We start from the raw sequence: 72,089 nt of genomic DNA on the forward strand, positions 1-72,089 counted from the left end.
TAAGAATTAGGGAACAGACACCCTAATTGACGCGAATCCTAAAGATAGATCTATTGGGCCTAACAAACCCCATCCAAAGTACCGGATGCTTTAGTACTTCGAAATTTATATCATATCCGAAGGGTGTCCCAGAATGATGGGGATATTCTTATATATGCATCTTGTTAATGTCGGTTACCAGGTGTTCACCATATGAATGATTTTTATCTCTATGTATGGGATGTGTATTGAAATATGAAATCTTGTGGTCTATTATTATGATTTGATATATATAGGTTAAACCTATAACTCACCAACATTTTTGTTGACGTTTTAAGCATGTTTATTCTCAGGTGATTATTAAGAGCTTCCGTTGTCGCATACTTAAATAAGGACGAGATTTGGAGTCCATGCTTGTATGATATTGTGTAAAAACTGCATTCAAGAAACTTATTTTGTTGTAACATATTTGTATTGTAAACCATTATGTAATGGTCGTGTGTAAACAGGATATTTTAGATTATCATTATTTGATAATCTACGTAAAGCTTTTTAAACCTTTATTGATGAAATAAAGGTTATGGTTTATTTTAAAATGAATGCAGTCTTTGAAAAACGTCTCATATAGAGGTCAAAACCTCGCAACGAAATCAATTAATATGGAACGTTTTTAATCAATAAGAACGGGACATTTCAGTTGGTATCCGAGCGTTGGTCTTAGAGAACCAGAATTTTGCATTAGTGTGTCTTATCGAGTTTGTTAGGATGCATTAGTGAGTCTGGACTTCGACCGTGTTTACTTGAAAAATGATTGCTTAACAAATTTTGTTGGAAACTCTATATTTTTAACATGTGAATATTATGTGATATATTAATCTGTTAACGCGATTGATATTATGTGATAGATGTCTACCTCTAGAACAAGTCCCATTGACTCACCTAATAATAATGAAGAGTCAAATGTAAATTGGAATGATTCGTGGACTGATTCACAAGTTCCCGAAGAGGAACCGGAAGAAGAGTCGGAACCGGAAGAAGAATCGGAACCGGATGAAGAAATAGAACCGGTGGGGGAAATAATAAAACGGTTAAGTAAAAGAAAATCCTCAACCAACCGACCAAGGTTAATTATGGTCAATGGTGTTTCCGCCAAGGAAGCAAAATATTGGGAGGATTACCAATTCTCCGATGAATCGGATTCCGACGAGAATTCCGATGATGTTATAGAAATTACCCCAACTGAATTTAAAAAGGCAAAAGAAAATAATAAGGGAAAGGGCATAAAAATAGAGAAATCTAATTCCAACCCCGATGAACTTTATATGTATCGTCAACCCCCGAAGTCCTTAAGTTGTAACAATGACCCGGGAACCTCTAAACCACCAGGTTTTTCTAAACCAATGTGGAAAACGACGGCTCGTATGTAGTGACCCGAACTTTTCCATGTTTATATATATTAATTGAGATTGATATTTACATGATTAAATGTTTCCAACATGTTAAGCAATCAAACTTGTTAAAACTTGATTAATTGAAATATGTTTCATATAGACAATTGACCACCCAAGTTGACCGTTGATTCACGAACGTTAAAACTTGTAAAAACTATATGATGACATATATATGGTTATATATATAGTTAACATGATTTTATTATAAGTATGTATCTCATTAGGTATTTTAACAATGAGTTATATACATAAAAATGAGACTATTAAATTAAGAAACTCGAAAACGATATATATAACGATTATCGTTATAACGTCTTACTAGGTACATATGAATCATATTAAGATATTGATACACTTGGTTAATTATGTTAAATGATAAGTAAATATATCATTAAGTGTATTAACAATGAACTACATATGTAAAAATAAGACTACTAACTTAATGATTTTGAAACGAGACATATATGTAACGATTATCGTTGTAATGACATTTAATGTATATAGATCATATTAAGAGATATTCGTACATCATAATATCATGATAATATAATAATTTAAAATCTCATTTGATATTATAAACTTTGGGTTAACAACATTTAACAAGATCGTTAACCTAAAGGTCTCAAAACAACACTTACATGTAACGACTAACGATGACTTAACGACTCAGTTAAAATGTATATACATGTAGTGTTTTAATATGTATTTATCACTTTTGAAAGACTTCCATACACTTATCAAAATACTTCTACTTAACAAAAATGCTTACAATTACATACTCGTTCAGTTTCATCAACAATTCTACTCGTATGCACCCGTATTCGTACTCGTACAATACACAGATTTTAGATGTATGTACTATTGGTATATACACTCCAATGATCAGCTCTTAGCAGCCCATGTGAGTCATCTAACACATGTGGGAACCATCATTTGGCAACTAGCATGAAATATCTCATAAAATTACAAAAATATGAGTAATCATTCATGACTTATTTACATGAAAACAAAATTACATATCCTTTATATCTAATCCATACACCAACGACCAAAAACACCTACAAACACTTTCATTCTTCAATTTTCTTCATCTAATTGATATCTCTCAAGTTCTATCTTCAAGTTCTAAGTGTTCTTCATAAATTCTACAAGTTCTAGTTACATAAAATCAAGAATACTTTCAAGTTTGCTAGCTCACTTCCAATCTTGTAAGGTGATCATCCAACCTTAAGAAATCTTTGTTTCTTACAGTAGGTTATCATTCTAATACAAGGTAATAATCATATTTAAACTTTAGTTCAATTTCTATAACAATAACAATCTTATTTCAAGTGATGATCTTACTTGAACTTGTTTTCGTGTCATGATTCTGCTTCAAGAACTTCGAGCCATCCAAGGATCCGTTGAAACTACATTCTATGGTTGAATTATCGAAATCGAATATGCCCCTTTTTATTAAGTCTGGTAATCTAAGAATTAGGGAACAGACACCCTAATTGACGTGAATCCTAAAGATAGATCTATTGGGCCTAACAAACCCCATCCAAAGTACCGGATGCTTTAGTACTTCGAAATTTATATCATATCCGAAGGGTGTCCCGGAATGATGGGGATATTCTTATATATGCATCTTGTTAATGTCGGTTACCAGGTGTTCACCATATGAATGATTTTTATCTCTATGTATGGGATGTGTATTGAAAGATGAAATCTTGTGGTCTATTATTATGATTTGATATATATAGGTTAAACCTATAACTCACCAACATTTTTGTTGACGTTTTAAGCATGTTTATTCTCAGGTGATTATTAAGAGCTTCCACTGTCGCATAGTTAAATAAGGACGAGATTTGGAGTCCATGCTTGTATGATATTGTGTAAAAACTGCATTGAAGAAACTTATTTTGTTGTAACATATTTGTATTGTAAACCATTATGTAATGGTCGTGTGTAAACAGGATATTTTAGATTATCATTATTTGATAATCTGCGTAAAGCTTTTTAAAACCTTTATATATGAAATAAAGGTTATGGTTTGTTTTAAAAATGAATGCAGTCTTTAAAAAACGTCTCATATAGAGGTCAAAACCTCGCAAGGAAATCAATTAATATGGAACGTTTTTAATCAATAAGAACGGGACATTTCAGTTGGTATCAGAGCGTTGGTCTTTTAGAACCAGAATTTTGCATTAGTGTGTCTTATCGAGTTTGTTAGGATGCATTAGTGAGTCTGGACTTCGACCGTGTTTACTTGAAAAATGATTGCTTAACAAATTTTGTTGGAAACTATATATTTTTAACATGTGAATATTATGTGATATATTAATCTCTTAACGTGTTTGATATTATGTGATAGATGTCTACCTCTAGAACAAGTCCCATTGACTCACCTAATAATAATGAAGAGTCAAATGTAAATTGGAATGATTCGTGGACTGATTCACAAGTTCCCGAAGAGGAACCGGAAGAAGAGTCGGAACCGGAAGAAGAATCGGAACCGGAAGAAGAATCGGAACCGAATGAAGAAATAGAACCGGTGGGGGAAATAATAAAACCGTTAAGTAAAAGAAAATTCTCAACCAACCGACCAAGGTTAATTATAGTCAATGGTATTTCCGCCAAGGAAGCAAAATATTGGGAGGATTACCAATTCTCCGATGAATCGGATTCCGACGAGAATTTCGATGATGTTATAGAAATTACCCCAACTGAATTTAAAAAGGCAAAAGAAAATAATAAGGGAAAGGGCATAAAAATAGAGAAATCTAATTCCAACCCCGATGAACTTTATATGTATCGTCAACCCCCGAAGTCCTTAAGTTGTAACAATGACCCGGGAACCTCTAAACCACCAGGTTTTTCTAAACCAATGTGGATAACGACAGCTCGTATTAGGGGAACATCATATATCCCTAGAAACTTGGCAAAACGAACCAAAACCGAAGAAGAAGAAACAAGCGAGTCGGAATAAGATAGTTGTATTCGTGTGGTGTAATATAAGTAATATAGTGTGCTTATGCTTTATGATATATGTAAAAATTGCTTGTATTAATAAGTATTTTTTTTTATGAATCTAACTCTTGTCTATTTTTCAGTATAAAAACACAAAATGGATAGACAACCCAATATTTTAAGAGACCTACCCGGAGACATGATTGATGAAATCTTGTCTAGAGTCGGTCAGAATTCTTCGGCACAACTATTTAAGGCGAGATCAGTTTGTAAGACATTCGAAGAACGTTCCAAGAATGCCTTGGTTTATAAAAAGCTTTCGTTCGAAAGATGGGGGATATCACATTGGGAAATCCATAAGTTACGATGTGTTTACTTTGACGCATATATTGCGGGGAACCCAAATGCTATTTTATGCAATGGGTTAAGAAATTATTTTGACTCAATATATCCGAATATTGGACTTCGTGATTTAGAAAAAGCGGCTAACATGCAACATAAAGAAGCATGTTATGCTTACGGATTAGTAATGTTCGCTTCTCACCAAAGTGAGAACAAGAACATCGGGCTACAACTATTAAACAAAACGTTTCCACAAGTGACAGAGTCGGTAATTGGGGTAAGAAATGAGGTTTTTAGATTGTTACGGGACTGTTGGACATTACGTAACCCTCGTCCCTTTGACGACGTTACAACACGCTGTCTTATCAAAGGCCATAACGGTTACGTTCCACAAGACCAAGGATGGGAAGTAATCCTAGTAAAACCAGAATGCATGACTTGTTTCTGGATGTATGAATTACGTGTCTTTATTGCCTTTGCTGAACGACTTGTGTACTAGCTAGAATTATCTTCACAACCATCTTGTATCAAATTTATTGTGTGCTATATTTCATGCTATATGTAAAATAAGCGGTATTGTAAGTTTGTAAAATATTGTATAATAGTTTGAACGCGAAATATTATTATAATCAGTTTTTCATATAGAATTGTAGTAGTTGAATTGTATATTAGCTACTAAGTATGAACTTAACGGGTAGGTACTACCCGAATTTAAACTTATAAAACGCTAATATGAAGAAAAAGCTTTTATAAATGAGTTCATATTATGCTACGAAATACTATTAACTACTCTTAATATTCTGTATGATTAACTTGTTCCATTTGACTATTTTGAAGGAAATGGCACCGACTACTCGACACACCGTGAATATGAATGAAGAGGAATTCCGTACTTTTCTAGCTTCAAACATAGCCGCAGTACAGGCTGCGTTACATACCATCAATAACCTTGGATCTAGCAGTACAGGAAATCGTGTAGGATGCACCTACAAAGAATTCACTGCCTGCAAACCTTTAGAATTTGATGGAACCAAAGGACCGATCGGATTGAAACGGTGGAACGAGAAGGTCGAATCGGTGTTTGCCATAAGTAAGTATACTGAAGAGGACAAAGTGAAGTACGCTACGCATACCTTCACAGGTTTTGCGTTAATATGGTGGAATACCTATCTAGAGCAAGTGGGACAAGATGATGCGTACGCACTACCGTGGTCAGCATTCAAGCACTTGATGAACGAGAAGTACCGTCCCAGAACCGAGGTCAATAAGCTCAAGACAGAACTTAGAGGGTTACGAACCCAAGGATTTGATATTACCACGTACGAAAGACTATTCACAGAATTGTGCCTATTGTGTCCGGGAGCGTTCGAAGATGAGGAAGAGAAGATCGACGCGTTTGTGAAAGGATTACCGGAAAGAATCCAAGAAGATATAAGTTCACACGAGCCCGCCTCCATACAACAGGCATGTAGAATGGCTCACAAACTAGTGAACCAGATTGAAGAAAGAATTAAAGAATAGACTGCTGAAGAGGCCAATGTAAAGCAAGTCAAAAGAAAGTGGGAGGAAAACGGTGATAAGAATCACCAATACAACAACAACAGCAATTACAACAATAATCGCAACAATTATCCCAACAATCGCAACATCAATCGCAACTACAAAAAATGGCCCAACAACAACAACAACAACAACAGCAACTACAACAATCATCCCAACAACAATAATAACCGCAACAACAACAACAATCAGAAGCAGCTATGCCAAAGGTGTGAAAAGTATCACTCGGGGTTCTGCACCAAATTTTGCAACAAGTGTAAAAGAAATGGTCATAGCACGGTGAAGTGTGAGGTCTACGGACCAGGGGTTAATAGAACGAAAGGAACAAATGGTGTCGGCACGAGTAATGGCGGAGCAAGTAGTGTCGGAGCAAGTTATGCCAATGTAGTTTGTTATAAATGTGGAAAACCGGGCCACATTATTAGAAATTGCCCGAACCAGGAGAACACGAATGGACAAGGCCGCGGAAGAGTTTTCAATATTAATGCGGCAGAGGCACAGGAAGACCCGGAGCTTGTTACGGGTACGTTTCTTATTGATAATAAATCTGCTTACGTTTTATTTGATTCGGGTACGGATAGAAGCTATATGAGTAGAGACTTTTGTGCTAAATTAAGTGTCCATTGACGCCTTTGGATAGTAAATTTTTACTCGAATTAGCAAATGGTAAATTAATTTCAGCAGATAATATATGTCGGAATCGAGAAATTAAACTGGTTAGCGAAACATTTAAGATTGATTTGATACCAGTAGAGTTAGGGAGTTTTGATGTGATAATCGGTATGGACTGGTTGAAAGAAGTGAAAGTAGAGATCGTTTGTTACAAAAATGCAATTCGCATTATACGAGAAAAAGGAAAACCCTTAATGGTGTACGGAGAAAAGGGCAACACGAAGCTACATCTTATTAGTAATTTGAAGGCACAAAAACTAATAAGAAAAGGTTGCTATGATGTTCTAGCACACGTCGAGAAAGTACAAACTGAAGAAAAGAGCATCAATGATATTCCCATTGCAAAAGAATTTCCCGATGTATTTCCGAAAGAATTACCGGGATTACCCCCACATCGATCCGTTGAATTTCAAATAGATCGTGTACCAGGAGCTGCACCAATAGCTCGTGCTCCTTACAGACTCGCACCCAGCGAGATAAAAGAACTGCAAAGCCAATTACAAGAACTTTTAGAGCGTGGTTTCATTCGACCAAGCACATCACCGTGGGGAGCTCCTGTTTTGTTTGTCAAGAAGAAAGATGGTACATTCAGGTTGTGTATCGACTACCAAGAGTTGAACAAACTTACCATCAAGAACCGCTACCCACTACAGAGAATCGACGACTTATTTGATCAACTACAAGGCTCGTCTGTTTATTCAAAGATTGACTTACGTTCCGGGTATCATCAAATGCGGGTGAAAGAAGATGATATTCCAAAGACTGCTTTCAGAACACGTTACGGTCATTACGAGTTTATGGTCATGCCGTTTGGTTTAACTAATGCACCAGCTGTGTTCATGGACCTTATGAACCGAGTGTGTGGACCATACCTTGACAAGTTTGTCATTGTTTTCATTGATGACATACTTATTTACTCAAAGAATGACCAAGAACACGGTGAACATTTGAGAAAGGTGTTAGAAGTATTGAGGAAGGAAGAATTGTACGCTAAGTTTTCAAAGTGTGCATTTTAGTTGGAAGAAGTTCAATTCCTCGGTCACATAGTGAACAAAGAAGGTATTAAGGTGGATCCGGCAAAGATAGAAACTGTTGAAAAGTGGGAAACCCCGAAAACTCCGAAACACATACGCCAGTTTTTAGGACTAGCTGGTTACTACAGAAGGTTCATCCAAGACTTTTCCAGAATAGCAAAACCCTTGACTGCATTAACGCATAAAGGGAAGAAATTTGAATGGAATGATGAACAAGAGAAAGCGTTTCAGTTATTGCAGAAAAAGCTAACTACGGCACCTATATTGTAATTGCCTGAAGGGAATGATGATTTTGTGATTTATTGTGACGCATCAAAGCAAGGTCTCGGTTGTGTATTAATGCAACGAACGAAGGTGATTGCTTATGCGTCTAGACAATTGAAGATTCACGAACAAAATTATACGACGCATGATTTGGAATTAGGCGCGGTTGTTTTTGCATTAAAGACTTGGAGGCACTACTTATATGGGGTCAAAAGTGTTATATATACCGACCACAAAAGTCTTCAACACATATTTAATCAGAAACAACTGAATATGAGGCAGCGTAGGTGGATTGAATTATTGAATGATTACGACTTTGAGATTCGTTACCACCCGGGGAAGGCAAATGTGGTAGCCGATGCCTTGAGCAGGAAGGACAGAGAACCCATTCGAGTAAAATCTATGAATATAATGATTCATAATAACCTTACTACTCAAATAAAGGAGGCGCAACAAGGAGTTTTAAAAGAGGGAAATTTAAAGGATGAAATACCCAAAGGATCGGAGAAGCATCTTAATATTCGGGAAGATGGAACCCGGTATAGGGCTGAAAGGATTTGGGTACCAAAATTTGGAGATATGAGAGAAATGGTACTTAGAGAAGCTCATAAAACCAGATACTCAATACATCCTGGAACGGGGAAGATGTACAAGGATCTCAAGAAACATTTTTGGTGGCCGGGTATGAAAGCCGATGTTGCTAAATACGTAGGAGAATGTTTGACGTGTTCTAAGGTCAAAGCTGAGCATCAGAAACCATCAGATCTACTTCAACAACCCGAAATCCCAGAATGGAAATGGGAAAACATTACCATGGATTTCATCACTAAATTGCCAAGGACTGCAAGTGGTTTTGATACTATTTGGGTAATAGTTGATCGTCTCACCAAATCAGCACACTTCCTGCCAATAAGAGAAGATGACAAGATGGAGAAGTTAGCACGACTGTATTTGAAGGAAGTCGTCTCCAGACATGGAATACCAATCTCTATTATCTCTGATAGGGATGGCAGATTTATTTCAAGATTCTGGCAGACATTACACCAAGCATTAGGAACTCGTCTAGACATGAGTACTGCCTATCATCCACAAACTGATGGGCAGAGCGAAAGGACGATACAAACGCTTGAAGACATGCTACGAGCATGTGTTATTGATTTCGGAAACAGTTGGGATCGACATCTACCGTTAGCAGAATTTTCCTACAACAACAGCTACCATTCAAGCATTGAGATGGAGCCGTTTGAAGCACTTTATGGTAGAAAGTGCAGGTCTCCGATTTGTTGGAGTGAAGTGGGGGATAGACAGATTACGGGTCTGGAGATTATACAAGAAACTACCGAGAAGATCATCCAAATTCAACAACGGTTGAAAACTGCCCAAAGTCGACAAAAGAGCTACGCTGACATTAAAAGAAAAGATATAGAATTTGAAATTGGAGAGATGGTCATGCTTAAAGTTGCACCTTGGAAAGGCGTTGTTCGATTTGGTAAACGAGGGAAATTAATCCAAGGTATATTGGACCATTCAAGATTATTGATCGTGTCGGACCAGTAGCTTACCGACTTGAGTTACCTCAACAACTCGCGGCTGTACATAACACTTTCCACGTCTCGAATTTGAAGAAATGTTTTGCTAAAGAAGATCTCACTATTCCGTTAGATGAAATCCAAATCAACGAAAAACTTCAATTCATCGAAGAACCCGTCGAAATAATGGATCGTGAGGTTAAAAGACTTAAGCAAAACAAGATACCAATTGTTAAGGTTCGATGGAATACTCGTAGAGGACCCGAGTTCACCTGGGAGCGTGAAGGTCAGATGAAGAAGAAATACCCGCATCTATTTCCAGAAGATTCATCAACACCTTCAACAGCTTAAAATTTCGGGACGAAATTTATTTAACGGGTAGGTACTGTAGTGACCCGAACTTTTCCATGTTTATATATATTAATTGAGATTGATATTTACATGATTAAATGTTTCCAACATGTTAAGCAATCAAACTTGTTAAGACTTGATTAATTGAAATATGTTTCATATAGACAATTGACCACCCAAGTTGACCGGTGATTCACGAACGTTAAAACTTGTAAAAACTATATGATGACATATATATGGTTATATATATAGTTAACATGATTTTATTATAAGTATGTATCTCATTAGGTATTTTTACAATGAGTTATATACATAAAAATGAGACTATTAAATTAAGAAACTCGAAAACGATATATATAACGATTATCGTTATAACGTCTTACTAGGTACATATGAATCATATTAAGATATTGATACACTTGGTTAATTATGTTAAATGATAAGTAAATATATCATTAAGTGTATTAACAATGAACTACATATGTAAAAATAAGACTACTAACTTAATGATTTTGAAACGAGACATATATGTAACGATTATCGTTGTAACGACATTTAATGTATATAGATCATATTAAGAGATATTCGTACATCATAATATCATGATAATATAATAATTTAAAATCTCATTTGATATTATAAACTTTGGGTTAACAACATTTAACAAGATCGTTAACCTAAAGGTCTCAAAACAACACTTACATGTAACGACTAACGATGACTTAACGACTCAGTTAAAATGTATATACATGTAGTGTTTTAATATGTATTTATACACTTTTGAAAGACTTCCATACACTTATAAAAATACTTCTACTTAACAAAAATGCTTACAATTACATCCTCGTTCAGTTTCATCAACAATTCTACTCGTATGCACCCGTATTCGTACTCGTACAATACACAGCTTTTAGATGTATGTACTATTGGTATATACACTCCAATGATCAGCTCTTAGCAGCCCATGTGAGTCACCTAACACATGTGGGAACCATCATTTGGCAACTAGCATGAAATATCTCATAAAATTACAAAAATATGAGTAATCATTCATGACTTATTTACATGAAAACAAAATTACATATTCTTTATATCTAATCCATACACCAACGACCAAAAACACCTACAAACACTTTCATTCTTCAATTTTCTTCATCTAATTGATCTCTCTCAAGTTCTATCTTCAAGTTCTAAGTGTTCTTCATAAATTCTACAAGTTCTAGTTACATAAAATCAAGAATACTTTCAAGTTTGCTAGCTCACTTCCAATCTTGTAAGGTGATCATCCAACCTCAAGAAATATTTGTTTCTTACAGTAGGTTATCATTTTAATACAAGGTGATATTCATATTCAAACTTTGATTCAATTTCTATAACTATAAACTATCTTAATTCGAGTAAAAATCTTACTTGAACTTGTTTTTGTGTCATGATTCTACTTCAAGAACTTTCAAGCCATCCAAGATCCTTTGAAGCTAGATCATTTCTTGTCACTTCCAGTAGGTTTACCTACTAAACTTGAGGTAGTAATTATGTTCATAACATCATTCGATTCATATATATAAAACTATCTTATTCGAAGGTTTAAACTCGTAATCACTAGAACATAGTTTAGTTAATTCTAAACTTGTTCGCAAACAAAAGTTAATCCTTCTAACTTGACTTTTAAAATTAACTAAACACATGTTCTATATCTATATGATATGCTAACTTAATGATTTAAAACCTGGAAACACGAAAAACACCGTAAAACCGGATTTACGCCGTCGTAGTAACACCGCGGGCTGTTTTGGGTTAGTTAATTAAAAACTATGATAAACTTTGATTTAAAAGTTGTTATTCTGAGAAAAATGATTTTTATTATGAACATGAAACTATATCCAAAAATTATGGTTAAACTCAAAGTGGAAGTATGTTTTCTAAAATGGTCATCTAGACGTCGTTCTTTCGACTGAAATGACTACCTTTACAAAAATGACTTTTAACTTATTTTTCCGACTATAAACCTATACTTTTTCTGTTTAGATTCATAAAATAGAGTTCAATATGAAACCATAGCAATTTTATTCACTCAAAACGGATTTAAAATGAAGAAGTTATGGGTAAAACAAGATTGGATAATTTTTCTCATTTTAGCTACGTGAAAATTGGTAACAAATCTATTCCAACCATAACTTAATCAACTTATATTGTATATTATGTAATCTTGAGATACCATAGACACGTATACAATGTTTCGACCTATCATGTCGACACATCTATATATATTTCGGAACAACCATAGACACTCTATATGTGAATGTTGGAGTTAGCTATACAGGGTTGAGGTTGATTCAAAAATATATATAGTTTGAGTTGTGATCAATACTGAGATACGTATACACTGGGTCGTGGATTGATTCAAGATAATATTTATCGATTTATTTCTGTACATCTAACTGTGGACAACTAGTTGTAGGTTACTAACGAGGACAGCTGACTTAATAAACTTAAAACATCAAAATATATTAAAAGTGTTGTAAATCTATTTTGAACATACTTTGATATATATGTATATATTGTTATAGGTTCGTGAATCAACCAGTGGCCAAGTCTTACTTCCCAACGAAGTAAAAATCTGTGAAAGTGAGTTATAGTCCCACTTTTAAAATCTAATATTTTTGGGATGAGAATACATGCAGGTTTTATAAATGATTTACAAAATAGACACAAGTACGTGAAACTACATTCTATGGTTGAATTATCGAAATCGAATATGCCCCTTTTTATTAAGTCTGGTAATCTAAGAATTAGGGAACAGACACCCTAATTGACGTGAATCCTAAAGATAGATCTATTGGGCCTAACAAACCCCATCCAAAGTACCGGATGCTTTAGTACTTCGAAATTTATATCATATCCGAAGGGTATCCCGGAATGATGGGGATATTCTTATATATGCATCTTGTTAATGTCGGTTACCAGGTGTTCACCATATGAATGATTTTTATCTCTATGTATGGGATGTGTATTGAAAGATGAAATCTTGTGGTCTATTATTATGATTTGATATATATAGGTTAAACCTATAACTCACCAACATTTTTGTTGACGTTTTAAGCATGTTTATTCTCAGGTGATTATTAAGAGCTTCCGCTGTCGCATAGTTAAATAAGAACGAGATTTGGAGTCCATGCTTGTATGATATTGTGTAAAAACTGCATTCAAGAAACTTATTTTGTTGTAACATATTTGTATTGTAAACCATTATGTAATGGTCGTGTGTAAACAGGATATTTTAGATTATCATTATTTGATAATCTACGTAAAGCTTTTTAAAACCTTTATCTATGAAATAAAGGTTATGGTTTGTTTTAAAAATGAATGCAGTCTTTGAAAAACGTCTCATATAGAGGTCAAAACCTCGCTACGAAATCAATTAATATGGAACGCTTTTAATCAATAAGAACGGGACATTTCATCGTATTAGGGGAACATCATATATCCCTAGAAACTTGGCAAAACGAACCAAAACCGAAGAAGAAGAAACAAGCGAGTCGGAATAAGATAGTTGTATTCGTGTGGTGTAATATATGTAATATAGTGTGCTTATGCTTTATGATATATGTAAAAATTGCTTGTATTAATAAGTATTTTTTTTTTATGAATCTAACTCTTGTCTATTTTACAGTATAAAAGCACAAAATGGATAGACAACCCAATATTTTAAGAGACCTACCCGGAGACATGATTGATGAAATCTTGTCTAGAGTCGGTCAGAATTCTTCGGCACAACTATTTAAGGCGAGATCAGTTTGTAAGACATTCGAAGAATGTTCCAAGAATGCCTTGGTTTATAAAAGGCTTTCGTTCGAAAGATGGGGGATATCACATTGGGAAATCCATAAGTTATGATGTGTTTACTTTGACGCATATATTGCGGGAAACCCAAATGCTATTTTACGCAATGGGTTAAGAAATTATTTTGACTCAATATATCCGAATATTAGACTTCGTGATTTAGAAAAATCGGCTAACATGCAACATAAAGAAGCATGTTATGCTTACGGATTAGTAATGTTCGCTTCTCACCAAAGTGAGAACAAGAACATCGGGCTACAACTATTAAACAAAACGTTCCCACAAGTGACGGAGTCGGTAATTGGGGTAAGAAATGAGGTTTTTAGATTGTTACGGGACTGTTGGACATTACGTAACCCTCGTCCCTTTGACGACGTTACAACACGCTGTCTTATCAACGGCCATAACGGTTATGTTCCACAAGACCAAGGATGGGAAGTAATTCTAGTAAAACCAGAATGCATGACTTGTTTCTGGACGTATGAATTACGTGTCTTTATTGCCTTTGCTGAACGACTTGTGTACTAGCTAGAATTATCTTCACAACCATCTTGTATCAAATTTATTGTGTGCTATATTTCATGCTATATGTAAAATAAGCGGTATTGTAAGTTTGTAAAATATTGTGTAAAAGTTTGAACGCGAAATATTATTATAATCAGTTTTTCATATAGAATTGTAGTAGTTGAATTATATATTAGCTACTAAGTATGAACTTAACGGGTAGGTACTACCCGAATTTAAACTTATAAAATGCTAATATGAAGAAAAAGCTTTTATAAATGAGTTCATATTATGCTACGAAATACTATTAACTACTCTTAATATTCTGTATGATTAACTTGTTCCATTTGACTATTTTGAAGGAAGTGGCACCGACTACTCGACACACCGTGAATATGAATGAAGAGGAATTCCGTACTTTTCTAGCTTCAAACATAGCCGCAGTACAGGCTGCGCTACATACAAACAATAACCTTGGATCTAGCAGTACAGGAAATCGTGTAGGATGCACCTACAAAGAAGTCACTACCTGCAAACCTTTGGAATTTGATGGAACCGAAGGACCGATCGGATTGAAACGGTGGACCGAGAAGGTCGAATTGGTGTTTGCCATAAGTAAGTGTACTGAAGAGGACAAAGTGAAGTACGCTACGCATACCTTCACAGGTTCTGCGTTAACATGGTGGAATACCTATCTAGAGCAAGTGGGACAAGACGATGTGTACGCACTACCGTGGTCAGCATTCAAGCACTTGATGAACGAGAAGTACCGTCCCAGAACCGAGGTCAATAAGCTCAAGACAGAACTTAGAGGGTTACGAACCCAAGGATTTGATATTACCACGTACGAAAGACGATTCACAGAATTGTGCCTATTGTGTCCGGGAGCATTCGAAGATGAGGAAGAGAAGATCGACGCGTTTGTGAAAGGATTACCGGAAAGAATCCAAGAAGATATAAGTTCACACGAGCCCGCCTCCATACAACAGGCATGTAGAATGGCTCACAAACTAGTGAACCAGATTGAAGAAAGAATTAAAGAACAGACTGCTGAAGAGGCCAATGTGAAGCAAGTCAAAAGAAAGTGGGAGGAAAACGGTGATAAGAATCACCAATACAACAACAACAGCAATTACAACAATAATCGCAACAATTATCCCAACAATCGCAACATCAATCGCAACTACAACAAATGGCCCAACAACAACAACAACAACAACAACAACAACAGCAACTACAACAATCATCCCAACAACAATAATAACCGCAACAACAACAACAATCAGAAGCAGCTATGCCAAAGGTGTGAAAAGTATCACTCGGGGTTCTGCACCAAATTTTGCAACAAGTGTAAAAGAAATGGTCATAGCGCGGCGAAGTGTGAGGTCTACGGACCAGGGGTTAATAGAACGAAAGGAACAAATGGTGTCGGAACGAGTAATGGCAGAGCGAGTAGTGTCGGAGCAAGTTATGCCAATGTAGTTTGTTATAAATGTGGAAAATCGGGCCACATTATTAGAAATTGCCCGAACCAGGAGAACACGAATGGACAAGGCCGCGGAAGAGTTTTCAATATTAATGCGACAGACGCACAGGAAGACCCGGAGCTTGTTACGGGTACGTTTCTTATTGACAATAAATCTGCTTACGTTTTATTTGATTTGGGTGCGGATAGAAGCTATATGAGTAGAGATTTTTGTGCTAAATTAAGTTGTCCATTGACGCCTTTGGATAGTAAATTTTTACTCGAATTAGCAAATGGTAAATTAATTTCAGCAGATAATATATGTCGGAATCGAGATATTAAACTGGTTAGCGAAACATTTAAGATTGATTTGATACCAGTAGAGTTAGGGAATTTTGATGTGATAATCGGTATGGACTGGTTGAAAGAAGTGAAAGCAGAGATCGTTTGTTACAAAAATGCAATTCGCATTATACGAGAGAAAGGAAAACCCTTAATGGTGTACGGAGAAAAGGGCAACACGAAGCTACATCTTATTAGTAATTTGAAGGCACAAAAACTAATAAGAAAAGGTTGCTATGCTGTTCTAGCACACGTCGAGAAAGTACAAACTGAAGAAAAGAGCATCAATGATGTTCCCATTGTAAAAGAATTTCCCGATGTATTTCCGAAAGAATTACCGGGATTACCCCCACATCGATCCGTTGAATTTCAAATAGATCTTGTACCAGGAGCTGCACCAATAGCTCGTGCTCCTTACAGACTCGCACCCAGCGAGATGAAAGAACTGCAAAGCCAATTACAAGAACTTTTAGAGCGTGGTTTCATTCGACCAAGCACATCACCGTGGGGAGCTCCTGTTTTGTTTGTCAAGAAGAAAGATGGTACATTCAGGTTGTGTATCGACTACCGAGAGTTGAACAAACTTACCATCAAGAACCGCTACCCACTACCGAGAATCGACGACTTATTTGATCAACTACAAGGCTCGTCTGTTTATTCAAAGATTGACTTACGTTCTGGGTATCATCAAATGCGGGTGAAAGAAGATGATATTCCAAAGACTGCTTTTAGAACACGTTACGGTCATTACGAGTTTATGGTCATGCCGTTTGGTTTAACTAATGCACCAGCTGTGCTCATGGACCTTATGAACCGAGTGTGTGGACCATACCTTGACAAGTTTGTCATTGTTTTCATTGATGACATACTTATTTACTCAAAGAATGACCAAGAACACGGTGAACATTTGAGAAAGGTGTTAGAAGTATTGAGGAAGGAAGAATTGTACGCTAAGTTTTCAAAGTGTGCATTTTGGTTGGAAGAAGTTCAATTCCTCGGTCACATAGTGAACAAAGAAGGTATTAAGGTGGATCCGGTAAAGATAGAAACTGTTGAAAAGTGGGAAACCCCAAAAACTCCGAAACACATACGCCAGTTTTTAGGACTAGCTGGTTACTACAGAAGGTTCATCCAAGACTTTTCCAGAATAGCAAAACCCTTGACTGCATTAACGCATAAAGGGAAGAAATTTGAATGGAATGATGAACAAGAGAAAGCGTTTCAGTTATTGAAGAAAAAGCTAACTACGGCACCTATATTGTCATTGCCTGAAGGGAATGATGATTTTGTGATTTATTGTGACGCATCAAACCAAGGTCTCGGTTGTGTATTAATGCAACGAATGAAGGTGATTGCTTATGCGTCTAGACAATTGAAGATTCACGAACAAAATTATACGACGCATGATTTGGAATTAGGCGCGGTTGTTTTTGCATTAAAGACTTGGAGGCACTACTTATATGGGGTCAAAAGTATTATATATACCGACCACAAAAGTCTTCAACACATATTTAATCAGAAACAACTGAATATGAGGCAGCGTAGGTGGATTGAATTATTGAATGATTACGACTTTGAGATTCGTTACCACCCGGGGAAGGCAAATGTGGTAGCCGATGCCTTGAGCAGGAAGGACAGAGAACCCATTCGAGTAAAATCTATGAATATAATGATTCATAATAACCTTACTACTCAAATAAAGGAGGCGCAACAAGGAGTTTTAAAAGAGAGAAATTTAAAGGATGAAATACCCAAAGGATCGGAGAAGCATCTTAATATTCGGGAAGACGGAACCCGGTATAGGGCTGAAAGGATTTGGGTACCAAAATTTGGAGATATGAGAGAAATGGTACTTAGTGAAGCTCATAAAACCAGATACTCAATACATCCTGGAACGGGGAAGATGTACAAGGATCTCAAGAAACATTTTTGGTGGCCGGGTATGAAAGCCGATGTTGCTAAATACGTAGGAGAATGTTTGATGTGTTCTAAGGTCAAAGCTGAGCATCAGAAACCATCAGGTCTACTTCAACAACCCGAAATCCCAGAATGGAAATGGGAAAACATTACCATGGATTTCATCACTAAATTGCCAAGGACTGCAAGTGGTTTTGATACTATTTGGGTAATAGTTGATCGTCTCACCAAATCAGCACACTTCCTGCCAATAAGAGAAGATGACAAGATGGAGAAGTTAGCACGACTGTATTTGAAGGAAGTCGTCTCCAGACATGGAATACCAATCTCTATTATTGTCATAACCCGTCCTTAACCATAAGAACGCGTTAGATAACGTATGATTTCATTGCGAGGTATTGACCTCTATATGAGACATTTTTAAAAGAAAAACTGCATATATTATACATTACAAACCACAACCATTATTTTTGTTACAAGCTTAAGACAATAAAAAGAAGATTAACGTTTAGCGATAATCTTCGACTTACAAACTTTACAAATGATGACAACAACACGGTTTCTAGCATATTTTACAATACAACATCTCGGATATGCAGTTTTATTTTTGACACAAACATGCGTACGCAAGATCCTGGTTAGATCCAACATGATGCAGCGGAAGCTTTAGAAATCACCTGAGAATAGACATGTTTTAAAAGGTCAACATAAAGTTGGTGAGATATAGGTTTAATGCCGGCAACAATATATATATATAGACCACAAGATTTCGTATATAAACAGTTTAATAAAAGTATTCTAAGTGGTTGAGCACTTGGTAACCATACTTAACATTTTCACGTCGCATATTCCATTTAATATGAAATCTTACTACACCGTACCAAGTGTAGTCACAAAACGAAGTACTGTGCAACCGTTGAATACTGGTCGTCCAGTCCGGTTGGGGTTGTCAGGCCCGATAGATCTATCAACAGGATTCGCGTTTACAATACCGCTGTAAATAATAGTTACCAAGCTACAGGGAAGTATGCCAGTGGTACAACTCAACGTAGAATATATTTTTCAGTTACTTGTGTCCATAACGTAAAACATAAAATACATGTATTCTCATCCCGAAATACTTAGAGTTTAAAAGTGGGACTATATACTCACGGTTGTCTTTGAAGATATATAAATTGACTCGGTCTTCCGGTTGATATCACGAACCTATCCATATATAATATATCAATATGTTTTCATTTTTAAACAAACGTTACATATATATATACTTGTTATACTTTTAATACTTTGAATATTTCCTTAGTCCGTAGTTAGCATTTCGATGTTAGTAATTCAATTTTAATGGTTCATTTTTAGATGTTTAATATACCCGCAATGAAATAAATAAAACCCCCAACGAAATAAATAAAACCCCATCGTATATGTATTGGTCGAGATTAATCTTGACCCATGGTACCGGTGTTGTCAAATGACGTGTTGCGTACATAAAGTACCGGTGTTGTCAAATGACGTGTTGCGTACAATCATGGGATCTTATGATTAATCTTCTCGTGTTGCTTACGGGTGATCCTGAACCATATGAAATTGAATTATGAGTACATATATATAAAATATCATGTTATCTTATAAAGATGTGATTTTATGTAAATTTTTCCAATGAATCCCGAAGTCAATTAAGTCTTGGATAACCAATTTTGTTTCGGTCATAGTTTCTTCGTTACAAGTCCGTTTTCGTTGATTCAAATTGCCATCTTCTTGGATCGAGTTCTTCTTTAAGACTATGAACTGTAAATACCTTGGTTTGTATTCAAAATCATACGGCATAGGTGAAAGTTTAGTGAAACATATGAAGTTAAACATTTTTGTTACAACAAAATCATTTAATGACCATTTTTCCAAAAATACTTATACTTTGAAAAACCAAGTTTTACCTTGTTAAATTAACATATAAATAAGATATGTTACATGTCTTGAAGTATTTTAAAAGTTAAATTAGAAGGATCTATTTAGTTTGCAAACAAGTTTGAAAACATTCAAACTATGTTCTTGTTGTTAAACTTTTGTACCACAAAATAAGATAGCTATATATATATGAATTGAATAAGGTTATGAACATAGATTCTACCTCAAGTTCCTTGGATAAGTTTGCTGTAAAAGAGGAGTAAGAAGCTAGAATCAAAAGGGTACTAGAGGTGGATGAAAGATTGGAAGTAAGTTGGTGTTCTTGGAGGGTTTTCTTGAAGTGTTTTTGTATGGTTTTCTTATGGTGTTTAACTAGTGTTTTTGGAGCTAGATTTCTATAGATGTGAGCTGAGATGATTAAGGGGTTTAAGAGTTATGGAGTGGTGTTCTTAACTTAGCAAAATGAAGTAGTAGAAGTTGAAGAATGAGGGTGTATTTATGGTGGTGGATGGCGTGACCAAGGGGGGGACAAGAACAAAATTTTACCTTGTATTCTTGTATAATTATTGTAGGTAAATGTCAAAAGGTATTCCCTCTTGATGAGGGCAACAATAGCAGCTGATTAGGTGATGATTTGATGTGTATTTGCTATTAGTAAATACGTATAGAAGCTAGGTATGATACGAGTACAAATACTCTAGGTATACGTATAGAAATTTTGTGAAAAATGGAATGAGGTTTCAAATATAGCTATCTTTTGTGAATACACTTATATGATTTTATGTATTTAAGTCTTTAAAAGTGATTAAATACATTACTTATACAATATATGTATAAACATTATAAGTCTTAAGTATTTATGTCAATTAACGTTACGTATTGTTATCATTTTGAAAACTTAAGTTAGTAGTTTCAAAATATACTTATAACTTGTTGTTATTAATACAAAATGAGATATTAAAACATTTATTAATCATGTTAAATATGTATATATATACATATATATACACAAACGTATAATTATCATATATTGTATAGTTCGTGATATCATCGGTCAAACTAGACGGTCAAACGTTGTGTAAAACTCTTTTCGGAAATATAAATCTCGACAATTTGGATTGCTTATCATGTTGGCAAGGTTTAATTTATGTAAATATTAATCTTATAAGTATAGAATGATCGAAAAAGTGCGGGTCGTTACATTACCTTCCCGTTAAATAAATTTCGTCCCGAAATTTTAAAATTGTACCTATTTTGCGTCATCGAGAAACAAGTGTGGATACTTTTGCTTCATCTGATCCTCTCGTTCCCAAGTAAACTCGGGACCTCTTCTAGCATTCCAACGAACCTTAACAATCGGTATATTGCTCTGTTTGAGCTGTTTAACTTCACGATCCATGATTTCGATTGGTTCTTCGATGAATTGTAGTTTCTCGTCGACATGGATTTCTTCAAGAGGAATGGTGAGGTCTTCCTTTGCAAGACACTTCTTAAGGTTCGAGACGTGAAAGGTATTATGTACTCCGGCGAGTTGTTGCGGTAACTCGAGTCGATAAGCTACCGGTCCAATGCGTTCGATGATCTTGAACGGGCCTACATATCTTGGGTTCAGTTTACCCCTTTTGCCGAACCGTATTACACCTTTCCAAGGTGACACCTTTAGCATAACCATGTCCCCGACCTGAAACTCTAATGGTTTCCTTCGGACATCGGCGTAGCTCTTTTGGCGACTGCGGGCTGTTTTTAATCTCTCCTTGATTTGCACTATCTTCTCAGTCGTTTCATGTATGATCTCGGGACCAGTTAAATGTCGATCTCCTACTTCATTCCAACAGATAGGAGATCTACACTTCCTTCCATATAATGCTTCGAATGGCGCAGCTCCAATGCTCGCATGATAACTATTATTATACGAGAATTCTGCTAACGGTAGATATTTATCCCATCCGTTTCCAAAATCGATCACACATGCTCTGAGCATGTCTTCGAGAGTCTGAATCGTTCTTTCACTCTGCCCGTCGGTTTGGGGATGATATGCGGTACTCATATCCAAACGAGTCCCTAGTGCCTCCTGTAGTGATTGCCAGAACTTTGAGGTAAATCTACTATCACGATCGGATATAATGGAAATAGGTATTCCATGCCTTGAAACAACTTCCTTTATATACAATCGTAATAGTTTCTCCATTCTATCTGTTTCCTTTATAGGCAAGAAATGTGCAGATTTGGTAAGACGATCAACAATTACCCAAATGGTGTCGTATCCCCAGGCAGTCTTTGGTAACTTCGTGATGAAATCCATGGTAATACCGTCCCATTTCCATTCTGGAATTTCTGGTTGTTGAAGTAACCCTGACGGCTTCTGGTGTTCTGCTTTGACCTTAGAACAAGTTAAACACTCCCCAACATATGTTGCAACGTCGGTCTTTAAATTAGGCCACCAATATCGTGTCTTAAGATCTTGATACATCTTTCCAACTCCAGGATGTATCGAGTATCTTGTCTTATGTGCCTCGTTCAATATCAACTTCCTTAATCCACCCAACTTCGGTACCCAAATACGATTTGCAAAATATCGAATTCCATCTTCCCGCATAACGAGTTGCTTCTCATACTTCTTCATTATTTCATTTCCTTTATTTTCTTTAGTAAGTGCTTCTCGTTGAACTTCTTTGATTTGTGAGTTGAGATTCATGCGAATTTTTATATTCATTGCTCGAACTCGAATTGGTTCTCGTTCCTTTCTGCTTAAAGCATCGGCCACCACGTTCGCCTTTCCGGGATGATAACGAATTTCACAATCATAGTCGTTTATTAACTCGACCCACCTACGTTGCCTCATGTTCAATTGTTTCTGATCAAAAATATGTTGAAGGCTTTTATGATCAGTAAACACAGTGAATTTAACCCCATACAAGTAGTGTCTCCACATCTTCAATGCAAACACGACTGCTCCCAATTCTAGATCATGCGTCGTATAATTTCGCTCGTGAATCTTCAATTGTCGGGATGCAAATGCAATAACTTTCTTCCGTTGCATAAGAACACAACCAAAACCTTGTCGCGAAGCGTCACAATATATTTCAAAATCATCGTTCCCTTCTGGTAACGATAATATAGGCGCCGTAGTTAACTTCTTCTTCAGTATTTGAAATGCGTTCTCCTGCTCCGAGGTCCATTCATATTTCTTCCCTTTTTGCGTTAACGCTGTCAACGGCTTAGCTATTCGGGAAAAATCTTGAATAAACCTTCTATAATAACCGGCTAAACCCAAAAATTGGCGTATCTGTGTTGGTGTATTAGGAGTCTCCCATTTTTCAATAGCTTCAGTTTTTGCTGGATCAACCTGAATTCCTTCGCTATTAACAACATGGCCAAGAAATTGCACTTCTTTCAACCAAAAAGCACACTTAGAAAATTTAGCATATAGCTGTTCTTTTCTTAACAACTCCAATATCAACCTTAAATGCTCTTCATGCTCTTGCTCACTCTTGGAATAGATAAGAATATCATCAATGAAAACGATAACAAACTTATCTAAATACGGACTACAAACTCGATTCATGAGGTCCATGAATACAGCTGGCGCATTCGTCAATCCAAACGGCATAACCAAAAATTCGTAATGACCATAACGTGTCCGAAAAGCAGTTTTCGGAATGTCCTCTTCTTTAACGCGTAGTTGATGATAGCCCGATCTTAAGTCGATTTTCGAATAAACACATGATCCTTGCAATTGATCAAATAAGTCATCAATTCTTGGTAGTGGATATCGATTCTTGATAGTTAACTTATTTAATTCGCGATAGTCTATACACATCCTAAAAGATCCATCTTTCTTCTTAACAAACAAAATTGGAGCTCCCCACGGTGAAGTACTCGGTCGTATGAATCCACGGTCCAGTAATTCTTTTAACTGACTTTGAAGTTCTTTTAACTCGGACGGTGCAAGTCTATATGGAGCACGAGCCACTGGTGCAGCTCCTGGTACTAAATCTATTTGAAATTCTACCGATCTAAATGGAGGTAATCCCGGCAATTCTTCCGGAAAAACTTCAGGAAAATCTCTTGCCACAGGCACGTCGTTGATACACTTTTCTTTCTTTTCAACTTTATTAACATGTGCTAGAATAGCATAACATCCCTTTTCTAAACACTTCTTGGCTTTCAAACAGCTAATGAGTTTTAGCTTTGAATTACCCTTCTCTCCATAAATCATCACCGGTATTTTATCCTTACCAGGAATACGAATTGCCTTCTTAGCACAAACAACTTCCGCTCCTATTTTGGACATCCAGTCCATGCCGACTATTACATCAAAACCTCCTAATTCTACGGGTATTAAGTCGATTTTAAACGTTTCTCCGGCTAGATTTATTTCACAACCACGACAAATTTTATCGGCTTTAATTAGTTTACCATTAGCTAACTCAATCAAGTACTTAGCATCTAGAGGTAATGATGAACAATTCAATTTAGTGTAAAAATTTCTACACACATAACTTCTATCGGCGCCAGTATCAAATAAAATAGATGCTGATAAGTTATTAATGGTAAACGTACCCGTAACAAGCTCCGGGTCTTCTCGTGCCTCTCTAGCATTAATAACAAACGCTCTTCCACGTGCAGGTCCGCCATTCTGATTCGGGCACTGGCTCTTATAATGACCTTGTTTTCCACACCCAAAACAAGTAATGTTAGCCAAAGCAGTTCTATTTGCGTTGGTGGCAGGAGTCTTGTTACCATTTGCATTTGTAACGAGAGCCTTACAATCTTCAGCAAGATGTCCCTGTCGATTGCATTTGGTGCACAACACACTACAGTAACCAAAGTGATGTTTGTGACAACGGTTGCATAAAGGACTTTGTCCTTTGTAACCAAAGCCTGAACCGCTACCCGCACCTTTCGGGGTTTCTGGTTTCTTAAAAGATTGCTGTTGGTAACCTCGATCATAATTTCCGTTCCACTTCCTTTTGTTACTCGATACCTTCACCTCAGTAGTGAATGCTTTCTTATCCAGAATGACCTGATCCATTAACTCGTTCGCCATGGTTATAGCTTCATGAATTGTCTTAGGTTTCGACGCCGTAACGTTTGCCTTGACCTTTTTGGGCAAACCACCTTTGTACATTTCAATCTTCCGTGCTTCGGTTGGAACCAATTCAGGACATAGTAAAACCAATTCCATGAATCGCTGATTGTAGTTGGTGATTTCAGTACCAACCACCTTCAAACTTCGTAACTCATCTTCTAACTTAATAACCTCATTCCTTGGACAATACTCGGTGATTATCATTGCTTTGAATTCTTCCCATGGAGTATCATAAGCTACATCTCCTCCTACCGCCTTCACATAATTCTTCCACCATGTGAGTGCACTATCTTGTAAAGTGCACGATGCAAACTTGGTCATGTCTTTTTCATCACAACCACTGATTTTAAACACCGTCTCCATCTTTTCTATCCATCGGGTTAAACCGATCGGTCCTTCCGTTCCACTGAATGATGAGGGCTTGCAAGCTTGAAACGTCTTGTAGGAGCATCCTACACGAGGATTTGGGTTAACTGCAGCAGCTCTTGCAGCCTCAACCCATAACATTCTGTCGTTCACTCGCTGGTTGATGAGTTCCTCGAGTTCTTGTTCCGTCATTCGATTCAATCGCGCCATTTCCTAATGAAAGAAAATAATTATTCACATGGAATATTATAGATGTAGTGTGTATTTATAGTACATTTATAGCTTGTTAATAATATGAACCAGGTATTATTATAAAAGCCTTTTCTTCTTATTAGCGTTTTATAATTATATCTAGGGTAGTACCTACCCGTTAATGTTCATACTTAATAGCTTAGTACAGAACCAATTACTACAATCTAAATAATACTTAACCATGGAAAATTATTGCATTTCATACTTCGCTATTTTACATATGCTTACATCAAACTTTAAACAAACCACACTAATAATATTATACAAAACATTATGTGATTCCATGGTTTAATACGGCAGCGCATCATTTGGTCTATTTCCCAAAACATTTATGTCCAGGGAATCCCCCAACGCGAATCCTAGCTGTCTCCCTACGTTTTGGCCGAGGTGCCGAAGAACTAGATGCAGGGATAGCACTAATAGGAATAGCGGGGATAGGGGTGGTAGTGTTGAGTGGAATTGGTGCCACTTCATTCTCATTACACTCGGGATTTGGATTTTCTAATTCACTAGCTTTTCGTTTCTTTCCTAGTTCGAACTCGTCTTTTGTAATTTCCTGTATTTCTTCCTCGGGTTCACTTTCCTCCTCGGGTTCACTTTCCTCCTCGGGTTCACTTTCCTCTTCGGGTTCACTTTCCTCCTCGGGTTCACTTTCCGATATTTCTATAGTTGGTTCATCCGGAAATTGTGAGTCTTCCCCAAAAATACCACTTTCGTCATCGGATATGTTAATGACTGAAACACAATCTGAAGGTTCTGATTCGGAGTCGCTGAATGTGATAATAAGTTTCGAGCCCGACATCTATCACACAACAACTAACCCATTAGTACTTACATAATATTTACACATAAATTTTAACCAACAGTGATAAGCAATGGTTTTTTTTTTTTTTTTTTTTTTTTTTTAAATCAGACCCGGTCAAAGTCCAGACTTTACTAATGTATCCTAACGACTCTCGGTTAGACACACTAATGCAAACCTGGTTCGCTAAGACCAACGCTCTGATACCACATGTCATAACCCGTCCTTAACCATAAGAACGCGTTAGATAACGTATGATTTCATTGCGAGGTATTGACCTCTATATGAGACATTTTTAAAAGAAAAACTGCATATATTATACATTACAAACCACAACCATTATTTTTGTTACAAGCTTAAGACAATAAAAAGAAGATTAACGTTTAGCGATAATCTTCGACTTACAAACTTTACAAATGATGACAACAACACGGTTTCTAGCATATTTTACAATACAACATCTCGGATATGCAGTTTTATTTTTGACACAAACATGCGTACGCAAGATCCTGGTTAGATCCAACATGATGAAGCGGAAGCTTTAGAAATCACCTGAGAATAGACATGTTTTAAAAGGTCAACATAAAGTTGGTGAGATATAGGTTTAATGCCGGCAGCAATATATATATATAGACCACAAGATTTCGTATATAAACAGTTTAATAAAAGTATTCTAAGTGGTTGAGCACTTGGTAACCATACTTAACATTTTCACGTCGCATATTCCCTTTAATATGAAATCTTACTACACCGTACCAAGTGTAGTCACAAAACGAAGTACTGTGCAACCGTTGAATACTGGTCGTCCAGTCCGGTTGGGGTTGTCAGGCCCGATAGATCTATCAACAGGATTCGCGTTTACAATACCGCTGTAAATAATAGTTACCAAGCTACAGGGAAGTATGCCAGTGGTACAACTCAACGTAGAATATATTTTTCAGTTACTTGTGTCCATAACGTAAAACATAAAATACATGTATTCTCATCCCGAAATACTTAGAGTTTAAAAGTGGGACTATATACTCACGGTTGTCTTTGAAGATATATAAATTGACTCGGTCTTCCGGTTGATATCACGAACCTATCCATATATAATATATCAATATGTTTTCATTTTTAAACAAACGTTACATATATATATACTTGTTATACTTTTAATACTTTGAATATTTCCTTAGTCCGTAGTTAGCATTTCGATGTTAGTAATTCAATTTTAATGGTTCATTTTTAGATGTTTAATATACCCGCAATGAAATAAATAAAACCCCCAACGAAATAAATAAAACCCCATCGTATATGTATTGGTCGAGATTAATCTTGACCCATGGTACCGGTGTTGTCAAATGACGTGTTGCGTACATAAAGTACCGGTGTTGTCAAATGACGTGTTGCGTACAATCATGGGATCTTATGATTAATCTTCTCGTGTTGCTTACGGGTGATCCTGAACCATATGAAATTGAATTATGAGTACATATATATAAAATATCATGTTATCTTATAAAGATGTGATTTTATGTAAATTTTTCCAATGAATCCCGAAGTCAATTAAGTCTTGGATAACCAATTTTGTTTCGGTCATAGTTTCTTCGTTACAAGTCCGTTTTCGTTGATTCAAATTGCCATCTTCTTGGATCGAGTTCTTCTTTAAGACTATGAACTGTAAATACCTTGGTTTGTATTCAAAATCATACGGCATAGGTGAAAGTTTAGTGAAACATATGAAGTTAAACATTTTTGTTACAACAAAATAATTTAATGACCATTTTTCCAAAAATACTTATACTTTGAAAAACCAAGTTTTACCTTGTTAAATTAACATATAAATAAGATATGTTACATGTCTTGAAGTATTTTAAAAGTTAAATTAGAAGGATCTATTTAGTTTGCAAACAAGTTTGAAAACATTCAAACTATGTTCTTGTTGTTAAACTTTTGTACCACAAAATAAGATAGCTATATATATATGAATTGAATAAGGTTATGAACATAGATTCTACCTCAAGTTCCTTGGATAAGTTTTCTGTAAAAGAGGAGTAAGAAGCTAGAATCAAAAGGGTACTAGAGGTGGATGAAAGATTGGAAGTAAGTTGGTGTTCTTGGAGGGTTTTCTTGAAGTGTTTTTGTATGGTTTTCTTATGGTGTTTAACTAGTGTTTTTGGAGCTAGATTTCTATAGATGTGAGCTGAGATGATTAAGGGGTTTAAGAGTTATGGAGTGGTGTTCTTAACTTAGCAAAATGAAGTAGTAGAAGTTGAAGAATGAGGGTGTATTTATGGTGGTGGATGGCGTGACCAAGGGGGGGACAAGAACAAAATTTTACCTTGTATTCTTGTATAATTATTGTAGGTAAATGTCAAAAGGTATTCCCTCTTGATGAGGGCAACAATAGCAGCTGATTAGGTGATGATTTGATGTGTATTTGCTATTAGTAAATACGTATAGAAGCTAGGTATGATACGAGTACAAATACTCTAGGTATACGTATAGAAATTTTGTGAAAAATGGAATGAGGTTTCAAATATAGCTATCTTTTGTGAATACACTTATATGATTTTATGTATTTAAGTCTTTAAAAGTGATTAAATACATTACTTATACAATATATGTATAAACATTATAAGTCTTAAGTATTTATGTCAATTAACGTTACGTATTGTTATCATTTTGAAAACTTAAGTTAGTAGTTTCAAAATATACTTATAACTTGTTGTTATTAATACAAAATGAGATATTAAAACATTTATTAATCATGTTAAATATGTATATATATACATATATATACACAAACGTATAATTATCATATATTGTATAGTTCGTGATATCATCGGTCAAACTAGACGGTCAAACGTTGTGTAAAACTCTTTTCGGAAATATAAATCTCGACAATTTGGATTGCTTATCATGTTGGCAAGGTTTAATTTATGTAAATATTAATCTTATAAGTATAGAATGATCGAAAAAGTGCGGGTCGTTACAATTATCTCTGATAGGGATGGCAGATTTATTTCAAGATTCTGGCAGACATTACAGCAAGCATTAGGAACTCGTCTAGACATGAGTACTGCCTATCATCCACAAACTGATGGGCAGAGCGAAAGGACGATACAAACGCTTGAAGACATGCTACGAGCATGTGTTATTGATTTCGGAAACAGTTGGGATCGACATCTACCGTTAGCAGAATTTTCCTACAACAACAGCTACCATTCAAGCATTGAGATGGTGCCGTTTGAAGCACTTTATGGTAGAAAGTGCAGGTCTCCGATTTGTTGGAGTGAAGTGGGGGATAGACAGATTACGGGTCCGGAGATAATACAAGAAACTACCGAGAAGATCATCCAAATTCAACAACGGTTGAAAACCGCCCAAAGTCGACAAAAGAGCTACGCTGACATTAAAAGAAAAGATATAGAATTTGAAATTGGAGAGATGGTCATGCTTAAAGTTGCACCTTGGAAAGGCGATGTTCAATTTGGTAAACGAGGGAAATTAAATCCAAGGTATATTGGACCATTCAAGATTATTGATCGTGTCGGACCAGTAGCTTACCGACTTGAGTTACCTCAACAACTCGCGGCTGTACATAACACTTTTCACGTCTGGAATTTGAAGAAATGTTTTGCTAAAGAAGATCTCACTATTCCGTTAGATGAAATCCAAATCAACGAAAAACTTCAATTCATCGAAGAACCCGTCGAAATAATGGATCGTGAGGTTAAAAGACTTAAGCAAAACAAGATACCAATTGTTAAGGTTCGATGGAATGCTCGTAGAGGACCCGAGTTCACCTGGGAGCGTGAAGATCAGATGAAGAAGAAATACCCGCATCTATTTCCAGAAGATTCGTCAACACCTTCAACAGCTTAAAATTTCGGGACCAAATTTATTTAACGGGTAGGTACTGTAGTGACCCGAACTTTTCCATGTTTATATATATTAATTGAGATTGATATTTACATGATTAAATGTTTCCAATATGTTAAGCAATCAAACTTGTTAAGACTTGATTAATTGAAATATGTTTCATATAGACAATTGACCACCCAAGTTGACCGGTGATTCACGAACGTTAAAACTTGTAAAAACTATATGATGACATATATATGGATATATATATAGTTAACATGATACTATGATAAGTAAACATATCATTAAGTATATTAACAATGAACTACATATGTAAAAACAAGACTACTAACTTAATAATTTTTAAACGAGACATATATGTAACGATTATCGTTGTAAAGACATTTAATGTATATATATCATATTAAGAGATATTCATACATGATAATATCATGATAATATAATAATTTAAAATCTCATTTGATATTATAAACATTGGGTTAACAACATTTAACAAGATCGTTAACCTAAAGGTTTCAAAACAACACTTACATGTAACGACTAACGATGACTTAACGACTCAGTTAAAATGTATATACATGTAGTGTTTTAATATGTATTTATACACTTTTGAAAGACTTCAATACACTTATCAAAACACTTCTACTTAACAAAAATGCTTACAATTACATCCTCGTTCAGTTTCATCAACAATTCTACTCGTATGCACCCGTATTCGTACTCGTACAATACACAGCTTTTAGATGTATGTACTATTGGTATATACACTCCAATGATCAGATCTTAGCAGCCCATGTGAGTCACCTAACACATGTGGGAACCATCATTTGGCAACTAGCATGAAATATCTCATAAAATTACAAAAATATGAGTAATCATTCATGACTTATTTACATGAAAACAAAATTACATATCCTTTATATCTAATCCATACACCAACGACTAAAAACACCTAAAAACACTTTCATTCTTCAATTTTCTTCATCTAATTGATATCTCTCAAGTTCTATCTTCAAGTTCTAAGTGTTCTTCATAAATTCTACAAGTTCTAGTTACATAAAATCAAGAATACTTTCAAGTTTGCTAGCTCACTTCCAATCTTGTAAGGTGATCATCCAACCTCAAGAAATCTTTGTTTCTTACAGTAGGTTATCATTCTAATACAAGGTAATAATCATATTTAAACTTTGGTTCAATTTCTATAACAATAACAATCTTATTTCAAGTGATGATCTTACTTGAACTTGTTTTCGTGTCATGATTCTGCTTCAAGAACTTCGAGCCATCCAAGGATCCGTTGAAGCTAGATCCATTTTTCTCTTTTCCAGTAGGTTTATCCAAGGAACTTAAGGTAGTAATGATGTTCATAACATCATTCGATTCATACATATAAAGCTATCTTATTCGAAGGTTTAAACTTGTAATCACTAGAACATAGTTTAGTTAATTCTAAACTTGTTCGCAAACAAAAGTTAATCCTTCTAACTTGACTTTTAAAATCAACTAAACACATGTTCTATATCTATATGATATGCTAACTTAATGATTTAAAACCTGGAAACACGAAAAACACCGTAAAACCGGATTTACGCCGTCGTAGTAACACCGCGGGCTGTTTTGGGTTAGTTAATTAAAAACTATGATAAACTTTGATTTAAAAGTTGTTATTCTGAGAAAATGATTTTTATTATGAACATGAAACTATATCCAAAAATTATGGTTAAACTCAAAGTGGAAGTATGTTTTCTAAAATGGTCATCTAGACGTCGTTCTTTCGACTGAAATGACTACCTTTACAAAAATGACTTGTAACTTATTTTTCCGACTATAAACCTATACTTTTTATGTTTAGATTCATAAAATAGAGTTCAATATGAAACTATAGCAATTTGATTCACTCAAAACGGATTTAAAATGAAGAAGTTATGGGTAAAACAAGATTGGATAATTTTTCTCATTTTAGCTACGTGAAAATTGGTAACAAATCTATTCCAACCATAACTTAATCAACTTGTATTGTATATTATGTAATCTTGAGATACCATAGACACGTATACAATGTTTCGACCTATCATGTCGACACATCTATATATATTTCGGAACATCCATAGACACTCTATATGTGAATGTTGGAGTTAGCTATACAGGGTTGAGGTTGATTCCAAAATATATATAGTTTGAGTTGTGATCAATACTGAGATACGTATACACTGGGTCGTGGATTGATTCAAGATAATATTTATCGATTTATTTCTGTACATCTAACTGTGGACAACTAGTTGTAGGTTACTAACGAGGACAGCTGACTTAATAAACTTAAAACATCAAAATATATTAAAAGTGTTGTAAATATATTTTGAACATACTTTGATATATATGTATATATTGTTATAGGTTCGTGAATCAACCAGTGGCCAAGTCTTACTTCCCGACGAAGTAAAAATCTGTGAAAGTGAGTTATAGTCCCACTTTTAAAATCTAATATTTTGGGATGAGAATACATGCAGGTTTTATAAATGATTTACAAAATAGACACAAGTACGTGAAACTACATTCTATGGTTGAATTATCGAAATCGAATATGCCCCTTTTTATTAAGTCTGGTAATCTAAGAATTAGAGAACAGACAACCTAATTGACGCGAATCCTAAAGATAGATCTATTGGGCCTAACAAACCCCATCCAAAGTACCGGATGCTTTAGTACTTCGAAATTTATATCATATCCGAAGGGTGTCCCGGAATGATGGGGATATTCTTATATATGCATCTTGTTAATGTCGGTTACCAGGTGTTCACCATATGAATGATTTTTATCTCTATGTATGGGATGTGTATTGAAATATGAAATCTTGTGGTCTATTATTATGATTTGATATATATAGATTAAACCTATAACTCACCAACATTTTTGTTGACGTTTTAAGCATGTTTATTCTCAGGTGATTATTAAGAGCTTCCGCTGTCGCATACTTAAATAAGGACGAGATTTGGAGTCCATGCTTGTATGATATTGTGTAAAAACTGCATTCAAGAAACTTATTTTGTTGTAACATATTTGTATTGTAAACCATTATGTAATGGTCGTGTGTAAACAGGATATTTTAGATTATCATTATTTGATAATCTACGTAAAGCTTTTTAAACCTTTATTGATGAAATAAAGGTTATGGTTTGTTTTAAAATGAATGCAGTCTTTGAAAAACGTCTCATATAGAGGTCAAAATCTCGCAACGAAATCAATTAATATGGAACGTTTTTAATCAATAAGAACGGGACATTTCATTATTGACTTGTAGCTGTCCTTTTGTTATTGGTTAAAAACAAAAAGACCTTTAGGCGTTAATTTTATCGACGTGCCTAAGAGTTGGCATTTTGGTATGTGTCTGTGCTTATCGTTGTTAATATTAATGTTTTCTTGTTCATTGTTGTGGTTGTGCTTATCGATATTAATGTTAATGTTTTTTGTTAAGAGTACTTATATAACTCTATAGGTACCCTTAACACTTTCATATGTAATTTACTCATTTTCTCTTGCAGAAAATGCCAACTCATATGCGTGTAATCAAGTTAAAGGTTAATATCAAACCTATTATAGGTGGCAATGTGACAAGTTAATATACTTAACTGGTTTTGTGTCGAAATGGGTAATGTTTTGGTATGGTCGAAATGGATTGACCCAAATATATTTGTAGTGGCGAAGAGAAACTTGGATCGGACAATGTCGAAGGCCGAATAGAAACCAGGTGTTCATATTTCTTCTTTGACATTAAAATATGCAAGACATAGTTGAAAAACAATAATAAGTGAGCTGTATAATCAATGTTCTATAACTATTTTACAGCTACCTACTAATTAGCAATTTAGGATTTTCCTCAATCAGTGTAACTTGCTTTGTTGTGTAATCACAAGTAATAGAACTACTTATTAAGATTATGGTATAGTCAAGACATGTTTAATTGTACTTTCTTAAGGAGTTGTCTAACTTTTTTTTCTTCTTCAAAAACTATCTTTATAAAAACTCGAGAACTTAAAAAAAATGAAGTCTCGCAATAAAGATACAACAGAGGCATCAAGGCCCAAACAAACTGGACTAGCAAATACATCAAACCAACATTCAAACCCATGATACTACAATTTAATTGTTTAATTGTGTTATCATGGCTGAAATTCTCTTAGAATATCATCATTTTATAAAACTTGCGAAATCGCGGGTCTTTAACTAGTAAAACTGTAAAAAATGGGTCATATAAAACAAAAAGCCCGGCCCAATGATGAAAAAGGAAACTAACTACCAGTTCAACGGTTAAGATGAGAGTTAGTTTAGGGCAAGTATTGTAAATTGTAAATGCTATAAATACCTGAAACCGTATACACACACAGTTTTTAGGGCTTAAACGAACAAAATCGAAGCCGGAAAAGAGGGCTGTTCTTTCACTGTCTTATCCAAATCAATTTAACAAAAGGTGCACCTCTTAATTTGACTCGTTTTATTCGATTTAATTGTCTTTAAATCAATTATTATGTGGCAATATTTGATGCATATATTTGATTTGATGTCATTAATTGGCATTTCACAACGATTTTGCTTCTGTACGTTGTCCGTTTTTGAGTGTGATTGTTTCTGTGATGGCTGATTTTACATGCATAAAATGTTACTGAATGTACTAATTTTGAAAATATATATATTGATTTTTGTGTAATCTTACATGCACTCAGAATCAGTAATGGTACTTGTTATAGATTATAAGAAACATGAATCGCTGTGTCTTGATATACCTTTTAGTTTAGCACTTCAGTTAATAAGCTAATTTTTCGATTACATTTTCACATAAATTTAACTTTATGTCTATGCTTTAATTCTTGTAGTTAACGGATAAGGTTTTTCGAGGTGAAGTACTTAGTGTGATGTACGCGGCCTAATTTTTTTTTCCGTAACTGTTTACGAACCTTTCACTGGCCTTACAAGATATGTTTTTAGCGACGTTTGAACCTTAGACATTTTGTCAGGATGATATATCAAGACCTTGACTTAAATTCTACAGTATTTATTTTGTTTATTTATTTAAGTAGCTTCTGTTTGTGAGAGTTTCTGAATGTGAGGTTTATCGCTTGGTACATTGTTAAAAGAGTCTTACTAATTTCATAATTTGTGGTATCATTTTCGTGTATTTTAGATTGCATGCATGTAAGTAAAAAGAATCAAAAAATAGAGTGAACTAAAGTAGGTTAACATGCGTTGTTAAAGTTTTTTTTTATAACTAGTAAATGAACACATTATCCTTTCTCGATTAAAGTTTCCACTGCGATAAAATGAAAGCGTTGTTACTTCTTTCAGAAATTTAGGCACTAGCAGTAGCTTCTGCGAGATTTAGTTGTATATAAAATTCCAAGCATAGCAACTTAATGTATACATATGTCAAACAATTGTATATAACATTTTTATCATTAATAAGTAAATAGTGACTATAATACTGAAGAATCAGATTCGATTCTCTCTTATAAACTCTAGCTTTAAGCCAACCACTATTTCAAGATACCTCACAATCTTGTAATATTTAAAATCGGTAGTAATTTAGTTCGTTCAGGAAATTTAGTCAAGTTATGATCATTCTATATCACATAATCAGCTAAAAATGCTTATACAAACTTTACTCTACTTCATATATATAGTGTAGTGCATGTATCCACATATATAGGCAATAAAGCAGATTTACTTATCTATGAACTTGTACCATTTTTATTTATTAATTTATTTACCAATCTGGCCCATAAATCCAATGCCTGGCCCACTAGCGCAAAAATGAACTCGCTGGAACTGATATAAATACTCCTAACTTCATAGTCATAACGTTTAGGGCTTGAATGAGAAAAGTGGATCCTGGCTGAGTGGTACTATCATATTATCTTGAATAGAAACATGTATCTGTTATTATTTCTACTATTTTAGTAGATAGAATTGAATTCACATTAATTTTCTATTTTTGAAACGTTTTGATTGTATACCTTTTTTGCACTCTCTGTTTCCATAAGAGTTGTTTATGTTTAATTCGTGATGTTTTTACTGTTAGACTATGAAATGATAATATACAGCCCGATCCTTTTCCGCTGTAGCAAGGTCGGTTATCTATTCTACATTATGATCATGACTCAAATTAGAAAATTGAGGGATCGTGAATTATTAACATTACGGATTACTGAATAAGTACAACCAATCAATTCTAACTAGAAAGTGACTTAATTAGAAAGAGTTTGATCTTGGTTTCAGTTATTAGGCTCGCTCCCTTTTTTGATGTAAATTTACAACTTAGCATATATGTTCTTTTAATAAGAATCCCTGATCCCTGATTAAGGTGCATCCACTAGTTCAGTTTAAAAGTTTTGCATTTCTTACCCTTTCTTTTGAAATTACTACTTAATTAGAAATAGTTTGATCTTGATTATTAATTAGAACGAGTTTGATTTTGATTTCAGTTATTAGGCTCCTTTTTCTGATGTAAAAATTTACAACTTAGCATATATGTTCTTTTAATAAGAATCCCTGATCCCTGATTAAGGTGCATCCACTACTTCAGCTTGGAAGTTTTACATTTCTTACCCTTTTTTTAAAATTATTATCTGATTACAATCTTCGGTCATCTGCTGTTACTAATTTGGTGAGGAACTCACATGTTATACAATTTTTAATTTTAGCATTTTAGTGATCCTGAATAAGTTTTTTGATTTGTGGGCTTGAGTTTTAAAGATGGATCGGTACCATAAGGTGGAAAAACCAAAAGCAGATCAAGCAATTGCTGAGAATGAGATCCGAATTACTAGCCAAGGAAGGATGCGAAACTATATCACCTATGCCATGAATTTGCTTCAGGTATTTTTCTCCACATTGAGCAACAATTGTTGCCAGGTGGACTAATAATTCAAGATATCTGGTCAACTTTGTACCCTTAATAGGAAAAAGGCTCTTCGGAAATAGTGTTTAAAGCAATGGGCAGAGCAATCAACAAGACCGTAACAATTGTGGAGCTGATAAAGGTATTTAATGCTCTGAGTCAACTTTCTCATTCTTAATCGTTTATTAGTAATGATTTCTAGAGTTACTGTCTTGCAGAGAAGAATTGTTGGTCTTCATCAAATTACGTCCATTGGATCAATAGACATAACTGATACGTGGGAACCACTAGAAGAAGGCCTACTTCCGTAAGTTCATCATTGTTCTCGTTTTTAGAAAAGAACGGTCTTTGATGATGTATGATGTCTATTGAAAGTTTGTATCCTCAAAATATGCATAATATATCTATATGTTATGTTTTGTACTTCTGTCAGTCTGGAAACCACAAGGCACGTTTCAATGATTACTGTAACTCTCTCTATAAAGGAGCTCGATACATCATCTATTGGGTGAGTTTTTTTTTTTCTTTTTCCGTATTTGTATGTATCTGTTTCTATAATAATTACTGATATCGGTGAATGAAATAGCTATATGTATATGCTTATTGTTATTATTATTAATATTTTCTGTAGTTGTAGTTTTGTATTCTTTTTAATATTTTAGTTTTCTTGATATTAGTGAATGAGATAGCTATTTGCTTACAGGTACCTTACTATTATTATTATTATCTCTGATAATTGAGATCTTTGTACTCTATATTAATCAGACACAGTTTCTTCCCTTCGAGTGTGATTTTGTGTATTGATGTAAACAAGCAGTCTGTATCTTAACGATGCGTATATCTCCTACTTTTTGACCCGTTAGAATCAGTAAAACCCTCAGACAATGTTCACAATTTTTAGCTCTTCCGTTTAAGGCTTTCAAGTTGATGTAGTTGTATAAACATGTGTCGACTAGTAAATGAAAAGTTTTTTAATGGTAAAGTTTAAAAGCTTCCAAGAAGCTTAAAGCTATAACAAACAATTATACGACTATATAAGTTAACAACCTGGGTAGTTAGGTGATTATAAAATTTAAACTTTGAATGGGGCAGAATGAGATGTATGTGATACAAAAAGTAATTTTTATCTAGTGAAAATGTAAAGTTTTGATCGATTGTATTTTATAATCATTTCTTGTTATTACATTTATATATTTAAGGTTAGTCTTACTTATGTGGTAATTGCTATGAAATGTTTTCAGGTATCAGCCCCCATTGCCCGCTGACCAGGTGAAGGTGGAAACTGATTTCGAGTATGACGGAGGTATGACGTTCTACTCTGTACATTCTTAATTATGTTAACTTATATATCTATATTTTTCCGTATTCTTCTTTATGCAGAGGGTTCACCTACTGCTAGAGGCAGGGGACGTAGTGGAAGGGGAAGAGGAAGGGGAAGGGCGGGGTCCAGATCCATGCCTGGTATGACCCACTTTGTTCAATTCGGTTTTTAAGTTGACTTTTCATAAATTCTCTCTCTTTCTTGTTGATACTTATCTACCGCAAGTTTACATGGGTTAATAATGTAATTAATGTTTAGTTTTCCATACCACGTGTAAATACGTAAAGGGTTACTTTAATTACATACAATTGTAAAAAAATTACCAACGAATTTGGATAAACGAAAAAGAACAAGAAATGCAAATAAGATCTTTAAGTCTTGACTTCTGACGTGTCTACGATGATATTGACAGGAAATGGTTATGCATCAGGAGAGTACGAAGACGGGGGATGGGATGGACCTCGTGATTTCTCTAGGGGGGGCAGGGGCCGAGGAGGACGAGGTCGTAATTTCAGAGGTCGTGGAAGGGGAGGTTATCGTAATGGTCCTGGACCTAATGTGGATGATGATGAGTATGGTGGTGGATATAATCAAGAAATACCCATGCAACAGGGACGAGGTACTGGTTCCTTGTTTTGTCAATCTCGAAAACTATAAGTATAAATATATACTTATGAATTGGTTGATTTGGGTTATCTGCTACGTCTTTGATTGATCGAATGTGTCAACTCAGGAAATTTTAGTGGTCCTATTTGTGCATAAAAGTGTATTCTTAGTGAATGGAACCTACAGTTTGTTTTTTTTAATATTAATGATTAAACATATTAGTTAATTATGCATAAAAAATAGATAGAAAAGTGCGGGTCGACCCAGTTATATCACATATTGCCTTGATTAATACAAGTTCTTTAATCACGAATACACATTGTGATCAACCTGATATGATCTTTGCCTTTTTTGCTTTTTAGCACAACTTTTCTGTTCGCCTGTTTTACCCTTCAGGAAATGAAAAAAACTGTTATGGGCTGACGTTTGGATTAATGGCTGTACAAACCTTCGTTTATCTTTTGATCCCATCCGTCTGATTTTTTGTATATATGATTTGTATTTTGTTGAGCTGTTCAGGGCGTGGACGTGGCATGAGGGGAACTCGTGGCAGGGGTCGTGGTTTCAGATCAAATCGGCCGATTCTAGCTGCAGCTACTGCTGGAGGTGCTTAAATATAGACTTGTTTTACAGTGATAATGGTTTGCTTGTGGTCAAGGTTTTATGATTATGGTACCTTATTATTTTCAGTTTAGGACATGAGTTTGTAAGAGTTTTTAGATTAATTTTTATTTTAGTAACTTCAAATTTCATGTCATGCCAGCCATTTTTCTATAGTGAGCTTGAGCTTAAATTTCAATATATTCTTTTTCTCTTTAAGTTTCATATCATCTTTTAGGCTTATTTATACTTGTGATCTAAACCTACTTATGTGAGGAAGCTTGGTATGTAGATTGTGTAGAACGCCCATATTTATATTCCTATTAATCAGTTTCAATAGATAATAGTGTTGGAATAAGAACTTTGTAGCTTATGTGGTAGTGGTCTGACTCTCTTAGCGAGTTGTAGCATTTTCTTAACCCTCGAACTCCACCTTTCGCACATCGGGTTGCGGGTCAGTGGGGTTTTACCGCCCATGCCCTCGGATTGGGTCGGGTTTTCTCCTGGGCAGCAGTTGAGGGCGGAATATGCAGTTGCGGGAGATGAACGCGTGGGTGGTTTAGTCCCTTGGGTGAAGCCGAACTCTTGTTCAATAAAAAAGAAAAAGATAATAGTTTTGGAAAGTTTTAAAGTTCTTCATCAACGGATATGAGATGTTATAGGGGTTGTTTGGAATTTGATTTGGCGGATATTTGCTTAATCTACTCTAAATGATGAGCATTGCTAAAATCTAAATCCGTGTAAAACTGTATTATTCATGATGTAATAATGTTTATATCTAGGTTTGAGCAGAGAGATAATTGTTGGACACTAATCGTTTCGATCACTTTAAAAATAGATTGCGTCATGTTGGGATAACTGGTGATAGAGCTGCATCTATGCTGGTGCTTTGAAACAGTGACTTTCAGCTATATTTTGCGTTGATCATGGTAATTAGTACCCAATAGACAAACATCCAAAATTAACATTTCCAGTTTTCTACCATTGTTGATAAGTATTAGTTAGACAAAATTGCACGGATTGTCCATAATGTTTGTATTAAAATGCACGGTTAACCTTTATCTCTTTTTTCCGACCTACATGACCCTGAACTATCACTTTTTAACTTGAATGACGCAACCATTAACACCCGTTAGTTTTTGAACGTTAAGTATGCTCACATGCCAATCACGTGAGGTCAATTTAGTCCACAAATGTTTTATTTGTTGGAGAATAACCACGTGAGGGCAATTGCATGTAAGCTTATGTTTGTCCTATTCTATTTTGATTTGATTTGATTTGAACATCCCTTTCGATCTCTGTATTTCTTGCCTTGGAATTTTGAACATTCTACAATTTACTGATTGCATTTAGTTTTTACGACTACCGTTATGTATAAATCTATATTACAATACACTTTGACAATTCTAGATTAAATATTTAAATCTATATATTGAACAAGCTCTACTGACAAATCGAAAAAAAATTAATAAACCCAATCCGCAAATTGAATACACTCTGTACACGTGAATCAAGAAAAGAAACAAGAATTGTTTTTGTAACTCTTGCAACTTCCTATGCGTGCAACTTGTAAACGAAACAAGAATTAATTCTTTTACCTCTTCCAAATTGCTGTAAACGTGCAAATCGAAAATGAAACGTAATTAGTTTTTTTATTTCTTTTGGAGACCAGCGATTTCCGAGTCGTAATTTTGTGACGGTGGTGTTTCACTTGAAAGACTTTGGGGTTTTATTGGTTGAAATTTGAAGATTGGAACCGTATTGGGTTGCTCAAAATCAGTATGTTTTAACTCATCAAAATCGCTATTTCATTAATCGACATATAAAGAGGAGGATTACAACGATGGGTATATTCTTCAACATATAAAATATTTGTAGACTAAATTTCCCTCATGTGCTTGGCATGTGATCGTACTTAACGTCCAAAAACTAACGATTGTTAGTGGTTAGGTCATCCAAGTCGAAAAGTGATAGTTCAAGGTCATCTAGGTTGAAAAAAAAGATAAAGGTTAACTGTGCATTTTGATACAAACATTATGGACCATCCGTGCAATTTTGTCTATTAGTTAAGTTGCATAATTTGTACATTAGAATTTAATGATTTAGAGAACATACTTGCATAATATGGACTATGTTTGAAAAGGGTCGAAAATGGTCATGTGATATCCCATACATATGAGTAAACATATTCGCTCTAGTCTCTAGAGTAACTTCAACATAAACAATCTCATTCGTTTATCTATTTTATGTGGTACTCCGTATATGTTTGACATTCATGCGTGCTTCTAGGCGGGGTCGGGTGTAAGGTCATTTTTAGTACCTGAAGAGATATGAGCAGATGGGTTGGGTACTCAGGTTTATCCGCCATCAGAAAGAATAAAAAACTATGTCCGCTTTTCATGTGTTGTAGGAGATTCATAGTACCACATTTGACCGATCCCATTTCAGCCTAATTTTTTTATTCACCTGTTCTGCTACAGTTAAAACACTAAAACTCAAATAGATCGATCATAATTAAATGTGTGCAAAATAACTTACAAATCCATTTTTACTAATGCATAAAAGTAAAATGGGATAATATTTTGTTGACGCAGGATTTGATGAAAAATTATCACTTAGATCGAGGTATTCCTAGATGTGCATTCAAGGTGGATATTCAAAAAGCATACGATACTGTTGATTGGAATTTTCTTGAATATATTCTGCATCAATTTGGATTTCATACTACTATGGTCAACTGGATTATGAAGTGTGTCTCAACGACGTCTTTTTCTTTAAATGTGAACGGAGAGCTTCATGGTTTTTTTCAAGGAAAAAGGGGTTTGCGCCAGGGGGACCCATTGTCTCCTTACCTTTTTACGATTATTATGGAGGTTTTAACTCTTATGCTGAAACGGGGAGTTAATTCGCCGGAGTTGTTTCGATACCATCCAAAGTGTGAAAAACAAGAGATTATTAATCTTTGTTTCGCGGATGATTTATTTTTGTTCTCGTGTGCCAATAAAGAATTGGTTCGTGTTATTGCTAATGCTCTCGAGGAGTTTAAGTTGTGTTCGGGTCTTGTTCCAAGCATGCCAAAAAGTACTGTTTTTCTAGCCAACTGTTCGAATGCAGCTAAAAGTCAGATTTTGGATATCATGCCGTTTGCGGAAGGTAAGTTACCTATTCAATATTTAGGTGTTCCGCTTATTTCGTCTAGACTTATGAACCAGGAGTGTCAAGTCCTTGTGGAAAGAATAAGGCACAAGTTAGATGATTGGAAGAATAAATTCTTATCTTTCGCCAGTAGAGTTCAACTCGTCATTTTGGTCCTGACCTCGATGCAAGTATATTGGTCGTCAGTTTTCATTCTTCCGGATTCTATAATTAAAGATATCGAAAAGCTTATGAGGGGTTTTTTATGGAGTCAAGGCGAGATGAAAAAAGGAAAGGCGAAAGTAAAATGGGATGATGTTTGTTTGTCGAAGGAGGAAGGCGGCCTTGAGATTAAAAGGCTTAAAGGATGGAATGTGGCTTTGATGTCCTATCATTTATGGAGTCTCATTACTCATAAGCAATCGCTTTGGGTCAAGTGGATACATGAGTATAGGTTGAGTTCGAAAAGTGTGTGGGAGGTTTCGGTTCAATCCATGGATAGTTGGGGGTGGCGTAAAATCTTGCATATTCGAGACATTATTCGCCCGTATATTATACATCAGATTGGAAATGGTAGCTCATGTTCGGCTTGGTATGACACTTGGTGTGATCTTGGTTCGTTGGCAAATATAGTTTCTTACAGAGACATCAATTCAGCCGGGTATTCTACTACGTCTAAAGTTCACGATGTTGTTGATCAATCAGGATGGAAGTGGCCTACCAATTGGAACCTAAAGTATCCAATCTTGAATTTAATTCAACCACCTGTGATTAATAATGAGGATGACAAAGTAAATTGGCGAGATGCAGATGGAAATATGCAGCAATTTTCAGTGGGGACTGTTTGGCATACCATAAGGCCTCGTGCAAGTGTTGTTGGATGGTATTCGGTGATATGGCACGCTCATTGTATTCCTAGACACGCTTTTGTTACATGGCTTTTAGTTAGGGAGAAACTTAAAACTCATGACAAAGTTAAGCCGTGGGAAAACATGCCAGGAAATAATTTGGTTTGCGCTTTTTGCAAGCAACAACCGGATTCGCATGTTCATTTATTTTTCGAGTGCGCATTCCCGAAGAGTATTTGGATGAAGGTTTTGAATGTCATTGAGTTACCGATGTTAGTTCAAGGTTGGAAAGAGTTCATTCAGCATGTTAGTCCTTTTGCCCATCGGAAAGTCGCGAGAGTTATTATTGCGAAACTAATGTTTTCCGCTTCTATTTACTTTATATGGATGGAGATAAATAATCGATGTTTCAATGGGAAGATTCGTTCGGCGGATCAGGTTTTTGACTTGGTTTTTTCCACTGTTAGATTGAAGCTCATGACGTTGAAGTTCAAGAATTCAAGTAAGGTGCGTCTTCTTAAAGATCGATGGAAGATCCCATAAGGAGTTTGGGGTGGTTTGAGCAATGTTTTGTTGGTCGTCTTTGTGATGTTGAGTTGTGGTCGTTAGTTTTAACGCCTTTTATACGATAGAAATTTTTATTTTTTTTTAAAAAGTTAAGTTTCTGCCCAGACAAAGGCAATTGCCGCGATGCGGCTCCTTTGGTCGCGGCGCGACACACAATGGAATTTTGACCCATGTTTAGCTGCCTTTCTGTCACCAAATCAAGCTTTATGCCGCGGCGCGACACCATTTGCCGCGTCGCGACATTACACGGGAGCTGGAACTATCCTGCAACTTAATAACTAAAACCACATTTTTACCAAGTCATTAACTCGAAACACACCAAATCATCATAAAGCATATTTAAACTTGATAAAAACCAGTTTCTAACATCATTCGACACTACAAACATCCTTTAAGTCAAGAAAACGCGTTTACACATTTCAAATACATCATTAGGTCCCAAAACTTGACGACATCATAAATGACAAGCACAAAAGACTCGGCGTTGATAAGCGGTACCAATAGAGCTTGATTCAAAAGAGACTTGCATTACCACTTACTCTAATGCCACTGCTCCTCTAACTTCAAACGGGTTCCTTGCCTTCACGATGACTTTTCGTTCCTAAAAACATAAAACATCACGGGGGTAAGCTTTTACACTTAGTGAGTTATAGGCGAATAATATAGCATAAAACATTGGGCATAACAATCACATTACTTGTCTTTCAACCTAACGGTTGCTTACTTACTTTCGGATCCGACTAATCACTTACCATAGACATAACTTACTAGGCCAACCCTAGTAATTATGTCTAAGCTAGCCATAGGCATACTCTTATGCCTAAGCTACTTTAACCACATTTCGATCATACACATACACATAGACACCCAAAGTGTCTAAGCTAAACCATCCATAGACAAGATTACTAAGCAACCTTAATAATCTTGCCTAAGCTAAACATCATTCATAGATATAATTATTAGGCGAACCTAATAATTCTATCTAAGCTACTCAACTAGTGCACTTAGTCATTACTCTCTTGCACGGATGCAATCCGAGAACACTAAGCCACTCTTGACCCGCCCAATTTACCCCCTATGAACTCACCTTGATTAAACGGATTTCCTTGATCACTTGAGGCTCCTTTACCTTGATTAGCACCTATACATGAGCTAATCTCATCAATAACATAACTCAATCAAAATTACAACATTCATAAACTTCCACACCTTTATACACTTATACATTGACTTAACCCCCTATTTGCTACCATATACACATAAACACTTACATACATAGCATTTAACTTACCTTTTCCAATACAACAACATTATCAAGCCAACATCATTTCCTTAATCATACAAATCTCTAGTTCATCTCATATAATCATAACATGCAGTTCCTTCAAATCTTCCATTAAACATCAAAATGTGCATAAATCCATTTCCATTACTAGCAACCCTAATTCATCAATTATTCAAATTTCATCACTTACAACAATGTAACATTTCATGTATAAGCTTTCTTCTTCATAAATTTCAACTAAAACACATAAACATTTCATTGAGGCATTTCATCAAACACCTAGTGTGCATGACTTGATTCTAAGCTAGAACATCATCAAATTCACCATCTTCATATCACAAACACAAAATGCAAGTTCATACATGAATTTACTTCCAAAATCACTAACAAATTCGCTTTAAATCATACAAGTGTGCACAATTTCAATAAACAACAACCTTTAAGCTAGAGATTCATCACAAACACTCAATATTAGCAATACTTAGACATAAACATTCATACCTTGTCTCTAGGGATTCAAGAACCCTAATTGTGCACAAAGAAGAAGAATTTGAAGATTTAAAGCTTGCTAGAATGATTAAGGCACACTAGATTGCACCAATTTTTAATTGCATGAACAAAATTTCTTCAATTAAAGACTCCCTCTTCTTCCTCCTTGTTGAGTCGACATATACAACACACACATACACTTCTGTATTATTTTTTTGCAACTGATATTCATTTATCAGTATTTTACTTCTTTTTATTAAAATAACTTTATCTTATTTGCACTTTCTACCCTCCACACCAAAACTCTATCATGGGAGGGCCTAAATTCTAACTTTTCATCTCTAGCCCCCTTCCAACTTAACTAACAAACATTAACTATTATCCATTTAATTAAAATAAATCATACCATCCAATTACTTAATAATTAAATTATATAAAATAATACCTTAATTAATTGGGATGTTACAACTCTCCCCCTCTTGGATTGTTCGCATCCCCGCGAACCATTCTTGGTGCAACGATGGATAATACTTCATAAGCCATTCTTCGGGTTCCCACACATTCGAAACCCTTTCTAAATTGCCATAACACTTTCAATAACATCACCGACTTATTTCTTAATTGCTTAACCTTTTGATCCAAAATCTTTATTGGCTTTTTCGCATATCTCAACTTATCATCGACCTCAATCTCACTCAAAGGAACATAATCCCCCTCTTGGATTGTTCGCGTCCTCGCGAACCATTCTTGATGCAACGATGGATAATACTTCATAAGCCATTCTTCGGGTTCCCACGTACATTCGGAACCCTTTCTAAATTGCCATAACACTTTCAATAACATCACCGACTTATTTCTTAATTGCTTAACCTTTTGATCCAAAATCTTTATTGGCTTTTCCGCATATCTCAACTTATCATCGACCTCAATCTCACTCAAAGGAGCATAAGTTGATTCATCCGCCAAACACTTCCTCAATTGAGACACATGAAACGTGTCGTGAATATTACTCAATTCATCGGGTAAAGCTAAACGATAGGCTACCTTCCCGACTTTTGCCACTATCTCAAATGGTCCCACAAACCTTGGACCCAATTTTTACCTTTTTCTAAAACGAATAATACCCTTCCATGGGGAAACTTTTAGCATTACCTTATCACCCACTTGAAATTCTATCGGCTTCCTCCTTTTATCCACATAAGACTTTTGTCGATCTTGTGCCGCCTTCATTCTTTCACGAATTTGATCTATCATTTCGGTTGTTTGTTGTACTATTTCCGTGCTTCCTAATTCCCTTTGACCCACTTCACCCCAACATATTGGGGTTCTACATCTCCTTCCATACAACATCTCATAAGGCGCCATTCCGATCGTAGAATGATAACTATTATTATACGAAAATTCAACTAAAGGTAGGTGAGCATCCCAACTACCACCAAAATCAATGACGCACGCTCTTAACATATCCTCAAGAGTTTGGATAGTTCGCTCACTTTGACCATCCGTTTGTGGGTGAAACGCGGTACTCACATGCAACTTAGTACCCATCTCTTCTTGAAACTTTCTCCAATATCGTGAGGTAAATTGAGTGTCGCGGTCCGAAACAATGGAAAGCGGTACTCCATGTCTTGCTACAACCTCTTTCATATACAATTTGGACATTGCTTCCGACGATGAAGCTTCCCTTATTGCCAAAAATAACGCACTCTTAGTTAATCTATTAACAATAACCCAAATTGCGTCGTGTTGTCGAGGGGTCTGAGGCAACTTAGTCACTAAATCCATTGTAATATGTTCCCATTTCCAAACCGGTACTTCTAATGGTTGCATCTTACCGTAAGGCATTTGATGATCGGCTTTCACTTGAATACAAGTAAGACATTTATGCACATACTTAACTATATCCCTCTTCATTCCCGGCCACCAATAGTCTTTCCTTAGATCTCTATACATTTTCGTAGCACCGGGGTGAATTGAATACTTAGGTTTGTGAGCTAAGTCAAGGAGCTCACTTCTAACACCACTTTGTAAAGGTACCCAAATTCTCCCATATCTAAGCCTTAGACCACAAGAATCTATTATAAAATCATTAACTTGCCCCTTGATTCTTTCTTTTCTCACGTTTTCGGGTGATAATGCTTCACCTTGTGCAACTTGGATACTATCAAATATTTGAGGTGATATTACCATAGCCAAACTCGTTATCTTAATCGGTTGGTGACTCGACTTCCTACTAAGAGCATCCGCCACTGCGTTAGCCTTCCCGGGGTGATACAAAATTTCACAATCATAATCTTTCACCAAGTCGAGCCCTCTCCTTTGCCTATCATTCAAATCCCTTTGATCGAATAAATACTTTAGGTTCTTATGATCGGTATAAATAGAGAACTTAACACCATAAAGATAATGACGCCAAATTTTCAAAGCAAAAACCACGGCCGTTAATTCTAAATCATGCGTGGGATAACGTTTTTCATGTTCCTTCAATTATCGGGACGCATAAGCTATGACTTTCCCATTTTGCATTAACACACACCCTAAACCTTTCTTAGAAGCATCGCAATAAACCATCATATTCTCATTCCCTTCTGGTAAAACTAGTATAGGAGCTTGAACAAGTTTCTCCTTAAGGAGTTGAAACGCTTGTTCTTGCTTTTCTTCCCATCTCCAAGGCACACTTTTACGAGTCAACTTTGTGAGTGGGGTGGCTATTCTAGAAAAATCTTGTATAAACCGTCGATAATACCCCGCTAAGCCTAGAAAACTCCTAACTTCGGTGGGATTTGTAGGTGGTTCCCATCTCATTATCGCCTCAATCTTTACCGGATCAACACAAATACCCTTCTTATTAATGACATGTCCCAAAAATTGAACTTCACGAAGCCAAAACTCACATTTAGAGAACTTAGCAAACAACTTTTCTCTTCTTAAAGTTTCTAATACTTGTCGTAAATGCACCGCATGCTCCTCTTCCCCTTTAGAATACACCAAAATATCATCAATAAATACAATCACAAACCTATCGAGCATCGGTCGACAAACCCTATTCATCAAATCCATAAACGCGGCCGGAGCATTAGTTAACCCAAAAGGCATAACCACAAATTCATAATGACCATACCTTGTACGAAAAGCTGTTTTAGGGGTATCTTCTTCCCTCGCCTTTAATTGATGATAACCCGATCTTAGATCTATCTTTGAAAAGAAACATGCACCTTGTAATTGATCAAACAAATCATCTATCCTCGGCAATGGATATTTATTCTTAATAGTAACCTTATTCAATTCATGATAATCTATACACATTCTCATTGTCCCATCCTTCTTTTTCACAAACAAAACTGGAGCTCCCCAAGGTGAACTACTAGGACGTATAAAACCTTTATCTATCAAATCTTGTAGTTGAGTCATCATTTCTCTCATTTTCAACGGGGCTAATCGATAAGGTGCTTTAGCAATTGGCGTGGCTCCGGGAATCAAATCTATTCTAAACTCTACCTCTCGTTCGGGAGGTACACCGGGTAACTCATTCGGAAACACATCCGGAAACTCATTAACTATCGGTACATCACTTAATTCAACAACCTTCTTTGAATCATCTACCACATGTGCCAAAAACGCACAACACCCATGAGACATAAATCTTTTAGCCCTAGCATACGTGCATATAGGAATAGCACGCCTAGCCCGTTCCCCATAAATCCATATAACTTTCCCACTTGGTGATTGAACTAACACAATTTTCTTACGACACAAAATTATCCCTTCATTGTCATCTAGCCAATCCATACCCACAATTACTTGAAATTCTCCCATATGTATGGGTATTAAATCTATAACAAACTTTTCATCATCCAAAATAATTTCACATCCCTTAATGATACTATACACCATGACGGTTTTATTATCCGCTATCTCAACCTCTAAAGGATGCTCTAACTTACTTGGGGTCATGTCAAAATGTTTACAAAAAGAATGAGAAACAAATGACCGCGTAGCACCGGAATCAAATAAAACATGCGCAGGTAAAGAGTTTACAATAAAGGTACATGACACCACATTTTGGGACTCCTTCGCTTCAAGTGCGGTAATCTGATGAGCTCGGGCTCTTGGTCGGCTATCACTAGTCTTCGGTTCCGTCTTAACCTCCTTCTTAACACTACCACTAGCTAAATTCTTCTTATACTCCGGACATTCGGCTTGAAAGTGACCCTTTTCAAAACAATAATAACACTGTTTACCCTTCTTAGGACATTCGGCGGCCCTATGTGTGACAACCCGGAAATTTTTGACCAAATTTAAACTTAATCTTTGTATGATTAACATTTTCGACACGATAAGCAAAGTCTGTAAAACTGAATCTCAAAATTTTTGAACTACTTTTATATATTTAAATACCCTTCGGTTGTTTTCGACGATTCGCGAACAATTATATGTAAATAGATACATATATACTATAACTTGAAAATGTAACGATGTATTAATTGTTTGATACCGTACATTAAACTTATTGGTTTAAATATCTATTTGAATATATATGATAAGTTGAAATATTTATTATTAAAATTAATTATAAATAACTTCCAATGTGTATTTAAAAACTGATTTATGTATATTAAAAAGATATATACATATATATAATTTCTAGTTATTTAGTAAACGATAGTAACATTCATTTATTGATTCGATTGATATTTAGATAAGTTAACTAAAGCGTTTAAGATGAACCAGTAAAACACTAATTTGCTACAGTATTTTCAAATTGCTACAGTACCCAAAATGCTACATTGTCTTCGAAAATCACTATTTGCTACAGTGAAATTGACTTGCTACAGTGAATTGCTACAGTAAAACACTATTTCAAAATAAATAAATAAATATATGTATATACTACGAGACGATGATTTATAGAAGCAAATAACCAAAACACTTAATTGATTAAAGCTACACTTAGAGTGACATAGTTATCAATTATTAAGTTTATATTTTGACAAAGGTACGAGTCACGAAACGAAAAGTACTAGTTTTGTAACGACCCTGGAATTTCCAACGTTTATTTATTAATAATTATTATTATTAATACGTGTGATAAAACGAATGTATGTCATTACATTTACATGTTACCATGATTGCCCGAACTTGACTTTAATTGCCCGAAACGTCTTTGTGACACCCGGAACTTTCACGAATAATATTTTTAGATATTATTTACATTCATGATTAGTTTATTAATCATTTTAATTAACTAAAATTGTTAGTTAGTTACTTGGGCTTTTAATTGGATTAACTTGTTAATTACTTTCATACTTGGGCTTTTACTTAAACTTGGGCCTTGTTAGTGTTAATGGACTTATGTAAGCCCACCCTACTTCTTAATGGACTTAGTTAGCCCACCAAGAAGTTGTAAGTATCAAGTTAAATGGAAACTAGTTGGTTAACTTGCATGGAATCTAGTTATACATCTTCCCCATGAACTAACACCTTAATATCCAACTTTAATGAACTTTACAAGCTAGTAACCAAAGAACTACTCCCCCCTCCCTTTTTTGCTGCAGAACCGTGGCCTAGAAGGCCATGGTGGGAGTGTTTGAATCATTTTTGTATCACCTCTTCACTTGCATTCTCTCCTTCAAACACACACACAAAAATACTTCTAAGTTTTCTCTCTTTTTCTCTCAACTTGTAAGTAGCTTGTTCAAGTTTTTCTTCTTCTTTCTTTTGTCTTAAAACCAAATTACTTACATGCATATCATCATCATCTTTTGTTCTTTGTTTGTTGTTTAAGACTTACTAGTTGTTGTTACTTTGTTACTTGTTCTTGTTATTACTTATTTACATGTTTAAGAATCAAACTCTTTAGTTTGATTCTCCATAATATCTTGTATTTATCAAGAACACAAGAACATAAACTTACTAGTTTATGATTCTACATTTATTGTTTCAAAAGATTTAGAGTTCATGTGTTGCAAACCATACTTGTGATTCATGAAGTAAACTTAAAAGTTTACTTTCTTAAAGATCAAACCTTGGTTTGAATCTTTAAAGTATGAACAACCATGAACCTTTTCTTGTTTATTTAAGTTTACTACTTCAATTTATACACTTTAATTTCATGTAGTTAGTTTACATGGTCAAGTACTACAAGTTAGTCTTGATCTCATATCTCTTAAACAAATTAAGTTAACTTTGAAAGTTCAAGAACACACAAATAAGTTTTCCTTAAATATAACTTTGGATCTAGACTTTTGAGTCTTGGATCTTCAAGATCAAACTAAGAACTCTGTTCTACTACTTATGATCTTGATTAGTTAGTTTACTTTCAAGTTTGTAACTTGTTATTAGCTTTAAAGTCCATGTATGTATTAGATCTAAGACCTTGATGCAACTTTGGTTCATCAAACTTCATACAACTCTTAAGTGAGTTGTGCTTCATGTCTTAGACTTGCACATGGGTTATGATGGTCAAGACTTGGTTAAGATGATGTAGATACATCAATGAGTTGTACACTTGAAGCTATATGCATCAAGGATGAGAACCATGATGAACATCAAGCACCAAGACCACCGGAACCCTTTTAAACTCACTGTTCTGTCCAAAACCTACTGACCTGATGCTTATGGAACAGACCAGTAGACCTGGGCTGTTCTAACCTTGATTTTTAGATAGAACTTTTCAAGTAGATAACTTTTCATATAGGACTCGTCTTAATCCGAGTTACGGTTTAGGATTTATGGCCCTCCGATCGTTACTATGTCCTTTAACGTTGTGCAGAAATTTCTGACCTACTCGCACTTAGACCGTCGCCACAGTCAAACCAAGACGAGTTTGCTTCTGTAAATTTTACCACACTTAAGGGACTCATAGACGGAGCCATGGCCACTGGTCTCACCTTAATTCAGTAAGGGTAGAGGCCGTGGTGACTGACTGAAATCAGACTTTGTTTTAAACTACTTTCATAAACGAAACCTACCTTACGCCTTTTGTTTAATGATGAATGATGATGACCCTTAAGACCTTAATTACATACTTTTAAACCTATTAAGACGATTTACTGACTTAGTACTATTTGACTTAGGTTGAGGACTTCGGACCATTTACTTGCACACCTTTCCCGACTACTACTTTACCGCTACATATCATTGTGAGTTATAGCATTCCCTTTTTACTTTAACTTATTTTGGGAACTGAGAATACATGCGGATTTTATGTTTTACATACTAGGCACGAGTACTTAAACTTATATATGTGTGGGTTATACAACGGCATAAACATTCCCTTTAGCTCGGTAACGTTTAATCATTGGTTTTTGAACCGTGAACGCGAATCTTAGATATGGATCCATAGGGTTTGACATCCCCACTCGGGCTAGTCGCGCTAGCATTTAACGAGTGTTTAATACTTCGTAAACATACGCACTTGCCAAGTGTACTTTCAGGGGGTATAAACGTTAAGTTAGTTACCAAGTGCCCACGGTTAACATATACTTTATCATACCGTTTTGAAACGCTCTTTGTAGCACTGAAATCTCGTGGCCTACCTTACATACTGTTATACTTAAACTATAGCTCACCAACCTTTTTGTTGACGTTTTTAAGCATGTTTTTCTCAGGTGCTTGAGGTTGCTTCCGCTGTCTTACTTGTTGTGCTGTAGACACCCGCTGCTTAGAGTTGTCCACGCATGAAACTACTTTACTTTGCATTCAAACATTAGTACTTTTGAATTATGACTTGTAACGACCATTTGGGGTCACGTACACTTATTATTTGCTTCTACTTAGTGAAGCATGCTTTTGAAATGTAAAACATTTGATGTCGGTTATGACATCACCTTTTTATCGTGAATGCAACTTCTTTAATTACAGCATATAGTACTTAACCTTGTAATGATCCTGTTGTTGATGATTCGTACACGATGGTTTTGTACGGGGCATCACATTTGGTATCTGAGCATTGGTTGTAGGGAATTAGGTTGCATTAGTGAGTCTAAGACCGACCCGAGTAGGATTCACTAATAGGATTAATCTACAACTTGCTAGTTTACGTGTTTCTACTGAACTTACTGCATGCTGCTGCTTACTGTTACTGCTATATGCCATATGCTATTACATGATTTCACTACTGCATGATGCTACTTGCTTTCGATTGCATGCTACCTTCATACGAATTACTGTTATTGCCATGCTAGTTACCGTTATACATGATTTAAACTGTTGGCCTATTATTTGCTTGCTTTATGACATACTGACATGGAAAATTTATTTTTCCTTGTTCAGATGTCGGATGTTCCACCTGCTGGCATTTCGGGCAGTACAGACTCAGACCCCGTCGCCCTACCTACTGCTACACCTGCTGCTGCTACTGCCGATACACCGGCCCCGACACCCACTAGTGATCCCGGCGCTTCTACTTCCGGAGCTGGTACTAGTGCACCTGCCCCAGTGTCTGCTCCCGGACCCTCGAGGTCACAGCCCCGCATTGGTGGTATTGATATCCCCGCGGAGTTCGGGGAAGGGCCGTTTCGTAACCACATGCGCACACCTTGCCGACGCACTCCCGACGGACGTTTAGTCGTGATTCCTCCAGGCAGACATAGACAGATGTTGGCTGAAATGTCCCGTTCTTATTGATTAAAAACGTTCCATATTAATTGATTTCGTTGCGAGGTTTTGACCTCTATATGAGACGTTTTTCAAAGACTGCATTCATTTTTAAACAAACCATAACCTTTATTTCATCAATAAAGGTTTAAAAAGCTTTACGTAGATTATCAAATAATGATAATCTAAAATATCCTGTTTACACACGACCATTACATAATGGTTTACAATACAAATATGTTACAACAAAATAAGTTTCTTGAATGCAGTTTTTACACAATATCATACAAGCATGGACTCCAAATCTTGTCCTTATTTAAGTATGCGACAGCGGAAGCTCTTAATAATCACCTGAGAATAAACATGCTTAAAACGTCAACAAAAATGTTGGTGAGTTATAGGTTTAACCTATATATATCAAATCGTAACAATAGACCACAAGATTTCATATTTCAATACACATCCCATACATAGAGATAAAAATCATTCATATGATGAACACCTGGTAACCGACAATAACAAGATGCATATATAAGAATATCCCCATCATTCCGGGACACCCTTCGGATATGATATAAATTTCGAAGTACTAAAGCATCCGGTACTTTGGATGGGGTTTGTTAGGCCCAATAGATCTATCTTTAGGATTCGCGTCAATTAGGGTGTCTGTTCCCTAATTCTTAGATTACCAGACTTAATAAAAAGGGGCATATTCGATTTCGATAATTCAACCATAGAATGTAGTTTCACGTACTTGTGTCTATTTTGTAAATCATTTATAAAACCTGCATGTATTCTCATCCCAAAAATATTAGATTTTAAAAGTGGGACTATAACTCACTTTCACAGATTTTTACTTCGTCGGGAAGTAAGACTTGGCCACTGGTTGATTCACGAACCTATAACAATATATACATATATATCAAAGTATGTTCAAAATATATTTACAACACTTTTAATATATTTTGATGTTTTAAGTTTATTAAGTCAGCTGTCCTCGTTAGTAACCTACAACTAGTTGTCCACAGTTAGATGTACAGAAATAAATCGATAAATATTATCTTGAATCAATCCACGACCCAGTGTATACGTATCTCAGTATTGATCACAACTCAAACTATATATATTTTGGAATCAACCTCAACCCTGTATAGCTAACTCCAACATTCACATATAGAGTGTCTATGGTTGTTCCGAAATATATATAGATGTGTCGACATGATAGGTCGAAACATTGTATACGTGTCTATGGTATCTCAAGATTACATAATATATAATACAAGTTGATTAAGTTATGGTTGGAATAGATTTGTTACCAATTTTCACGTAGCTAAAATGAGAAAAATTATCCAATCTTGTTTTACCCATAACTTCTTCATTTTAAATCCGTTTTGAGTGAATCAAATTGCTATGGTTTCATATTGAACTCTATTTTATGAATCTAAACAAAAAAAGTATAGGTTTCTAGTCGGAAAAATAAGTTACAAGTCGTTTTTGTAAAGGTAGTCATTTCAGTCGAAAGAACGACGTCTAGATGACCATTTTAGAAAACATACTTCCACTTTGAGTTTAACCATAATTTTTGGATATAGTTTCATGTTCATAATAAAAATCATTTTCTCAGAATAACAACTTTTAAATCAAAGTTTATCATAGTTTTTAATTAACTAACCCAAAACAGCCCGCGGTGTTACTACGACGGCGTAAATCCGGTTTTACGGTGTTTTTCGTGTTTCCAGGTTTTAAATCATTAAGTTAGCATATCATATAGATATAGAACATGTGTTTAGTTGATTTTAAAAGTCAAGTTAGAAGGATTAACTTTTGTTTGCGAACAAGTTTAGAATTAACTAAACTATGTTCTAGTGATTACAAGTTTAAACCTTCGAATAAGATAGCTTTATATGTATGAATCGAATGATGTTATGAACATCATTACTACCTTAAGTTCCTTGGATGAACCTACTGGAAAAGAGAAAAATGGATCTAGCTTCAATGGATCCTTGGATGGCTCAAAGTTCTTGAAGCAAAATCATGACACGAAAACAAGTTCAAGTAAGATCATCACTTGAAATAAGATTGTTATAGTTATAGAAATTGAACCAAAGTTTGAATATGATTATTACCTTGTATTAGAATGATAACCTACTGTAAGAAACAAAGATTTCTTGAGGTTGGATGATCACCTTACAAGATTGGAAGTGAGCTAGCAAACTTGAAAGTATTCTTGATTTTATGAAACTAGAACTTTTGGAATTTATGAAGAACACTTAGAACTTGAAGATAGAACTTGAGAGAGTTCAATTAGATGAAGAAAATTGAAGAATGAAAGTGTTTGTAGGTGTTTTTGGTCGTTGGTGTATGGATTAGATATAAAGGATATGTAATTTTGTTTTCATGTAAATAAGTCATGAATGATTACTCATATTTTTGTAATCTTATGAGATATTTCATGCTAGTTGCCAAATGATGGTTCCCACATGTGTTAGGTGACTCACATGGGCTGCTAAGAGCTGATCATTGGAGTGTATATACCAATAGTACATACATCTAAAAGCTGTGTATTGTACGAGTACGAATACGGGTGCATACGAGTAGAATTGTTGATGAAACTGAACGAGAATGTAATTGTAAGCATTTTTGTTAAGTAGAAGTATTTTGATAAGTGTATTGAAGTCTTTCAAAAGTGTATAAATACATATTAAAACACTACATGTATATACATTTTAACTGAGTCGTTAAGTCATCGTTAGTCGTTACATGTAAGTGTTGTTTTGAAACCTTTAGGTTAACGATCTTGTTAAATGTTGTTAACCCAATGTTTATAATAACAAAAGAGATTTTAAATTATTATATTATCATTATATTATGATGTACGAATATCTCTTAATATGATATATATACATTAAATGTCGTTACAACGATAAACGTTACATATATGTCTCGTTTCAAAATCATTAAGTTAGTAGTCTTGTTTTTACATATGTAGTTCATTGTTAATATAATTAATGATATGTTTACTTATCATAATATCATGTTAACTATATATATAACCATATATATGTCATCATATAGTTTTTTTACAAGTTTTAACGTTCGTGAATCACCGGTCAACTTGGGTGGTCAATTGTCTATATGAAACCTATTTCAATTAATCAAGTCTTAACAAGTTTGATTGCTTAACATGTTGGAAACATTTAATCATGTAAATATCAATCTCAATTAATATATATAAACATGGAAAAGTTCGGGTCACTACAGTACCTACCAGTTAAATAAATTTCGTCCCGAAATTTTAAGCTGTTGAAGGTGTTGACGAATCTTCTGGAAATAGATGCGGGTATTTCTTCTTCATCTGATCTTCACGCTCCCAGGTGAACTCGGGTCCTCTACGAGCATTCCATCGAACCTTAACAATTGGTATCTTGTTTTGCTTAAGTCTTTTAACCTCACGATCCATTATTTCGACGGGTTCTTCGATGAATTGAAGTTTTTCGTTGATTTGGATTTCATCTAACGGAATAGTGAGATCTTCTTTAGCAAAACATTTCTTTAAATTCGAGACGTGGAAAGTGTTATGTACAGCCGCGAGTTGTTGAGGTAACTCAAGTCGGTAAGCTACTGGTCCGACACGATCAATAATCTTGAATGGTCCAATATACCTTGGATTTAATTTCCCTCGTTTACCAAATCGAACAACGCCTTTCCAAGGTGAAACTTTAAGCATGACCATCTCTCCAATTTCAAATTCTATATCTTTTCTTTTAATGTCAGCGTAGCTCTTTTGTCGACTTTGGGCGGTTTTCAACCGTTGTTGAATTTGGATGATCTTCTCGGTAGTTTCTTGTATAATCTCCGGACCCGTAATCTGTCTATCCCCCACCTCACTCCAACAAATCGGAGACCTGCACTTTCTACCATAAAGTGCTTCAAACGACGCCATCTCAATGCTTGAATGGTAGCTGTTGTTGTAGGAAAATTCTGCTAACGGTAGATGTCGATCCCAACTGTTTCCGAAATCAATAACACATGCTCGTAGCATGTCTTCAAGCGTTTGTATCGTCCTTTCGCTCTGCCCATCAGTTTGTGGATGATAGGCAGTACTCATGTCTAGACGAGTTCCTAATGCTTGCTGTAATGTCTGCCAGAATCTTGAAATAAATCTGCCATCCCTATCAGAGATAATAGAGATTGGTATTCCATGTCTGGAGACGACTTCCTTCAAATACAGTCGTGCTAACTTCTCCATCTTGTCATCTTCTCTTATTGGTAGGAAGTGTGCTGATTTGGTGAGACGATCAACTATTACCCAAATAGTATCAAAACCACTTGCAGTCCTTGGCAATTTAGTGATGAAATCCATGGTAATGTTTTCCCATTTCCATTCCGGGATTTCGGGTTGTTGAAGTAGACCTGATGGTTTCTGATGCTCAGCTTTGACCTTAGAACACGTCAAACATTCTCCTACGTATTTAGCAACATCGGCTTTCATACCCGGCCACCAAAAATGTTTCTTGAGATCCTTGTACATCTTCCCCGTTCCAGGATGTATTGAGTATCTGGTTTTATGAGCTTCTCTAAGTACCATTTCTCTCATATCTCCAAATTTTGGTACCCAAATCCTTTCAGCCCTATACCGGGTTCCGTCTTCCCGAATATTAAGATGCTTCTCCGATCCTTTGGGTATTTCATCCTTTAAATTTCCCTCTTTTAAAACTCCTTGTTGCGCCTCCTTTATTTGAGTAGTAATGTTATTATGAATCATTATATTCATAGATTTTACTCGAATGGGTTCTCTATCCTTCCTGCTCAAGGCATCGGCTACCACATTTGCCTTCCCCGGGTGGTAACGAATCTCAAAATCGTAATCATTCAATAATTCAATCCACCTACGCTGCCTCATATTCAGTTGTTTCTGATTAAATATGTGTTGAAGACTTTTGTGGTCGGTATATATAATACTTTTGACCCCATATAAGTAGTGCCTCCAAGTCTTTAATGCAAAAACAACCGCGCCTAATTCCAAATCATGCGTCGTATAATTTTGTTCGTGAATCTTCAATTGTCTAGACGCATAAGCAATCACCTTCGTTCGTTGTATTAATACACAACCGAGACCTTGCTTTGATGCGTCACAAAAATCACAAAATCATCATTCCCTTCAGGCAATGACAATATAGGTGCCGTAGTTAGCTTTTTCTTCAATAACTGAAACGCTTTCTCTTGTTCATCATTCCATTCAAATTTCTTCCCTTTATGCGTTAATGCAGTCAAGGGTTTTGCTATTCTGGAAAAGTCTTGGATGAACCTTCTGTAGTAACCAGCTAGTCCTAAAAACTGGCGTATGTGTTTCGGAGTTTTCGGGGTTTCCCACTTTTCAACAGTTTCTATCTTTGCCGGATCCACCTTAATACCTTCTTTGTTCACTATGTGACCGAGGAATTGAACTTCTTCCAACCAAAATGCACACTTTGAAAACTTAGCGTACAATTCTTCCTTCCTCAATACTTCTAACACCTTTCTCAAATGTTCACCGTGTTCTTGGTCATTCTTTGAGTAAATAAGTATGTCATCAATGAAAACAATGACAAACTTGTCAAGGTATGGTCCACACACTCGGTTCATAAGGTCCATGAACACAGCTGGTGCATTAGTTAAACCAAACGGCATGACCATAAACTCGTAATGACCGTAACGTGTTCTGAAAGCAGTCTTTGGAATATCATCTTCTTTCACCCGCATTTGATGATACCCGGAACGTAAGTCAATCTTTGAATAAACAGACGAGCCTTGTAGTTGATCAAATAAGTCGTCGATTCTCGGTAGTGGGTAGCGGTTCTTGATGGTAAGTTTGTTCAACTCTCGGTAGTCGATACACAACCTGAATGTACCATCTTTCTTCTTGACAAACAAAACAGGAGCTCCCCACGGTGATGTGCTTGGTCGAATGAAACCACGCTCTAAAAGTTCTTGTAATTGGCTTTGCAGTTCTTTCATCTCGCTGGGTGCGAGTCTGTAAGGAGCACGAGCTATTGGTGCAGCTCCTGGTACAAGATCTATTTGAAATTCAACGGATCGATGTGGGGGTAATCCCGGTAATTCTTTCGGAAATACATCAGGAAATTCTTTTGCGACGGGAACATCATTGATGCTCTTTTCTTCAGTTTGTACTTTCTCGACGTGTGCTAGAACAGCATAGCAACCTTTTCTTATTAGTTTTTGTGCCTTCAAATTACTAATAAGATGTAGCTTCGTGTTGCCCTTTTCTCCGTACACCATTAAGGGTTTTCCTTTTTCTCGTATAATGCGAATTGCATTTTTGTAACAAATGATCTCCGCTTTCACTTCTTTCAACCAGTCCATACCGATTATCACATCAAAACTCCCTAACTCTACTGGTATCAAATCAATCTTAAATGTTTCGCTAACCAGTTTAATTTCTCGATTCCGACATATATTATCTGCTGAAATTAATTTACCATTTGCTAATTCGAGTAAAAATTTACTATCCAAAGGCGTCAATGGACAACTTAATTTAGCACAAAAATCTCTACTCATATAGCTTCTATCCGCACCCGAATCAAATAAAACGTAAGCAGATTTATTGTCAATAAGAAACGTACCCGTAACAAGCTCCGGGTCTTCCTGTGCCTCTGCCGCATTAATATTGAAAACTCTTCCACGGCCTTGTCCATTCGTGTTCTCCTGGTTCGGGCAATTTCTAATAATGTGGCCTGGTTTTCCACATTTATAACAAACTACATTGGCATAACTTGCTCCGACACTACTTGCTCCGCCATTACTCGTTCCGACACCATTTGTTCCTTTCGTTCTATTAACCCCTGGTCCGTAGACCTCACACTTCGCCGCGCTATGACCATTTCTTTTACACTTGTTGCAAAATTTGGTGCAGAACCCCGAGTGATTCTTTTCACACCTTTGGCATAGTTGCTTCTGATTGTTGTTGTTGTTGCGGTTATTATTGTTGTTGGGATGATTGTTGTAGTTGCTGTTGTTGTTGTTGTTGTTGGGCCGTTTGTTGTAGTTGCGATTGATGTTGCGATTGTTGGGATAATTGTTGCGATTATTGTTGTAATTGCTGTTGTTGTTGTATTGGTGATTCTTATCACCATTTTCCTCCCACTTTCTTTTGACTTGCTTCACATTGGCCTCTTCAGCAGTCTGTTCTTTAATTCTTTCTTCAATCTGGTTCACTAGTTTGTGAGCCATTCTACATGCCTGTTGTATGGAGGCGGGCTCGTGTGAACTTATATCTTCTTGGATTCTTTCCGGTAATCCTTTCACAAACGCGTCGATCTTCTCTTCCTCATCTTCGAATGCTCCCGGACACAATAGGCACAATTCTGTGAATCGTCTTTCGTACGTGGTAATATCAAATCCTTGGGTTCGTAACCCTCTAAGTTCTGTCTTGAGCTTATTGACCTCGGTTCTGGGACGGTACTTCTCGTTCATCAAGTGCTTGAATGCTGACCACTGTAGTGCGTACGCATCATCTTGTCCCACTTGCTCTAGATAGGTATTCCACCATGTTAACGCAGAACCTGTGAAGGTATGCGTAGCGTACTTTACTTTGTCCTCTTCAGTACACTTACTTATGGCAAACACCGATTCAACCTTCTCGGTCCACCGTTTCAATCCGATCGGTCCTTCGGTTCCATCAAATTCCAAAGGTTTGCAGGCAGTGAATTATTTGTAGGTGCATCCTACATGATTTCCTGTACTGCTAGATCCAAGGTTATTGTTGGTATGTAGCGCAGCCTGTACTGCGGCTATGTTTGAAGCTAGAAAAGTACGGAATTCCTCTTCATTCATATTCACGGTGTGTCGAGTAGTCGGTGCCATTTCCTTCAAAATAGTTAAATGGAACAAGTTAATCATACAGAATATTAAGAGTAGTTAATAGTATTTCGTAGCATAATATGAACTCATTTATAAAAGCTTTTTCTTCATATTAGCGTTTTATAAGTTTAAATTCGGGTAGTACCTACCCGTTAAGTTCATACTTAGTAGCTAATATACAATTCAACTACTACAATTCTATATGAAAAACTGATTATAATAATATTTCGCGTTCAAACTTTTATACAATATTTTACAAACTTACAATACCGCTTATTTTACATAAAGCATGAAATATAGCACACAATAACTTTGATACAAGATAGTTGTGAAGACAATTCTAGCTAGTACACAAGTCGTTCAGCAAAGGCAATAAAGACACGTAATTCATACGTCCAGAAACAAGTCATGCATTCTGGTTTTACTAGGACTACTTCCCATCCTTGGTCTTGTGCAACATAACCGTTATGGCCGTTGATAAGACAGCGTGTTGTAACGTCATCAAAGGGACGAGGGTTACGTAATGTCCAACAGTCCCGTAATAATCTAAAAACCTCATTTCTTACCCCAATTACCGACTCCGTCACTTGTGGAAACGTTTTGTTTAATAGTTGTAGCCCGATGTTCTTGTTCTCACTTTGGTGAGAAGCGAACATTACTAATCCGTAAGCATAACATGCTTCTTTATGTTGCATGTTAGCCGCTTTTTCTAAATCACGAAGTCCAATATTCGGATATATTGAGTCAAAATAATTTCTTAACCCGTTGCGTAAAATAGCATTTGGGTTCCCCGCAATATATGCGTCAAAGTAAACACATCGTAACTTATGGGTTTCCCAATGTGATATCCCCCATCTTTCAAACGAAAGTCTCTTATAAACCAAGACATTCTTGGAACGTTCTTCGAATGTCTTACAAACTGATCTCGCCTTAAATAGTTGTGCCGAGGAATTCTGGCCGACTCTAGACAAGATTTCATCAATCATGTCTCCAGGTAGGTCTCTTAAAATATTGGGTTGTCTATCCATTTTATGTTTTTAAACTGTAAAATAAACAAGAGTTAGATTCATAAAAAAATACTTATTAATACAAGCAATTTTTACATATATCATAAAGCATACGAACACTATATTACATATATTACACCACATGAATACAACTATCTTATTCCGACTCGCTCGTTTCTTCTTCTTAGGTTTTGGTTCGTTTTGCCAAGTTTCTAGGGATATATGATGTTCCCCTAATACGAGCCGTCGTGATCCACATTGGTTTAGAAAAACCTGGTGGTTTAGAGGTTCCCGGGTCATTGTTACAACTTAAGGACTTCGGGGGTTGACGATACATATAAAGTTCATCGGGGTTGGAATTAGATTTCTCTATTTTTATGCCCTTTCCCTTATTATTTTCTTTTGCCTTTTTAAATTCAGTTGGGGTAATTTCTATAACTTCATCGGAATTTTCGTCGGAATCCGATTCATCGGAGAATTGGTAATCCTCCCAATATTTTGCTTCCTTGGCGGAAACACCATTGACCATAATTAACCTTGGTCGGTTGGTTGAGGATTTTCTTTTACTTAACCGTTTTATTATTTCCCCCACCGGTTCTATTTCTTCTTCCGGTTCCGATTCTTCTTCCGGTTCCGACTCTTCTTCCGGTTCCTCTTCGGGAACTTGTGAATCAGTCCACAAATCATTCCAATTTACATTTGACTCTTCATTATTATTAGGTGAGTCAATGGGACTTGTTCTAGAGGTAGACATCTATCACATAATATCAAACGCGTTAAGAGATTAATATATCACATAATATTCACATGTTAAAAATATATAGTTTCCAACAAAATTTGTTAAGCAATCATTTTTCAAGTAAACACGGTCGAAGTCCAGACTCACTAATGCATCCTAACAAACTCGATAAGACACACTAATGCAAAATTCTGGTTCTCTAAGACCAACGCTCTGATACCAACTGAAATGTCCCGTTCTTATTGATTAAAAACGTTCCATATTAATTGATTTCGTTGCGAGGTTTTGACCTCTATATGAGACGTTTTTCAAAGACTGCATTCATTTTTAAACAAACCATAACCTTTATTTCATCAATAAAGGTTTAAAAAGCTTTACGTAGATTATCAAATAATGATAATCTAAAATATCCTGTTTACACACGACCATTACATAATGGTTTACAATACAAATATGTTACAACAAAATAAGTTTCTTGAATGCAGTTTTTACACAATATCATACAAGCATGGACTCCAAATCTTGTCCTTATTTAAGTATGCGACAGCGGAAGCTCTTAATAATCACCTGAGAATAAACATGCTTAAAACGTCAACAAAAATGTTGGTGAGTTATAGGTTTAACCTATATATATCAAATCGTAACAATAGACCACAAGATTTCATATTTCAATACACATCCCATACATAGAGATAAAAATCATTCATATGATGAACACCTGGTAACCGACAATAACAAGATGCATATATAAGAATATCCCCATCATTCCGGGACACCCTTCGGATATGATATAAATTTCGAAGTACTAAAGCATCCGGTACTTTGGATGGGGTTTGTTAGGCCCAATAGATCTATCTTTAGGATTCGCGTCAATTAGGGTGTCTGTTCCCTAATTCTTAGATTACCAGACTTAATAAAAAGGGGCATATTCGATTTCGATAATTCAACCATAGAATGTAGTTTCACGTACTTGTGTCTATTTTGTAAATCATTTATAAAACCTGCATGTATTCTCATCCCAAAAATATTAGATTTTAAAAGTGGGACTATAACTCACTTTCACAGATTTTTACTTCGTCGGGAAGTAAGACTTGGCCACTGGTTGATTCACGAACCTATAACAATATATACATATATATCAAAGTATGTTCAAAATATATTTACAACACTTTTAATATATTTTGATGTTTTAAGTTTATTAAGTCAGCTGTCCTCGTTAGTAACCTACAACTAGTTGTCCACAGTTAGATGTACATAAATAAATCGATAAATATTATCTTGAATCAATCCACGACCCAGTGTATACGTATCTCAGTATTGATCACAACTCAAACTATATATATTTTGGAATCAACCTCAACCCTGTATAGCTAACTCCAACATTCACATATAGAGTGTCTATGGTTGTTCCGAAATATATATAGATGTGTCGACATGATAGGTCGAAACATTGTATACGTGTCTATGGTATCTCAAGATTACATAATATATAATACAAGTTGATTAAGTTATGGTTGGAATAGATTTGTTACCAATTTTCACGTAGCTAAAATGAGAAAAATTATCCAATCTTGTTTTACCCATAACTTCTTCATTTTAAATCCGTTTTGAGTGAATCAAATTGCTATGGTTTCATATTGAACTCTATTTTATGAATCTAAACAAAAAAAGTATAGGTTTCTAGTCGGAAAAATAAGTTACAAGTCGTTTTTGTAAAGGTAGTCATTTCAGTCGAAAGAACGACGTCTAGATGACCATTTTAGAAAACATACTTCCACTTTGAGTTTAACCATAATTTTTGGATATAGTTTCATGTTCATAATAAAAATCATTTTCTCAGAATAACAACTTTTAAATCAAAGTTTATCATAGTTTTTAATTAACTAACCCAAAACAGCCCGCGGTGTTACTACGACGGCGTAAATCCGGTTTTACGGTGTTTTTCGTGTTTCCAGGTTTTAAATCATTAAGTTAGCATATCATATAGATATAGAACATGTGTTTAGTTGATTTTAAAAGTCAAGTTAGAAGGATTAACTTTTGTTTGCGAACAAGTTTAGAATTAACTAAACTATGTTCTAGTGATTACAAGTTTAAACCTTCGAATAAGATAGCTTTATATGTATGAATCGAATGATGTTATGAACATCATTACTACCTTAAGTTCCTTGGATGAACCTACTGGAAAAGAGAAAAATGGATCTAGCTTCAATGGATCCTTGGATGGCTCAAAGTTCTTGAAGCAAAATCATGACACGAAAACAAGTTCAAGTAAGATCATCACTTGAAATAAGATTGTTATAGTTATAGAAATTGAACCAAAGTTTGAATATGATTATTACCTTGTATTAGAATGATATCCTACTGTAAGAAACAAAGATTTCTTGAGGTTGGATGATCACCTTACAAGATTGGAAGTGAGCTAGCAAACTTGAAAGTATTCTTGATTTTATGAAACTAGAACTTTTGGAATTTATGAAGAACACTTAGAACTTGAAGATAGAACTTGAGAGAGTTCAATTAGATGAAGAAAATTGAAGAATGAAAGTGTTTGTAGGTGTTTTTGGTCGTTGGTGTATGGATTAGATATAAAGGATATGTAATTTTGTTTTCATGTAAATAAGTCATGAATGATTACTCATATTTTTGTAATCTTATGAGATATTTCATGCTAGTTGCCAAATGATGGTTCCCACATGTGTTAGGTGACTCACATGGGCTGCTAAGAGCTGATCATTGGAGTGTATATACCAATAGTACATACATCTAAAAGCTGTGTATTGTACGAGTACGAATACGGGTGCATACGAGTAGAATTGTTGATGAAACTGAACGAGAATGTAATTGTAAGCATTTTTGTTAAGTAGAAGTATTTTGATAAGTGTATTGAAGTCTTTCAAAAGTGTATAAATACATATTAAAACACTACATGTATATACATTTTAACTGAGTCGTTAAGTCATCGTTAGTCGTTACATGTAAGTGTTGTTTTGAAACCTTTAGGTTAACGATCTTGTTAAATGTTGTTAACCCAATGTTTATAATAACAAAAGAGATTTTAAATTATTATATTATCATTATATTATGATGTACGAATATCTCTTAATATGATATATATACATTAAATGTCGTTACAACGATAAACGTTACATATATGTCTCGTTTCAAAATCATTAAGTTAGTAGTCTTGTTTTTACATATGTAGTTCATTGTTAATATAATTAATGATATGTTTACTTATCATAATATCATGTTAACTATATATATAACCATATATATGTCATCATATAGTTTTTTTACAAGTTTTAACGTTCGTGAATCACCGGTCAACTTGGGTGGTCAATTGTCTATATGAAACCTATTTCAATTAATCAAGTCTTAACAAGTTTGATTGCTTAACATGTTGGAAACATTTAATCATGTAAATATCAATCTCAATTAATATATATAAACATGGAAAAGTTCGGGTCACTACATTGGCCGCCTTCGGACGCTTCGGATTACCAGCTCAGCCACCAGTGTCACCACCACACGATTCGGATGACTCATCATCCGCCGATTCTTCATCATCAGACGACTCCAGCGATTTTAAGGATCCTGCTGATAGACCTATTCAGGCACCCTCCACCCCGCTGAAGAAGCGGTACCGTTTCGATGGCACCGTCATTCCAGGGGTGAATAGAGGTCGTGCTTTTACTGACGCTTTTGGCCATCGTCGTAGGGTTACTGCTCGTAAACGAGTTGTGCCATACCCTGCTGACCCACAGATACGTAAGGTTCCCCGTTACGTATTGACTATTCCTGGAACCGTACCACCTAGATTTAGATACGGACCACTTACATCTAGGGACGTACCGTCTACATCCAAAGCCGGACCATCTACATCAGCACCACCGGCACCACCCGCACCACCCGCCCCACCTGCACCGCCTGCCCCACCAGCTCCCTCTAATGAGGAACTGATGAGGGAGACTGAGACTCTCCAAGCTCGAGTCACTGAGCTCGAGGAGCAGTTGGCTCGAGGAGCAGTTCACCCACCTTCACCGTAGGACCTTGTATTTAGATTTCATGATGTAATCTAGATATAGTTTCATGTATTTCATATGTATTGTACGAACTTATTCAGATGTATGAAACTTATTATTATTAATGAATGGAACTTTGCATTATTTAATTCTTGCACGATATTCTATTTACATTGCTGTACGATGATTTTGTGGTATTTGTACCTAGATGCATTATTTAATAACATGTGATGTTTTGATTCCATGTTGGTCACTATATACTGTATTACTACTACTTGCATACTGGATTTTGACTTGAGTCAAAATTTTTGTTTAGAATACCATGGCTAGCGGAAGATCTACACCTACCGCCGCCCAGATTGAGGACATGATCAACGAACGGGTCGCTGCAGCCCTAGCAGAAAGAAATCTCGAAGCTCCACCGCCACCACCGGTTATTCCACCCGTTCGAAATGGGTGTACATACAAGGAATTCCAGAGCTGCAAACCGCATAACTTCAGCGGCACCGAGGGACCAGTTGGTCTCACCAGATGGTTCGAGAAACTTGAATCAGTATTCTGAGTTAGCAACTGTTCAGAGGATAATAAGACCAAGTTTGCATCTTGCACGCTATCTGACGGCGCGCTAACGTGGTGGAACACGTTAGCTCAAGCGAAAGGTATCGATGAGGCGTATGCTACGCCATGGGAGGAATTCAAGGCGGCTATGATTGATGAGTATTGTCCGAGAACCGAAATTCAGAAGATGGAAATTGAATTCATGCAGTTGAAGGCCGTAGGGAACGACCTTAACAGTTACAATCGTAGGTTTTTGGAGTTAGCACTGATGTGTCCGACCATGGTCACCCCCGAATTTAAGCGCTAGGAGAAATACTTCTCGGGACTTCCTAAGTCCATCAAGGGTAATGTTACCTCATCCAAACCACCGAATGTTCCCGAAGCAATGCGCATGGCGCATACTCTCCTAAATCAAATCATCCTTGACGAGCCGGAGAAGGCTAAGTTTGAAGCCGGTAGTAGTGAAAAGAGGAAATGGAACAACAACCATAACAACCACAACAACCACAACAACAACAACAACAGGGGGAGAAACTACGATCAAACCCCCGCCAAGAGGCACAACAACGGTGGAAACCCTAATCCCAACAACAACACCAACACCAACCCGAACTACAAAGGAACCTTACCACAATGCAAGCGGTGCTACAAGCACCATACTGGATATTGCAATGTTGTCTGTGAGAAGTGCCAACGGGCTGGGCATATCGGAAAGGACTGCAAGGTCACCACTTTGAATGGGAAACCGAACACCAATGGACCGAAGAAGTGCTACGAATGTGGACAGACGGGCCATTTCAGAAACGCGTGCCCAAACAAGCGAAAAGACGGAGGACCACCCCGAGGTAGAGCCTTCAATGTTAATGCAAGGGATGCACGCGATAACCCTGACTTGGTGACAGGTATATTCAAAATCAACAATCTTTTAGCTTCTGTCTTGTTTGATACTGGTGTGGATAGAAGTTATGTATGTAGACATTTTTGCGATAAGATTAATTGGTCATTAGTCCCGTTAAAAGAAAGTATGCTTGTCGAGGTCGCAAATGGAAAACTTGAAAAAGTTGACCACATTAGTCGAGGAGCTATTATCAACATAGCTGGTGCAGATTTCAAAATTGATTTGATACCCATCAAACTGGGAAGTTTTGACGTGATCGTTGGTATGGATTGGTTGAGCAAGATAAAGGCCGATATTATCTGTGGAGATAAATCACTTCGCATACCACAAGGAGATGGCGAACCACTGGTTATCTATGGAGAGAGATGTACCTCGAAGTTGAACCTCATTAGTTGCGTGAAAGCGCAAAAGATTATGAAGAAGGGACGTTTTGCTGTCCTAGCACATGTGAAAGCGGTAGAAACTGAGGAGAAGAGCGTGAATGACGTTCGAATTGTGAACGAATTCTCTGATGTCTTCCCAGAAGAATTGCCTGGATTGCCGCCGCAGAGAGCCGTAGAGTTTCAGATTGATTTAGTGCCAGGAGCAGCACCTGTAGCTCGCGCACCTTATAGACTCGCACCTTCCGAGATGCAAGAATTACAGAGTCAACTACAAGAGCTGTTAGACCGAGGATTTATTCAACCAAGCTTCTCGCCTTGGGGCGCACCTGTGTTGTTTGTGAAGAAGAAGGATGGATCCTTCCGTATGTGTATCGACTACCGTGAACTCAACAAATTGACTATCAAGAATCGGTATCCTCTTCCACGAATTGACGATCTTTTTGACCAACTACAAGGATCGAGTGTCTACTCAAAGATCGATTTGTGATCCGGTTATCACCAGTTGAGGGTGAAGGAAAGTGACGTGATGAAAACTGCATTCAGAACCCGCTATGGTCATTATGAGTTTCTTGTAATGCCATTCGGTTTGACAAATGCACCTGCCGTGTTCATGGACCTCATGAATCCTGTCTGCAAGCCTTACTTGGACAAGTTTGTTATCGTTTTCATAGATGATATCCTCATCTACTCTAAGAGCTAAGAAGAACATGAGCAACACCTCCGATTAGTGCTTGAACTCTTAAGACAAGAGCAACTTTACGCCAAATTCTCCAAGTGTGAATTTTGGTTGAAGTAAGTACAATTTTTGGGTCATGTTGTAAGCGACCAGGGTATCAAAGTTGATCCCACCAAGATTGAAGCCATCAGCAAGTGGGAGACCCCCACTACTCCGACGCATATTCGCCAATTCCTAGGTCTCGCCGGTTATTACCGAAGATTCATCGAAGGATTTTCTCTGATTGCGCGTCCTTTGACCGCACTGACTCACAAGGGCAAGAAGTTCATTTGGAAACCCGCACACGAATCGGCATTTCAAACTTTGAAGAAGAAGTTAACCACCGCACCTATCCTATCACTTCCTGAAGGCAGTGACAACTTTGTTGTTTATTGCGATGCTTCGAAGAGTGGTTTTAGTTGTGTACTGATGCAACGATCAAAGGTTATTGCCTATGCCTCCCGCCAATTGAAGATTCACGAGCGGAACTACACTACACATGATCTTGAACTTGGAGCCGTTGTCTTTGCGCTCAAATTGTGGAGACATTATTTGTATGGAACTAAGAGCACTATCTTCACCGATCACAAGAGTCTCCAGCACATCTTTGATCAGAAGCAACTGAATATGAGACAGCATCGATGGATCGAGACGCTCAATGACTACGATTGTGAACTCCGTTATCACCCTGGCAAGGCCAATGTTGTAGCTGACGCTTTAAGCCGAAAGGAGAGGACGGCACCTCTTCGTGTTAGGGCTCTGAACATCACCATCCATTCGAACCTCAACAGCCAGATCAGAGTAGCCCAAGTTGAGGCTCTCAAGGAGGAGAATATATCTCACGAACATTTGAACATACTTGTCTCTCGATTCGAGGTTAGGGATTCTGGACTCCGATGTTATGCCGGAAGAATTTGGGTACCTCTTTATGGAGATCTACGGAACCTGATACTTGATGAAGCACACAAGTCGAGATATTCGATTCATCCTGGAGCGGGTAAAATGTACCACGACCTTAAAGAACAGTATTGGTGGCCGAATCTTAAGAAGGACGTTGCAACTTATGTTGGGAAGTGTTTG

General features: G+C 36.0%; 1 protein-coding gene across 2 annotated transcripts; it reads left to right on the top strand.

The window, feature by feature from the left end:
• The first annotated feature begins 34,828 nt into the window (after positions 1–34,828).
• On the top strand, positions 34,829–40,101 carry LOC139852802 (uncharacterized). 2 transcript variants are annotated; one of them, XM_071842134.1, is made up of 9 exons: positions 34,829–34,951; positions 37,231–37,353; positions 37,437–37,517; positions 37,594–37,682; positions 37,809–37,883; positions 38,617–38,678; positions 38,756–38,836; positions 39,109–39,315; positions 39,822–40,101. In XM_071842134.1, the coding sequence occupies exons 2-9, from the start codon at positions 37,231–37,233 to the stop codon at positions 39,914–39,916; spliced, it is 813 nt and encodes a 270-aa protein (XP_071698235.1). In that variant the 5' UTR covers positions 34,829–34,951; the 3' UTR covers positions 39,917–40,101. The 2 variants fall into 2 exon arrangements, with proteins under 2 accessions (XP_071698235.1, XP_071698236.1); XM_071842135.1 differs by having other exon boundaries at positions 34,890–34,951; positions 37,223–37,353.
• Positions 40,102–72,089: the final 31,988 nt, after the last annotated feature.

Source organism: Rutidosis leptorrhynchoides, chromosome 6 (genome assembly GCF_046630445.1).
Source record: "Rutidosis leptorrhynchoides isolate AG116_Rl617_1_P2 chromosome 6, CSIRO_AGI_Rlap_v1, whole genome shotgun sequence".
Lineage (NCBI taxonomy): Eukaryota > Viridiplantae > Streptophyta > Magnoliopsida > Asterales > Asteraceae > Rutidosis > Rutidosis leptorrhynchoides.

What these genes read in the sequence shown, in the direction of transcription:
- LOC139852802 (XM_071842134.1), top strand. Translation starts at nt 37,231, where the DNA reads ATGGATCGGTACCATAAGGTGGAAAAACCAAAAGCAGATCAAGCAATT. An exon ending in CAATTGTGGAGCTGATAAAG is followed by an intron (nt 37,518 to 37,593) that starts GTATTTAATGCT and finishes ACTGTCTTGCAG; the next exon opens with AGAAGAATTGTTGGTCTTCA. An exon ending in CTCGATACATCATCTATTGG is followed by an intron (nt 37,884 to 38,616) that starts GTGAGTTTTTTT and finishes AAATGTTTTCAG; the next exon opens with GTATCAGCCCCCATTGCCCG.